At 44.1% G+C, this 55,968-nt stretch overlaps 1 pseudogene; it reads left to right on the forward strand.

The window, feature by feature from the left end:
- The first annotated feature begins 15,835 nt into the window (after positions 1-15,835).
- LOC138774787 (zinc finger protein 609-like) lies at positions 15,836-41,480 on the forward strand (annotated as a pseudogene).
- The last annotated feature ends 14,488 nt before the right edge of the window (positions 41,481-55,968 follow it).

Here is a 55,968-nt window from a genome sequence, read left to right on the forward strand (position 1 = left end):
TTGACATGAACCATGCCATGTATTTTTGATACTGTCTGCTGTATATGTGTAAACACCTGTTTGGTGGACTTAAGAATCAGTAAATGGCGTCCTGTATTCTGCTGATGGATTTGCAGGGCAGGAAGTGGTGTATTCTCTCCAGTCTGACACATTGCTCTCTGCTGCCACCTCTGTCCTGACAGGAACTGTCGGAGCAATACAGGTTTTCTATGGGATTTGCTGCTGCTCTGGAGAATACTCCACTTCCTGCAGGGCATACAGCAGCTAGTAAGAATTGAGACTACTGGAAGTCTTAAGATTTTTAAATAAAAGTAATTTACAAATTGATTTTTTTTTGCCTTAGTTGCCTTTTTCCTGTACTTCATGCTTTTTCCCACTGGAATACCCTTGTTACTTTATAAAGATGGGGAATAATGTTCTAGGCTCAAAAGTTGTGGACACTGATAACGCTGGTGTCACGTAGGTATGTAGATGAATACCTTCTCTACATAAGGGACACATACTGAAGGCGAAGGTTTGTTTAACCACAGGTATCATGTAGGCAGAACGGTGGAGGTGTGCCAGGGAATTAAGGTGGTAACATATAAGAAAACGGATGAAGCTACTTTAGAAGCTTTGTCAGTCGCATGGGATTCCAAACAGATGTTACTGCATGTGCATGACTCCAGAGACCTACAGGTAAAACATGTATGATCTGCTATATATAGCACATATATCAGGTTATAGACATAAGCAGGGTCACATGGCTTCTCTGTGTTGGATTTTGTATGGGATCAAAAAACACAATGTAGCATTTAGCTTCATATGGTGGTGGGGGCACTAAGATCCTCCTTTTCTGTCCTTGTCATTTTCCTTGCTGTATTACATATTCGTACACCAATGGGGAGATGCTAGGGGACGGCCCCCCAGACACTTCCCTGATGCCACGGCTCCAATTAGATTTTTCTCTTAAATGCTACAGCATTTAAAAGTAAAACCCCACACACTATATATCACACCGCAGCACACACAATACACAACACACATACACTATATATCTCGCAGCAGCACACACAATACACATCACACATACACACTGTATATCTCACAGCTGCAACACACACAATACACATCACACATACACACTGTATATATCACGCAGCAGAAACACACAATACACATCACACATACAACACACACTATATATCTCACAGCTGCAACACACACAATACACATCACACATACACACACTATATATCTCACAGCTGCAACACACAATACACATCACACATACATAAAATATATTATGTAGCAGCGCTCACTACACATCACACCTACAACATATCACACAGTAGCAGCACACACATACATATATACAATAGGAAACCAGGGAAGGTGGATGCATAGGCTGGGTAAGACACAAGGGGAGGGGGTAACCAGAGCCATATTTAGTTAAGTTTTTTTTGCTCGATTAATCGCCTAGCCCTTCTGTGCGCTCAGACCTTTTGGTTCTACACTGTTTGTAATATTAGAACATTACTTCTCCACAAATCTTATATATCTTGCAGATCAATAGTAATTGCGAAATAGTTTCTCCTTTCATCTCCTTTTGGGGGAAAAAATCCATAATCTGTTTTCTGCAGACCAGATGCAATGTGGATTGTATATGATTAATCTCCCCCCATCTTTGTAGTGCATCCAGCTCATACACCTCTCCCTCCGCTCTGGCTTTACATATAGGTCAGATGCTGTAGTCATCTGCATGCAGCATTTTTGCCATGCTGTAGTAATGTACTTTTTCACCAATGTAGTAAAACATATGCCCTTCTTCTGTTACATTACTAAGGGTCTAACCACAGACCCCAGAGCAGCAGGCAGTAGTGTATATATCTGCCTTCACTTGCTGTAAATGATTTTTGAATGCTTTACTGCAGATTCCATTTCTATTGACTTACATTATTTTAAAAATTATATATTTTTACACGAAAACATTAAAATTAAATGTACAGAAACAGTGAAACGCATAGGAAACAGTGTGACCCTAGCTTTACCGTAATTTAACTATTTTCTGCTCCTGAAAGATATTTCTTCTAGATTTCTAGTCTGAAATATTCCTTATTCCTTTTCACAATGTGAAAGAATATGATAAGTAAGAAATTACTTAAGATAAAAAATTCAATCCTCATATCCTGATCCTTATCATTTTTATTTTGTCTATGGAACTATGTAAGAGCCTGAATTTTTGTGGTAATCTGTAGTTTTATTATTTATTATAAGGATGTGAGACTTCAATTTTTTTATTTCATGTGACCATAAAGACCCCACAGTTATGTTATTTGTTTTCCCTGTTATGTGGAGGTCCAGAAACTGGCTCTGTATCTATTGCATGCATTCAGATGTATAGACCACGTCTATGTTCTGGCGCTGGTCAGCTGCTCTCACTGTGTTGGTCTCCTCTATAGCAGACTCTTCTCTCCATGGACAAGACTGTCAGCAAAATGGAGCCAAGCTGCTGCGGAACATGGAGCCGTAGTTCTAAGCATCTACTGGTCTCTTCCCGTTTTACCGGATGTCATAGATACAATGTGTAGGCAGTGTGCTATGGAGGTGACCAGGCAGCGACAGTTATGTCTCTACCTTTTACTATACAGGCGCTGAGCTTGCCGTACGCCATGTCTTATAAACTGTACTGTGTTAAGTGTAATCTGGTTTTTAATTGAACGTTTTCAAAGAAACAGACTGTAGAAAACAATACAGTTATGCAAGTATGAGTAAGCTGCAGAGCTGGCCTCCGCGTGCAAGCGGGGATATGACACAATGACAATAATACAAACTCTAAGGCATCTGTTGCCTAACAACTACCAGCACATTAACATTGTATCCAGTTAACCTATAAGGTTGCCCACACAAGTTATATGAGAAAAGAATAGAGAGAAAAGAAGAAAATAAGGGGTGGAGAGGAAGCTATAGTAAGCAAGGGCAGAACAGAAAAGGGTAAGGAGGTCTCCTCACTGCCCGGAGGAAGAAGCAGGCAGCGCATGCCGACCCAAAAACCGCCCCTGGGCCGGTAAATCATAAAAGAGCAGGTCCTACAGAACTCAAGGAACCAGCGCAGGAATTGTACTGTTATGTGTACTGCAATCCAGTGATCTGGTCCGTGTCTTGGATTATAGTAAGAGACACTGAATAGTAAAGTCAGCATTTCCCTGAGCAATAGTGTCATTGTGTTCTCTCCGTATTATCTTTCTGTACACCCAAGTCTTATGTAGATGCTTCTTCAGAGCCAGGTGCATGCAAAGACAAGCTATTGTTCATTGCTGTTTGCTTATTCTTAGCTTGGTGCCAGTTACTTTGATAAGGATACAATTTTTTCTGATCACTGAATCTCAACAAGGTCCAACAACTGTTGGTGCAGGGTGGCCTATTTGTATCTAACCCTCCCAGAATGCAAATCTTTGGGGTATCGAGAGTGATATTTTGTGCATCTGAAAAATAAAACACTGCCCCCCTTAACCCACCTTAGCCCAGTAATTACTTTACTGGTCTGCGCTCCGGCCTCCTTCTCCACAGAAGCAAGCCGGACTGCATACCAGTAAGGCCCCCTTCACACGTCCGGAAAAACCACCCGGATTTCCTATCAGGAAATCCGGACGCATAGACTTTCATTGGACATGGACACCCTTCCGGAATTTTCCGAAAGGGTGTCCGTTCCGGAAAATAGGACCGCATTTTTTAGAACCGGTCCTATTTTCGTCCGGAAATCCAGCCCGGACGCCCCCATAGGAGTCTATGGGAGCGCCCGGGCCCCGGACACTTTCCTGATGCACATCAGGAAAGCGTCCGGAGTTCCACTCACCTTCCGTCTCTGCCCCGGCCTCCTGCTGCCTCTTCGTCCGCATCCTTGTCTGCAGGTACCCCCGGCGGCCACTCGCGGCACCCCCGCCTGCTGACAGGCCATGATGGGAGTTCTGCAGCCTGTGGTCATCCAGGTTGCAGAAGTACAACTCCCACCAGGCCATGATGGGAGTTGTACCTCTGCAGCCTGTGGCCATCCAGGTTGCAGAAGTACAACTCCCACCATGCCTTGCTGACAGGCCATGATGGGAGTTGTAGTTCTGCAGCCTGTGGCCATCCAGGTTGCAGAAGTACAACTCCCACCATGCCTTGCTGACAGGCCATGATGGGAGTTGTAGTTCTGCAGCCTGTGGCCATCCAGGTTGCAGAAGTACAACTCCCACCATGCCTTGCTGACAGGTCATGATGGGAGTTGTACTTCTGCAGCCTGTGGCCATCCAGGTTGCAGAAGTACAACTCCCACCATGCCTTGCTGACAGGTCATGATGGGAGTTGTACTTCTGCAACCTGGATGGCCATCCAGGTTGCAGAAGTACAACTCCCATCATGTACTGCAACCTGGGTGACCACAGACTGCAGAAGTACAACTTCCATCATGACCTGTCAGCCAAGCATGATGGGAGTTGTAATTCTGCAAGCTGTGACCATCCAGTTTGCAGAAATACATGTCCTATTTTTCTTCTCATGAGGAAATCCTGAAGGTTTTTCCTGATGGTTTCCTGAAGGTAAAACGGATTACTGTCAGGAAATCCTGATACATTCCTGATGACATTTAAGGCCTCCTGATCAGGATTTCCTGACAGTAAAAAACTGACACGGACGTGTGAATGGGGCCTTAAGTATTCACTGGGCCACTGCGGGTTTTAGGGGGGCGGCGTTTGTATACTCGCAGCGGGATGAAAATTCTGCTGCGGGTAAGTAAACCTATTCAAACTGACATAGCTAGTAATCGCAGCAGATTTCGCTGCATATCTGCTATATGTGAACCCTTCCTTAAAGGGAATTTCTCTCCATGACTTATTGTTTAAATATTTTTTATTGAAATTTTTTCCATTTTTCTCTCTATGTTATAAAATTCTAAATCTTGGAATTTTCATTCTTATCACTGGGCTAAAACTAAGCTGAGACTTGCTGTTGTGTCTGTGGTGATAAGAGGAGGCTGCTGTAAAGTGATCTGTACAGCATTACATTAACAAGGTGACACCAGTAGATAGAGTGCATCAATGCAAGACAATAGCAGAGTACGCTTAGCAATGTTTCACACTCCTCTCAAGGGCACAGACTATGGTCGTCTATGTCCATGAAGATCGCTGTTAAGCATGTCCCTGAATGCCATTAAAGGGGTTGTCAAGTTTAAAACTTTTTTTCTCCTTTTTTGTTCCTTTCCCAAGTTATACATACCACCCATGGGCTTCTAGTTCTGGTCTGGTCATTTTCCCTGATTTCGACCACCTCTCCAGCTGCACAGGAAGTTCTGTAGTTTTAAAAATTTCTATTTTTGTTGTCACAATACATGTTACTGTCCTCCATTTTGTGCCAATACATCACAGTACATGTTATGGCACTGGATGGTCTTGGCAGTGAGAGAGTCTTTTCTAATTGGTCCCCTTCCTCAGGTCTAGTTTCAATATCTGGGCGTCTGAATTCTTATTGGTTGTTATACTCAGTGTCACATGTTCCTTTTTAGCTATTGACAGTGCTCTTCAGGACCTTCATCACATGGTCCATCAGAGCCAATAGAATCACAGAAATTGACCCTGTTGCCTAATAGCAGTGCAGTGTTCTGGGGAGAAGAAATTGGGCCATCTGTGCTCTATGGAAGGAGAGAACAGCGACCACTACTCCCCCTATCATGTCCCCCATCCCAGCAATGTAGAACAGCTGACTGCCTGTGCTGGCTGCCTCTCTCATGTTTCTCTCATGTTATCTGGGGATACGGTGAGAAATCATATGGGGAAATGATGGCTGGGTGGTGTTTTTTTGTTTTTACTTCAGATTGGCTAGTGTTCACTTGGGGGAGGAAAATGTGGGAGGAATTACAAAGCAGGGGGGGGGCGGGGCTCCGACACACAGAGAATGCTGGTCTATGTAGTTTAGCAGTTCCCTTGCTCAAACAATCCAAACCAGGGAGTAAAAAAAACATGGGTGAATAGAAAACAGCCCACAGTGGCCCTAAAACTTAGCAGATCATGGCAAAACCTCCCTTTCTAAAAATAACTCAGACAAGATGGCTGCCCCCATAACAAAGTACAATTTTTTTTTTAATTACAGTCAGAAAATAGAAACATATTACATTATAAGAATAACTTTTAGTATCTGTCTTATCAGTAAAAAAAAAGAAAAAAACTGATATCGTCCAGCCCTTCTACAGTATATGAAAATCCCTTTAAAAAGTTAACATGCCTGCAGCCTCCACTAGGGGGAGAATGGGAACTTATACCATACTGTGTTCTTATGGCGTTTAGCGTATAAACAGAGAAACTGCAGATGTGACCAGTCTGGTATGCTGTGTTATAGAATATATATATTTTTTTTACATTTTTGTTTACACTATGTTTGTCTTTGCAATCCGGTTTTTTTTTTTCATCCATTTTTTTGCAAAAAATGGATGAAAAACAGAAAAAAACTGATGCATTTGTGTGCATCCGTTTTGATCCTTTTTTCAATTGACTTCCATTGTAAATAAAATGGATCAAAACGGGTCCTTTTTTTAAAGTCAGCTATGTTTTTGTGTACGTAAAAAAAGGATCCGTTTTGATGCTTTTTAAAAAAAAAAAAAAATTTTATAATGGAAGTCAATGGAAAAAAAGGATCAAAACGGATGCACACAAATGCATGTTTTTTTGGTTTTTTTTTCATCCGTTTTTTTTGCAAAAATCGGATGAAAAAAATGATTTCAAAAACGTAGTGTGAACCCAGCCTAATAGAGTGCTTTAAACATAAATAAAGGGAAGATACTTGGCTGTCATTCCAACAGTTCCTGGTCCCCGTTGCCCTCCATTTCATTTCTGCAGGATATACCTGCCTAGCCAGTCACTGGCCTAGACTGGTCACTGCTTTGGCTGAGTAGGCACTTCCTACAGGGTCAACACATCAGTGGAAGCAGCAGGCTTGATGTAGGAATCACTGGAACAGCAACTGCATAGGAAAAAAATATTCTCTTTGGAACGTCCCTTTATTTGGCACAGAATTCTAAACCTGTTCATAAGGTATCATTCACTCTATTGTTTTGGCTTCTTTTCCTGCAGAAAACCTTAATTTATACTTCCAGTTTTTATCATTGGTTTCATTTATCACCTATTTTGTGTATGTCCAAAACCATTTTTGGCATGCATTGTGTCAGGTTTTTTCTTTCCTACGCCTAGCAGACAGCATTATTTAGCACCTTGAAAAACAATTGTATTGGTACATAAATGTGTCAAGTGTAAGCTAAAAGGACACACTCTTCAGTAACATGCTTGTTGTATGGGAGCATTACACTGTAAATTTGTATTTCTTTTGACTAGAAATGCCACTGATCTTTCACTTTGTTTCCTGTGCATGTTGTGGGGCACTTGAGCAGTTTGTGGTCATAGATGATGCCTAAGGGCGCCTTCACACAGAGAGATTTATCTGACAGATAATTGAATCACAGCCAGGAATGGATTTCAGAAGAGGAGAAATCTCAGTCTTTATGACCTGTTCTCTGCTTATAGTCTGTTCCTGGCTTTGGCTTCAATAATCTGTCAGATAAATCTGTCTGTGTAAACACACCATTACATGCAGGCGTCCTTTGGCCTTGCACTTGGCGGCAGGAGCACATCCAGGTTCTGAGCTGATCCTCCCTGGAATGCAGCCCTAATGCTTTTTTAATCTGTCAATTTATTATTGTTGGCTGGGCGAGCCCTGTGCTGGCAGAACGTCTGCTAACCCATTCAGAGACCAATGAGACGCTTTAAGCATGAACAGAGATGCAAGGAGTGGAAAAGCCACTTCAGAAAATCACACTGCCGATTTAGCTAAATAAAGCCCTCAATGGGCACCAGCCTCTCTGAAATGACTGCCTGTTTCTCCAAACCTTTTTTTTTTTGTACATGGTTTTAAAGATGTAATGTACTTTTTATGCTTGGAGTATATAAGTATGTGAAATTATTATTATTTTTTCTGCCATGCATTATTTTGCTGCAGTTACAGTGCACATATATAATGCTGCATTGCTACTACTGTACTGCAGCAGTTTGTAGGGTCATTAAAGGTTTAGGTCTTCATGCTGGCAGACTAGATAAGTTCATCCATACACCTTAGGCTTCAGTATCCAGAATTTATACCTGAAAGTAAGGTTGTACCTGAGAAATTCATCAGTTGACTGCTGGTCTTTTATACATAGGCCGATTGTCAGCAGTGACGATGATTATTGGCCCATTTACAAAGAGTACCGTAATTTCCGGCATATAAGATGACTCCCAACTTTCTAAGTTAAAATATAGAGTTCGGCATATACTCTCCGTACAAGACTGACCCTCTTTCAACGCACAGCAAATAAAAATTAATAAAAAATATCAGACAGCAGCAAGATCTGAGAGGCAGAGATGGTGGTACAGTAATACCAGTATGATACAAGGGCGGGTCAGATGGGTTAAAGAAGTTTGTATTTCTGGACACAGCACCGTTTTACTGCATCTCTTTTTTTTTTTTTTTTTTCTATACCCTGGACACCTGCAGCTCGCTTTACCCTTCATACAGTCGCTGCATACAGCTAGGATACGGCCGTTCTTGAGCTCCCCCCACTGTATGCGGCAACCGCAGATTCTCCAGTCCGAAGTTTTTTAGCACCTGTCCTATAAGATGATCCCCGGCGTATAAGACGACCCTGACTTTTGAGAAGATTTTCCAGGGTGAAAAAGTAGTCTTATACGCAGGAAATACAGTACTTTAATGCAGAAAAGATTGCTTGCAATTTGCACAGCTGTTTAGCTTTGTCTTATAAATGCACCAGTGCTAATCTGCACCAAATACATTTTGCAGTAGAAATTTAGCTGTGCATCCATTCTACAAATTTTTTTTTTTTTTTTTTAATTACTGTTATTTATGCAGATTTTGACATGCTGCAGGTGGTAAACCTACACAACCGGTCAGTTTCCATGTGGATTCCATGCTGTGTGAAAGTGATTTGTTCATATCTTATTCATATCGCTTGTACTGTAATATGCTGATGATTTTATGCATGCAAACCCTGTCTAATGTTCCCTTCTCAATACACACCAGTAGCGGATTATAATAGGTCCGTTTCGGGCGGTAGCCCGGGGCCCTGAGCTCCTGGCGGCCCATGGCCACCCAAAAAGACTTATACTTTTAGTGGTGTTATGTGTCCTGCTACAGTTTTGCCATGATTTGCGAAAAATCACAGCTTTTTTTCCCTGCAATTTGGCACAATTCAGGGCATTATGACATTATCTATCCTGTACTATGAACACCACGCTAGTGCTGCCATAGTTACAGCGGGTTGAGGGGGCCAGGCTTGGTGAACAGCCCGGGGCCTATGGTAAAGTTACTCCGACCCTGATACACACTGATGCTAAAGGTACTTGGACACCTAGCCTACAGTTGGCTGAACCCACTGACTTCAGGCTAATCCACAGGGAAATCTGCAAGACAGTTCCACATTAAATTGTGTAGATCTTGGTGCTAGTATGGTAATTGTCATCTGACAACTCTTATGGCAGCCTATAACTGGGTGCAGTGGTGAATACAGCTTGTCATTGCTGGGGCTCAGTATTCATAGATCAGTAAGAAACCCAAGAATCCTTGGCATGAAAGAGTCAGGAATCCGTAAGTGTTTATTTTTAAAAATATTTTTTTTCCATGAAAAGGTTGATGAAATGACTGGTCACTTTAGATAAAGCTTTTCCACTCTAGTCACATGACTATTGTCCCCCCTCCCCACCCTCTCTACTTTGATGGAATACAGCTTTCAACTGGCTAGGCAGGGCTGATTGTGCCAGAGCCCCGAGCACATCTGGTGAGGAACGGACGTGTTTATCGCACGCATAGAATAGGGCAGAGGGCTAGTCGCTGTGAGACAGGTGATGAAGTATACTGAGGCACCGCAAGGGCAAATGGTAGCTTCATACCCGTTGCTGAAACCCTTCATGAACTGCTGAAGTGGCCACACATTTCATCACTGACAGCCATATGGTCCTTGTATTCTTGAAGAGATACCCCAAGAACGCATCTGCACATAGGTAATGGATTCACCAAAGCAGCAGCACACGCTGTCCTCCTACACCTACATCTCCCAATAGCCTATCAACATGGGCACTCCGATCAGCCAGACTTGTAGGGTCACTTCCCTAGGAAGGAGGGGAATCAACTGTTGTCAGCCCTGCTGATTTCCAGGGGGCAAAAAGTAATGGGGGGCTTCCCCACATGTTCATTGTATTGGTAGGACAATAATCTTAGTCATTTGCACTATTGAGAAGATACTGTATATATAACACATTTGTAGTAACATCCACAAAGTTAAAAAATAAACTGCACAAGGAACATCTATTCCTGTAATTATAAACAGTAAAAGACATATCCATGGGCTATTTTTTCCAACTTCTTATAGGTGCCTGCCCCCACCCCTGTGTGTGTGACTCCTGCCCCTCTTGTTGTATATCCCACCAGTACTCCCCAGAGTATGGTGACTATAGTGCAAGTCCCACAGGTATGCACAGTGTTTATTTACCTTGTTGCTACCGTTAGAAAACCTGCTGAACCAGCTTTATATAAGTATTTACCGGTGTGCACCTCTGTGCAAGTCAGTGACCCAGTGCTGGGCCGGTGTAAGTGTACGCTGCTATGCCAACTGGAGTGCAGGTACTCAGCATGTGCGGGTACCTAGTGCAGACAGTAAGGCAGCAGGTTGGAGGTGTGTGTATATACATATATATATTTTAATATATATATATAATGTCAGGGACACCTTTACCTACAGAGTTTTATTGAGAGGTTGGGGTGAGTGTTTTGTTATGCTGCCCCCCCCCCCCTTTTTTTCTCTCCATATAACAAAGTGTATGGAGTAGTGCCTGATAAAGTGCCACACCTAGAGCATATACTGTACTGTGTTTCATAATTTACTATGTACTTAAAGGTAACATCTAGAATCAAGGGAAAGGCTTTTAAAAGTGCATTAAAAAACTGTTGTGTGAAGTGGATGGCCTGTTTTCACAATAGGCCTATAATATTAGGTTAATAGTGATGTCAGGAGTCAGACCCCCACCAGTCAGCCATTGCATTGGCAGTGTGCCGCAGCCTCATTTGTGTTTGTGTCATTGTACTATTAGTAGAGGCGGTGTATGGTACTGCAGCATTGTCCCATCCACTTGAATAACCCCTTGGACTAACCGCTAAGAGTGTCAGTAATAAAATACCCAAATTGCCAGGCATCCATTCTATGACTAGTATATATAAAACAGCTAGTTTTCATATAGTAAATGCATTTCCACATTGTTGGATGTTCAGGTGTAAGGAACATAAATGCTGCATTCCTATGAGGAATGATTGAGCCTTTCAAGGCCCATTTGCTAATTCCTAACATGACAGCCGGCAAATGGTTGCCATGCTGATGACAATGGTACAAGTCAAGTGCATTGTCTGCAGAAGGTTTTTCTTGGTTGTGAGCATCAACAAGAGCAATTTCACTTTGTTTTTTTTCCTGCTTCACTCCGGCACTCGGTCTCCTTCCTCCTTTGTTTCCTCTCAGGAGAATCTCGTTCCTCGCCCTCAGTAGTGTTGCTCCTGAGCCCTCTCTAATTGTAGGTGTTGATAAGGGGCCACTAGCCACTCTCCAGTCTCTAGGCACACAGCGTCTCCTCCCAACCTTCAGGTAATGGTAAAATAAAGAGTTGGCGGAGATCTCTGTGTCGTGTCCTTGTGCCTGAGAGCTCCAGCTTCTTTCTGTGTGAGGTTGGTAGTACTGGGGTGTGATAATGATTAGTGGGGGATTGTGTGGAGGAAGGGGGACTTGTCAGGTGAGTACATGTCTGTATGCGCGTCTGAAGCTGCCTCTCTTGTGCACGTGTTACTATGCAAATTTCTTTCTAAATGTCATTCTGTTTGTGCATTTGTATGCAGATAGCGTGCATGCATGTAAATAATTTTGGGGGTGTGGTGTTCAGCCCCTCCAAGCGAATTTTTCTCTGCCCTAGAGATCCTGATTCTAAAGACATTCTAATTGTAGCACCGTTGTCTCCTTCACACTCCCACCTCCTACCATTCACTCTTCCTCACCGCCACCTCCATTACCACCTCTCTTGGTTCATTAAACGCCTTGCTGCTTGAGACTACTGACATGCACTAAATCAGATTAACCTCTTCCCAGCCACAGGGCAGGCACAGCTGCAGAGTAGCTGAATCCACATCAAGTGTATGCCACTTGACATTCACATGAGAATAAGCGTTCACAGCAAATCTATCAAAAGACACATCCAGGCTTAAGAGCTGTTACTGAGGTGAGTGCTGTGCTTCCCAGCTGAAGCTCAACCGCTGTATCATTATGCCTGTCAGGTGGCTGCACCCCCGTGGCCATGTGAAAACCTAGGGGAAGCATTCAGAATGAGCTGCAGTACTGCCGGAAACTAATGTCAGAACCCTTGTCCCCAGTCACTAATGCAAAGAGTAGAGGATACATACTAGTGCATAGTGCTTTGGCTTGTCTTCCTGGCTAAGCTGTAAACCACCTAGCAGGAAGTTATCTGGTCTTATTGAAAATCTTTTCTTTGCTACTTGTTAAATCTGTCCTAATATTTAATGCCAGATTGAAATTATTTTATTAGACAGCAGCATATGTGTCCACATCCATATTTCAGTCCTCCTAGTTTTCTGTATACCAGAGGTGAACGAACCTATGCAGCCATAAGGAGTCTGGTAAAACAGCCTATGGCTATGGTCACACACAGTATTTTTGCTCAGTGTTCTGCAGCCAAAACCAGGAGTGGATTGAAAACACAGAAAGGCTATGTTCGCACACTGTTGAAATTTAGATGATGGATGCCATTTAATAACAAATAACAGGCGATATGTCAATACAACAGACGTTGTTTTAAAATAACAGCAATTATTTGCCATTAAATGGCATCCGTTATCTAAATTTCAACATTGTGCGAACATAGGGGGGGATTTATCAAAGGGTGTAAAATTTAGACTGGTGCAAACTACCCACAGCAACCAATTACAGCTCAGCTTTAGGCAGTGCTGAAAGGAAAGAGGAGCTGTAATTGGTTGCTGTGGGCAGTTTGCACCAGTCTAAATTTTACACCCTTTAATAAATCTCCCCCATAGCCTTTGTGTTTTCAATCCACTCCTGGTTTTGGCTGCAGAATACTCAAAATACTAAGTAAAAATTCTGTGTGTGAACATAGCAAAGGCAGTATCCCTATTGTCTTAGGTCAGCGTTTGCAATCTCCTCAATATCAGGCCGTGTAAGGGTGCGTTTACACAGAAAGATTTATCTGACAGATTTTGGAAGCCAAAGCCAGGAATAGATTTGAATAGAGGATAGATCCCAGTCTTTCCTTTATGACCTGGTCCCTGTTAATAGTCTGTTCCTGGTTTTGGCTTCAAAGATCTGTCAGATAAATCTGTCTGTGTAAACGCACCATAATACAGCCCTATCAGGTCATCGCTCGCTTACTTACAGACAATAATCTCTTGGTGTAATACCTAGTGTTAAAAGGCAATGATGAGCCTTATTTTTCAAGATGTTGGAAAAAACGACAACGATAGCAATGGTCTGCTGGCCGTTGCTCCATATTATTGGAGCAGCGGCAGAAGACCGCCGCTATCTTCTACGGGCTCCTATTCGCTTTAGATTGTCCGAGGATCCCCCCCGTGCCCCCAAACCCCCTGCTCTTACCCACCCATTGTCGGCACGTTTAATAGCTCACTTGCTCTTCCAGATCGGCCCATGTAATAGGGCCTTTAGATTGTCCGGTGGCTGATTTGAAGAAAGCCATATGTGGCAAAGGGATCAGTTGACTTTTCTCACCCACCCCCACCCCTGCCTGCCGATTTTAGTGTTCACGGGACTTCCTCTTTACATGTTTTACCGTACTGCAATATGCCTTCAGTTTCATACAGAAGTGTTTAAGATTTTGTTTTTCTACAACTTCTACATCATTGGAAACATTGGTTTCTGTAAATGGTAGGTTATTAACCCTAAGAAGTATTGCCTCCCCAGGTGGTAGCTGCATAGACATTGAGCCAAACAAGCCCCATTGGGCACCAAATTAGGGTACCATATTGCCTTTGTCTTGTGCTGTCCAGAGGCCAAGTTATCCATATTCATCCGTACATGAGATAGCTGTCAATCATTCAGCTGACAGGTGTCTGTCCTGACCGCAACATATACATGAACACTTGCCTTGGCCACATAGAGAGGCTAATGAGCTAGCATGACTTATCTCCCTGAGAAGGATTAGGCAATTGCAGTTCATCTAGCACAGTCCTTCTCTCCACTGACATAATCTGACGGGGGTGTCAGGAGCCCCACTTACACAGATTCAGCTGAAATTAGTGGGTTCAACCAACATAAATACATTAGTGTGTCTAGGCACTTTAGGTCTAGGGCACGTGTGGTTTTTAATAGCAAGATCACACTATTAACTTTCCTGACATACAGGCAAAGTGTTATTATTTACTGGGTAGTCACTTGAAGCCCCACTAGTCCAGTTGCAGATGTGCAGCAGCAGCCTTCCGATATAACAACAACTCCCAGCATACCTTCTCATGCACTACAACTCCCAGCATACCACCTTGTGCACAAGGAGTTATGCTGGGAGTTGCAGGTCTGCCACAGTAGCCTCCCAATACAATAACTCCCAACATACCTTCTTTTGCGCTGCAACTCCTAGCATACCTCCTTGTACAGGGAGTTGTAGTGCACAAGGAGGTATGCTGGGAGTTGTAGTGCACAAGGAGGTATGCTGGGAGTTGTAGTGCACAAGGAGGTATGCTGGGAGTTGTAGTGCACAAGGAGGTATGCTGGGAGTTGTAGTGCACAAGGAGGTATGCTGGGAGTTAAAGTGCACAATGAGGTATGCTGGGAGTTGTAGTGCACAAGGAGGTATGCTGGGAGTTGTAGTGCACAAGGAGGTATGCTGGGAGTTGTAGTGCACAAGGAGGTATGCTGGGAGTTGTAGTGCAAAAGAGAAGGTATGCTGGGAGTTGTAGTGCACAATGAGGTGTGCTGGGAGTTGCAGTTCTACAGCAGCAACCTTCCAACACAACTCCCAGCATATACCCCCTTGTGCATAACAATTCCCAGCATCATAGCCGCAGGCCGGGGCGGGGGACATCATATTTGTATTTTTGAGCATTTTTTTTTAAACTTTAAAAAGGTATCAAACTGATATTGAGTATTTAAAAAAAAGAACGTTTTTCAATACATTGGAATTACCAACACGTCACATTCCAAGCATACTATCTAGGAAATAAGCGGTTAGTTTGTTACCCATGTCAAAAATTCAAGGCTACACTTGGAATTTCTGTCACATATTGCAAAGTGTATGTTTTTAACTTTGTGAAAACCCTACATACCCTAATTTTTGCTGTGATTACAAAATTACAGCTATAAAAGGCAAAAAAAAATATTTTTGAGAACGTCTGAGCTATGGAAAGCTTCAAGGAATGTTGGGGTAAATTATTGTGTCATGTATACCACTTTTCTAGTGTGCAGATTTTTTTTTTTTTTTTTTTTTTTTTTTTAACGGAACTTATGCAAACATTGTGACATTTAATATTACTATAATCACCTGAAAATTGGTCTAATTGAAAGTGGAAAAGTACTACAGCTGGTGGTAGGCGTGGATTTTGGCACATGGAAAGTCAAGGATGTGCCATATTTGTGAATAGGCCTGTACCCATGAGGCTGTGTTGACACACTTACAGATTTCTTTGTTTGGATAATTTGAGCCTAATAATATAGGCTCTCCGGTTTTGTGTTAATTGACTTTCTTTGCCATGTGATTATCATTACCAGGCTTAATCAGATTGTTTATGACAAATCAAATGTGATAAAGCCTGGTAATGCTGATCACGTGGCAAAGACCACAAAAGTCAAAGAACACAAAATTGGAGATTCTGTATAATAATTAGGCTAGAATTGGAGGAATGCTACAAAACTGCAAATGTGCGAGCACAGCCTAAAGCGGTTCTGGCCTTGTCACAGGGCAGTTTGGAAAATATTTTGAATAAAATGGGTCCTGTAGGCTGGCCAGTCTTCACTTATTTCCTTGTTTTTCCATGCCATATACCTAGTAATGACACAATCCAATAGACAGAATATTGTTGCACCAGGAGTCGTCTTTTTGACTGTTGCAGTCACCATAGCTAAATGTAAGATATGCATCTAAGACACCTACTGTAGCTAACCTGAAGATGTACCTAAATACTATAGTCGGTTCAGGGAAGAAACAGAGTGCTGCACCTCACACCTATGGCTGATACTAGTGCCGCTTGGCTAAATAAAAAACACATCAGAATTTTGTGTATGAATTGATCAAGCCATACTGCCCATGTACCTCGTGCCGGTATCTGATACACATGGGTCCCTACACTAAGTCCACACCGTGCCAGTCAGTGGCCACCACCCCGCAGGCGTGCACAGCCAGGGAACGGGGCCATGGGACGGCCCTGCGACCCCCATGCCACAGGACCAGACCCAAAAAACACCACACCAGAACCCGGCCAGCACCGCCGGCGGAGAAGGTCGCCCCCAAGCAGCACAAGTCTGGATAAGGTATTGCGCTCACCATAGCTGCAGCAAACAGAATGGGAAAAAACAGGAGGGATTAAAACCATGTGCACTCAGGTGTCATGTGATGTGCAGCACTCTGTTTCTTCCCTGAGCCACATTTGTTTCTCTCTTTTCTCCGTGTATTGCACTCCTCCTGGTGAGACCCACATGACCGCAATTAGCAGGAGACACCTGAGTGCACATGGTTTTAATCCCTCCTGTTTTTTTCCCATTCTGTTTGCTGCAGCTATGGTGAGTGCAATACCTTATCCAGACTTGTGCTGCTTGGGGCGACCTTCTCCGCCGGCGGTGCTGGCCGGGTTCTGGTGTGGTGTTTTTGGGTCTGGTCCTGTGGCATGGGGGTCGCAGGGCCGTCCCATGGCCCCCGTTCCCTGGCTGTGCACGCCTGCGGGGTTGGTGGCCACTGACTGGCACGGTGTGGACTTAGTGTAGGGACCCATGTGTATCAGATACCGGCACGAGGTACATGGGGCAGTATGGCTTGATCAATTCATACACAAAATTCTGATGTGTTTTTTATTTAGCCAAGCGGCACTAGTATCAGCCATAGGTGTGATGTGCAGCACTCTGTTTCTTCCCTGAGCCTAAATACAATAGTGACACCTTCATTGTCAGTGTTTTATCAGGGTAGGTATGAGTATTGAGAAGACCGACTTCTGCTGTGAGTTGTAACCCTGCTGTAGAACTGACATTGTTTTTCTAACCTTTCACCTTAGATGGAATCTGCAGTCTGTACATCTTCTGGACTACCTTTGCATCTGCTCGTCCCTATGGTCAACAATGACATATCATCTCCCTGTGAGCAGATCATGGTGCGAACGAGATCTGTGGGTGTCAACACCAGTGATGTGGCTCTCGCTACTGAGCCTGAATGTCTCGGACCTTGTGAACCGGGTACCAGTGTTAATTTGGAAGGCATTGTGTGGCAGGAGACAGAGGATGGTAAGCTAAATCTATTTTCTATGTATTGACTAAAATGTGGACTCCATCTGGCTTACATTGAAAGTGCATAACACTGCAACCATTGAAAACAGTGTCTTCACTGGACTATTCTACCTTCTACAAGAACAACATAGCAAGTTCATTTCAAAGAGGTTTTCTGATCTGAGAAAATGGTCTGCAAATCGTATACATACAGTAATATCACTTGCTAATGTCTATAGATTGAATTCCTCTGATGCTTTTATGCTCTCTGTCCTCTGAACTTGTCATGTCTCGTCTCCACAGCCTTTAGTGTAGAAGTGGCACACTTAAGGCCCTATTCCACAGAACGATTATCGGCCGTATTCGGGCGATATTGGCCGCTACGGACGATAATCGTCCCGTGGAATAGAGTGCAACGATCAGCCGACATCGTTCATGTCGGCTGATCGTTGCCGTTGCTTGTTTTTCAACATGTTGAAAAACAAGCGACTGATAGCAGCGATCTGCTGCCGGCGGTCCGTTGAATAGGAGCATCGGCAGCAGTCGCCGCTATATCCTATGGGCTGCCTGGACGATCAGCGATCACCCGGGCATCCTCACCGCCGCCCCTCCCGCACTCACCCGCTCGCTGCAGCCGCATTGAATAGCGGCGGCAGCGAGTGGGCAACGAGGAGCAAACGAGCGATGAGAGCGCTCGTTTGCTCCTCTTAACGACCCGTGTAATAGGCCCTTTACCTCTTCTATCACTCCTTTGAAAATGTCTGCCGAAATAAAATGTTTGCAATCTGTTTTATAAACCATGTGAAGATGTGCTGTTCACACAGGTTCTTTGCTTTTTATAATTTTTTGGCCAAACTGTGTTAGTAGCTTTCTTTGGGCAACACTATATCTAGTGGTCAAATGCATCCCATATTACTCCAGTATTGATTGCCTATAGGGGAAAATATTGTACATGAAAGAGATAAGGACAGAGCCTGAAATGGCCTTAAAGGGGTTGTCCGGCGATAAAAAATTATTCACAGAATAACACACATTACAAAGTTATACAACTTTGTAATGTATGTTATGTCTGTGAATGGCCCCCTTCCCCGTGTTCCCCCCACCCACGCTAGACCCGGAAGTGTGGTGCATTATACTCACCGCATGTCGTGTCGTCCACGGTCTCCGATCGTCAGCAGTGACGTCTTCTTCGTGAGTCCGGCGGATCTTCCCGAGTGCTGGCCGCCCTCTGCAGCGTCATCCGAAGCTCAGCCGCGATTGGCTGAGCATAACTGTGCTCAGCCAATCGCGGCTGAGCGGCTGATGACGCGGCCACGTCATCAGCTGCTCAGCCGCGATTGGCTGAGCACAGTTATGCTCAGCCAATCGCGGCTGAGCTTCGGATGACGCTGCAGAGGGCGGCCAGCACTCGGGAAGATCCGCTGGCCTCCCGAAGAAGACGTCACTGCTGAGGATCGGAGACCGTGGTCGGCACGTGACAGGTAATGTATAGCGCACCACACTTCCGGGTACACGGGTGGGGGTGGTGGTACACGGGGAAGGGGCCATTCACAGACATAACATACATTACAAAGTTGTATAACTTTGTAATGTGTGTTATTCTGTGAATAATTTTTTTCGCCGGATACCCCTTTAATGACAGAGACAAATTTTATGAATATGACCAGTGTCACTTTATTCATTAATAACTTCGGGATGCTTTTACCTATCCGGCTGATTCTGAGATTGTTTTCTCGTGACATATTGTACTTTACATTTCTGGTAAATTGGAGTCGATACTCATAACGAATCTTTATGAAAAAAAACCCAAATAATGTGAAAAAATGCATTTTTCCAACTTTGAAACTTTTTTGCGTATACAGAAAGTGGTTATACCACATAAATTAGATATTAAATAGCATTAGCAACATGTCTACTTTATGTTGGCGGCATTTATTAAACGATCTTTCATTTTTTTTAGACGATAGGAAGCTTAAAACATTAGCAGCAAATTTCCAAATTTTCTGTAAAATTTCAAAATCAGATATTTTTAGGGACCTGTTCAGGTTTAAAGTGTATTTGAGGGGCCTGTATGTTAGAAAGCCCCACAAAGCACCCCATTTCAGAAACTGCACCCCCCAAACTCTGCAAAAGCATATCCAGAAAGTGTTTTAACCCTTTAGGGGAGTCACAGAAATAAAAGCTAAGTGTGTAAGGAATTTGAAAATTTTAATTTTCTGTGCAGAGATTTTATTGTAATCCAATATTTTTCATAATTCTAAACCTATTACCAGAGAAATGCACCCCAATAATTATTGTCCTGTTTCTGCAGTTTATAGAAATACCCCATATGTGACCCTATTGAGCTATTTGACGCAACCACAAGCCTCAGATATAAAGGAGCGCCTAGTGAATTTCAACGCCTCCGTTATATTTGGTCATTTTTGACTGTACCACTTCAGGTTGGCAGAGGCTCTGGGGTGCCAAACCTAAAAAACACCCCTAAAGGGACACCATTTAGAAAACTACACCCCTCAAGGAATGTAACAAGGGGTGCGGTGAGCATCTGGACCCCACAGGTGCTTCACAGATTTTCCGAACAATATGGCGTGAAAAAAGAAAAATTTTTTTTTTACACTAAAACTTTGTTCTAGCCTTCAATTTTTCATTTTCTTAAAGGGATAAGAGGCAAAAAAAGACACAAAATGTGTAGCGCAGTTTCTCCGAGTACGGAAATACCCCACATGTGGCGATAAAGTGCCAAGGGGGCGCAGGACGAGCCTCCAAAGGGAAGGAGCGCCAATTGGCTTTTGGAAGCTGAATTTCACTGAAAAGGATTTCAAGGGCCATGTCGTATTTACAGAGCCCTCGTGCTGCCAAGACACTGGAAACCCCCCACAAGTGACCCCATTCTGGAAACTACACCCCTCAAGGAATCTAACAAGGGGTTCAGTGAGCATATGGACCACACTGGTGACGGGCACAAATGTGGAACAATGTGACGTGAAAGGGAAAAATTTCATTTTTTCACTTTCATGGCACAAATGTGCCCGTCATCAAGGGGTCCATATCCTCACTGCACCCCTTGTTAGATTCCCTGAGGGGTGCAGTTTCCAGAATGGGGTCACTTGTGGGGGGTTTCCAGTGTTTTGGCAGCACGAGGGCTCTGTAAATGCGACATGGCGTTCATCATCGATTCTAGCCAAATCCAACCTCCAAAATCCAAATGGCGCTCCTTCCCTTCGGAGGCTCAGGTATTTACGGACTCAGGGGAAATTGCTCTACACATTTTGTTTTTTTTTCCTCTTTTAACCCCTTGTGAAAATGATAAATTCAAGGCTAAACCAACATTATAGTGTAAAAAATGTAATATTTCATTTTCACGCCACATTGTTCCACATTTGTGCCCGTCACCAGTGGGGTCCATATGCTCACTACACCCCTTGTTACATTCCTTGAGGGGTGCAGTTTCCATAATGGGGTCACTTGTGGGGGGTTTCAACTGTCTTGGCAACACAGGGGCCTTTTGAATGCAACATGGCCCCTCGAAATCCATTCCATCCAAATCCAGCCTTCAAAACCAAATGGCACTCCGTCCCTTCGGAGGCTTACCCTGCACCCGAATGGTGCTTATGTACACATGTGGGGTATTTCCGTACTCAGGGGAAATTGCTCTACACATTAAATGTTTTTTTTTATCTTTTAACCCCTTGTGAAAATGAAAAAATCATGACAAGATTAATGATTTAGAGTAAAAATTTTACGAAAATTACACTAAATGTTGGTCTAGCCTTGATTTTTTTCCATTTCCACAAGGGGTTAAAAAGAAAATGAACACAAAACGTGTAGGGTAGTTTCCCCTGAGTACGAAAATACCCCACATGTGGGCATAATGTGCCATATGGGCACAGGGCAAGTCACCAAAGGGACAGAGCGCCATTTAGAGGCTGGAATGGAGGATGGAGGCCATGTCGCAATTACAAAGCTCCTGTTCTGCCAGGACAGTAGAAACCCCCGACAAGTGACACCATTCTGGAAACTACACCCCATAAGGAATCTAACAAGGGGTGCAGTGAGCATATGGACCCCACTGGTGACGGGCACTTACGTAGAACATGTGCCGAGAAAATAAAAAATACAATTTTTTTCATTTTCACGTCCCAAATGTGGCCGTCACCAGGGGGCCATATCCCCACTGCCCCCCTTGTTAGATTCCTTATCGGGTGTAGTTTCCAGAATGGGGTCACTTGTGGGGGGTTTCTACTGTCCTGGCCGCACAGAGGCTTTGTAATTGCATCATGGCATCCTCTAATGGGAATGGCAGCCATATCTACTTAGCTGGGGAAAAGGGACATTTTAATTTATTTGGGGGTATTAGGCCAATTATTAGTTTATAAGGTTGAAAATGACAGGTGTCCATCAAATTCAACCTGTGTTGATCCAGAGGAAGGCAAAAAACCCTCGTGAGGCAGACGACAGTAGCCTCATCACAGGGGAAAAATTCCTTCCCAACTCCATAATGGCAATCAGAATAATCCCTGGATCAACGTGACCCCTGAAATAGGAATAAGGGACAGAATTTAGATAATGTAGAACTCCGATGACGTGTGGTACGCCTTGGAGCGATCCAGTATGCAGAGGCCGGGGGGATCAGGACAGGTGTCACACTGGAAAATGGTGTCCTTCCTGATCCCCCTGTTACCCTACACTCTGCACTTCTTCTGGGGTCTCCCGTTCTCCAGTGTGGGGGACGTCACCTGGAAAATGTTGTCCTGGTGCGATACGGGGTCCCTCACATCCAGAAGCGCTGGGTCCGCTCCATGGCTGCTAAATATTAGGGCTCTGTTACTGCTTCTGATATGTTCGGATCGTGCCGCAAGCTACAGTAGCTCGGGCAGCGAGGGACCGGAAGAGGGGGTGCTGGTATAAAAGTTATCCCCGTACAGGTGGTAACCTTTATCCAGCAGTGGGAAGATCAGTTCCCGGACGATCTTCCCACTTGTTCTGAGGATTGGGGGGGGGGGGGAGGGGGCATCTGGGGGCTGCATTCGGGTGTCCCTTTCTACATACACTCTAAGGGTACGTGCACACTGCGGAATCGCGACAGATAACACTTCGTGCATTCCACAGCTGGCACCCACCGGCGGAGTGATGCAGGCGCACGTCTCCACTCGTGTCATAGACTCCATTCTATGCACGGGCGGATTCCGCTCTTTGTCCAACGTATTCATTCTTTGGATGGACGACGGATTCCGCCCGTGCATAGAATGGAGTCTATGACACGGGTAGGGACATGCGCCCGCATCAGTCCGCCGGTGGGTGCCAGCTGCGGAATGCACGAAGAGTCATCCTTTGCCATTCCGCAGTGTGCACGTACCCTGAATCTGTAAGTGTACCCTGAGGTACGCTCACACAGTTTGTAGAATTTCACACCATACTGTCATCTCTTATTGGGACGGTACTGGCGGAAAATACGTGTCTGGGGGGCCGCTTACGCTACGCTACCCCCCAGACACGTCACTGGATGATGAGGATGAATGGAGGAAAGAAGGATCCCCCCCATTCATCCTCACTGGCTGTTTCGGTGTCGGAGGCAATAATAACATATCCCTCTGACACCGAAACACCCTGGGGGCCATCTTTATACGGGGATTGGTATATGGGGTATGTAGTGGTGTAGTGTCAAACTTTATTCAATGTAGTGTGGTGTAATGTACTGTTTTTTACGTGTTTTTTTTACAGTAAGTATAAAAAAAAAACCTACGCCAACAAAGGCGTTGCTGATAAATGCCGCACTTATGTGCGGCACTTGTAAGCACACCGTGGCAGTAGAATATAGAAAAAAAACACCCTACGCCAAAAAGGAGGAGTTGCTGATTAGCAGCGCACTTTCGTGCGATGCTGATCAACACTCAGCGGCGATAGGGTGCGGAAAATAGGCAAAAAAAAATTTGAAAAAAAAAACTAAAAACTTTTTCTACATTCTGAACATCCCTGTAGCTGCTGATAAGTGTATTACACATATCAGCCGCTAGAGGGCAGCAGAGCGCAAAATACGGAAAAAGCCGACGCTGGAGCCGAAAATAGCCGAGAGAAGCCGAACGTGACGTCACGGAGGAAGCCGAAGACCCGAACGAACACGAGGACGCCGCGAACCCGGAAGACGCCGATCAGGAGCCCGGGACAGGTGAGTAATGTACAAATACCTGCTCTGGACCCCTCGGCTACCTAGCTGAGGGGTCCAGGGCAGGTATTTACTATTTTGTGGGACTCTGATCGCCGTGCCACCGGCCCGATCGCCGTGAACGGCCGGCTGGTACCGGACAGCCGTTCACGGCGATCGGGCCGGTGGCACGGTGACCACCATTACTTTTTACAGTAATGGCGGTCGGTGCCGTCCTCGGACAGCACCGACCGCCATTTTTTTCCGGGTCATCGGGTCACCGATGACCCGGAAAGGTTCCGATCGCCGCTATTGGCTGATCTGAATTGATCAGCCTATAGCGGCGAACGTAAGCACGGGGGTGTTAACCACCCCTGTGCCGTGAAGCTAAGATGGCCTGCTATGATTTATAGCAGGCCATCTTCCCGATTGCTGTGTGCGAACACGCAGCGATCGGGGAAACATCGGGCGTAAATTTACGCCCTGATGCGCCAAGTACCAGGGCGCGAGGGCTTAAGTTTACGCCTGATGTCGTTAAGGGGTTAAGAATGTTTCCATTCATTGCTAGTGTTGATCTTAAAATTGCAGTTTCATATAGTGACCTCTTCTGACCTGTATATTTTAGTAAATATTTCTGTTTTCCCGTTAAATAACAATACATAACCAAATAGTCAACTGGGTGTTGCCAGTTTGGGTGTGACCCTACACTGCAATGTTTGCTTTGATTGGATAATGTCAGACAGGTCAGGGACATGCCCCAACAGGTAACACCTAGAGATGAGCAAACTGCGAGCATGCTCGAGTCCATCTGAACCCGATCGCTCGGCATTTGATAAGTGGTGGCTGCTGAAGTTGGATAAAGCTCTAAGGTTGTCTGGAAAACATGGATACAGCCAATGACTATATCCATGATTTCCACATAACCTTAGGGCTTTATCCAACTTCAGCAGCCACCGCTAATCAAACACCCAATTGGATATTGAGTCATACATTTCTAGTAAAAATAACAGAGGGATGAAACAACACAAAGCTATAAGAAAATGTGTTACAGAATTAATAGAGCATACAAAAATCTACTAAAACCCATCAGAAAAGGGGTCAGGTCCTCTTTGAAGCATTTTAGTCACTTTACATGACTTTTGATATGTCATACAGGTGTGAAACGTTTTCATGATTTAGGAGCTGGGTGTTCAGAGCCCCATTGCTCATTAGATATAGTAGAAAATGTGGAGCAAATCTGCTGTTAGAGCAGTGAGCTGGGGATTGAAGTGCATAGTCCTGCGCTTCTCCAGCTATATTTAGTGATTGTGAGGGTCTGAACACCCAGGCCCTGAAGGACCAAACTTGTGATGTGTCAAACTTTTTTTTTTTTTTTTAAGTGAATGTAACTAGAAATGAGCAAATTAAATTTGTTTTGCTTTATGTGAAACTGATCTGCGCTCATCTCCCTCAGGATGCCAGCTCCGTGCAGAGAGGGAGCATACCACCTGGAAAACATGGATACAGCTATCCATGCTTTTCAGGCAGTCCTTGGTCGGTATCCTCTCTAAATGTAACAAATTACCAAATAATGTCAGTGACAGTAATGTGGTAAATAACACAGTAGTCAGGCATTCTCTATACATATATAGAATCCAGTCTGTTTTTTTTACATGGAGCAAGTTTATTGTGCTCCTAATTCTGTGTTAGCACAGTCTCTTTAATGTGTGTTTCTATCATATATATAGAATTTGCATCACGTTCTAATGCCCAATAAATGTACCTGGGTTTCAGCAGTTCTTTATGTTAACAGATGTTCAGTGCAACAGGGAGCACATCTATTGCCGCTAGTGGGCTTCTGATCTAATGTAGTACAGGAATCCTCGGGGTTTGCAACAGTGCCATGCTGTCTGAGAGATTGTACCACTGACTGGTTAAAAAAAAGAGTCATTCATACCTGCTTACTCTGCTTATAGTCACTGTGTGCAGCTGGGCTGCCATCTGCTTTATGAATGGAAGCTATGAAAAGCTGTAGGTGTGTAGACGTGTTAGAGTAAGCAGTTTCAGTTTCAGTTGCGGCTGTGATTTTTATTACCTAGAACCAAGTAGATTTGAGTCCATGGGGGACATTTATCAAACTAATTGCACCTGTTTTTAGTCTAATATATCTAGTTTGCTCTCAAAATAAATCTAATATGAATTTATGAAGCTTTTTTAGACAAGATTATCCAAATTAGTTGCGACTTTTTGAATTAGATTTTTTTGTTGTTAATTAGATCGAAAGTGCGCCAGAATTTTTTTAGCTAAATTTTTTATTAAGTCGCATATATTGGCGCATCGCTACGTCTGCTCCAAAACAGGTGAATTTATTAGACTAATTAAAAGACCATTATTTTTAAGACACATTTACTATGCTATTAGACAATTTACATAAATTTGACTTAACACATTAGATTGGAAATTATGCCAAAACATCCTTTACAAAATCGTGTTTTTAGATTTGTTAGTAAATATCCCCCTAGTGTCTCATCAGAGATTTATTTCTTTGTTTAAATTCTCTGGTAATTACATTTAGAGTTCCCAATTCTCATATTTACCAAAAGAACCATCCTTCTATCTTCACTGTGTAGAACATGTTTTATGACTGCTAAAATGCAACAGAATTGGCTATTACTGTTCTCTGAAAGTGCTGTTTCCTTGTATACTGTGTATAGTGAATATGTATACTGAATATGTATACTGAAAAAAAAAAAAATAGGTTTTATATATATATTATATATATATATATATATATATATATATATATCACACCAAAAGTGTTGATAGGTTAGGATTTGGTTGTTGAGGCCGGGTTCACACTACTTTTTTGCAACCCCTTTTTTTTTCATACGTTTTTGCAAAAGATGGATGGAAAAACGGATTCATTTGTGTGCATCTGTTATGATTTGTTTTTCTGTTGACTTCCATTATTAAAAAAAGAATCAAAACACGTCAGTTTTTTTTACCCAAATAAAAACGTGGTTGATCCCATTTTGTGTATGGTAAATAAAAAGGATGCGTTTTCAAAACTGGTGCACACAAATTCATCTGTTTTTCAATCTGTTTTTAGCAAAAACATTGTGTGAACCCAGCCATAGACTCCCGCCGCTCTTTACAAGGAGTCTGGCTTGCTGCAATCTCCATTCAGCTGCAGGAGACAGACTCCATATAAGTCTATTGAGCTCATATCTCACAACTGGATGGAGACCACATTCAGCCTGGGAGTTCAGATGTTTGGTGGGGTCTGACACTTAAACATTACAAAAAGTTTGTGATGCCTATGAATTATGTTTTACCTATATTTTATTATGACATTTACTTTTTTCACAGGCATGTTGGTTGTAAATGTGACTTGGAGAAACAAGACCTATGTAGGCACCCTTTTAGATTGTACACGACACGATTGGGCACCACCTAGGTGAGTTTCTATCCCTTAGAACCTTGTCTTTTGTCTTTTTATTAAGAGATTTTTTGAGATGTGAGAAGAGGGTCTGTTTCCCTAAAACTATGCTGTTTTTTTATATAGCAACTGTGTCCGTTTTAGTAGCTTTCCCTTAATTGAATTTATCACCCAAACAGCTTGTTTATATTTTTGTTTTTTATTTGTATGTCATGTTTTAAATAGAAATACTCAACATTTAAATTTTTCCCCTTCCCTCCAGATTCTGCGACTCTCCCACAAGTGACTTGGAGATGCGGAACGGACGGGGGAGGGGTAAACGTATGCGGCCAAGTAGTAATGCTCCTGTTGCAGAAGGTACACCAGCCCCTGAGAGTAAAGGTGCAAGCAGTAGTAGCAGCAGTAGCAGCAAGACGCGAGCTGGCGCCAACAATAAAGGAAGACGTGGAAGCCAGAATTCTAGTGAACATCGTCCACCCCCTGCAATCCAGCAGAAGATATAAAAGCTAGCCCATCTTCTGCCAGCAAGCGCAAAAGCAAGCCCCCTTCTGACATGGAACTAACTTCTAGCTCTGAAGACTCTAAGGGGAGTAAGCGTGCTCGCACAAACTCAATGGGATCCTCATCTGCCCCTGTGTCTGTCTCTTTACCTTTAACAGTGCCATTAAGCACTATTAAGGTGGAACCAGCTGCTTTGGACCGTAATTGTTCCTCCCCCATTTTAATAGACTGCCCTCACCCTAACTGCAACAAGAAATACAAGCACATTAATGGCCTGAAATACCATCAGGCTCATGCACATACAGATGATGACAGTAAACCAGAGGCAGACGGGGATAGTGAATGTGGTGAGGAGCCACAGCTTCATCTGGACATGGTTAGTTGTAATGGTACCTTTCCAACTCAAAAGGGTTCTCTTTCCCCAGCCCGATCTGCAACCCCCAAAGCTCGCTTGACAGAACCACACAGTCCTACACTCACTCAACAAAATTGGAGGTAAGGTTGTATGCAAGAAAAAAATTGGTACCGAAGGAGATACAGACCCTGGAGCACTTTCTAATGATGGATCAGATGATGGTCCCATGGCAGCAGATGACACAAGCAATGATGGCTTTGAGTCACAGGAAAAACGATTGACTGAAAAGGATGCTGCCAAAAAAGGCAATGGGAGCAGTAAGCCTGACAAGTTGGCTTCATCTAAAAGCGTGAAGTCTGCTCGACCTATGCACCTGCAATAGTACCTCAGCAAATGTACACCATTCAAACTACAACCTTCACTGCTGGGAGTCCAGGTTCTTCCACAGGTCTTACCACCACAGTAGTCCAAGCCATGCCCACCAGCCCACAGCTTAACCTATCCAGCCCAAACCAACAGTAATGGGAGAGCCTTCTAGTATTAATCCAGCCCTAACTCCATCTAGGGATAAAAAGAAAAAGGATAAAAAGAAGAAAGAACAAAGAGAGGATGAAAGTCCCGGAACCTCTATGAAAGTGGGACGTCCAGAAGATGGGAAAAGTCCCTATGGGGAAGCAGTTGGTGATTCTGCAAGCAAAGGAGATGGACTTATTAATGGCTCTGATGCCCATCAGAGTAGGCTGGCCAGCATAAAGGCAGAAGCTGACAAAATCTATAGCTTCACAGATAATGCACCAAGCCCTTCTATAGGAGGAGGAGCAAGTGGTAGTGGCAGTTCAAAACGAATGGAAAATCCCAGTCCTGGTCAGCCCATGACACCCTTACATGTTGTGACGCAAAATGGGGCCGAGGGAACCTCAGCTAAAACAAACAGCCCAGCTTACTCTGACATTTCAGATGCAGGAGAAGATGGAGAAGGTAAATTGGAAGGCACAAAGGCCAAGGATCCAGAGCAAATGGTAAAGGAAAGTGCCAAAAAGTCCCTTTTCCCGCCACAACCTCAAAGCAAAGAGTCTCCATACTATCAGACCTTTGAAACTTATTATTCTCCCAACTATGCACATTCCAGTCCAGGTGCCATGAATCCCACTGGTCAGACTACACCAGAAAGTCAGCCACTAAAAGTGAAGAAGGAAGAAGATCTCGAAGTAACAGAAGTTAAAATGAAGGTTGAGCCACCTGAAGATAAAAAGCCGGAGCTTAGCAGCACTAGCCAGCAGCCCTCAGTTATTCAACAGCGTCCGAATATGTACATGCAGTCTCTCTATTACAATCAGTATGCCTATGTGCCTCCATACGGCTATAGTGACCAAGGGTATCATGCTCATCTGCTAAGCACTAACCCAACATATAGGCAACAATATGAGGAGCACCAGAAACAAAGACAAAACCTGGAACAACAGCAGCAGCAGCAGCAGCAACAACAGCAGCAGCAGCGCAGCATTGAAAAGAAGGCAGAGATGGCCATGAGGGATAGAGAGGCTACTCTTAAAGAAGAATGGAAGCACAAGTCTTCAGTACCTCCAACACTCACAAAGGCACCAAGTCTAACCGACCTGGGAAAGTCAGGTCCTAGCAAACCTAAGGAACTGATTTCTGGGCCAGACTCAAGTAAGTCTGTGATAATTCCCAAACCAGAGGACTCAAAGATCCCAGTACAGCAAGCAGAGGGTTTAAAAGCAAAAGTATCAGAAGGAAGTAGTCATACAGGAAAAGAAAGTGGAGAGCCTTCTAAACCAGTAGGAGAGTGCAATAGGCAAGCTGGACTTGATCCTGTATTGTGGTACCGACAGGTAAGAACTAATAAATGTATTTCTCATTCAAATGTAATTTTAATGAGCTTTCAAGATGTTGGAACTTAAAGGGGTTATCCAGGATTAGAAAAAGCACAGCCACTTCCTTGCAAAAACAACACCACCCCTGTCCTCAGGTTGTATGCATATTACAATTCAGCTCCTTTCAACTCAGTGGAATTGAGCTGCAAAAACCACACCCAAACAGAGGACAGGAGAGTCACTGTTACTGGAAGGAAACAGCCATGTTTGTTTGTTTTTTAAGTTTGGCTGGCAGCACAGATATATGCATATCACTGCTGTCAGTTTCAATTAAAGCAATCCCAGAATTTTTTTTGTCAACAAAATTTAGATTCAGAAAGTTTCAGAAAGTTAAATAGATTTGTAATTTACTTCTATTTAAAAATCTCAAGTCTTTCCATACTTATAAGCTACTATATATCCTGCAGGAAGTGTTGTTTGTTTACATTCAGAAACAGTGCTCTCTACTGACATCTCTGGCGGAGTCAGGAACTGTCCAGCGCAGCAGCAAGTCCCCATAGAAAACCTCTCCTGCTCAGGACAGTTCCTGACTCCGCCAGAGATGTCAGTAGAGAGCACTGTTTCTGAATGTAAACAAACAACACTTCCTGCAGGATATATTAGCTTATAAGTATGGGAAGACTTGAGATTTTTAAATAGAAGTAAATTACAAATCTATTTAACTTTCTGATACCAGCTGATTTGAAAGAAAACATTTTTTCGCTGGACAACCCCTTTAATTATTTAGGACATACCTTTGTTGCCTGGTCTGTTTTTATTTTTTCTAAAAAACTTATTTGGGCTGTGAAGGGTGTTAGAGAGGCGGAGCAATGGGTCCTAGAACTGCTACAACCCACTGTATTGTATGCAGAATGCTCATGGCTGATTATTCAAGGGGCAGACACAGCCAACAAAGGTGTGATCTAAATGCATTCATTTACATATATCCAGCGGTGCCTTCAGCTCAATAGGCAGGGCCTCACACATTCATATAAGTACTATATGCCCCCTGTTTGCACAGTGAAGGTGGTCACACAGGCACAGTCCAACTCTGTTGGTGGACGTATGAGTGATAGAGAGGCAGCTGGGTATTGTGTACTTCTATTGTTACTGGAATACAGATGTTGCACTGTAGACTATGTTCACGCTTGTGTTCTCTTCATACTCTAAACCATGGGTCTCTGCGGCCCTCCAGCTGTTGCGAAACTACAACTCCCATCATGCCTGGACAGCTAAAACTTTGGATTTGGCTGTTCAGGCATGATGGGAAATGTAGTTTAGCGACAGCTGGAGGGCCGCAGTTTGGAGACCCATGCTCTAAACCATCTCTTCTTAAACTTTGCACTGGGGCCTCACCAGACAGGCCAAAAGGATTCCTGAGCCTCACCATCTGTGGTGAAAAAAAATATTGCTCAGTCTACCCTATATTTGTCTCCTAAACTCTATATAACATTAATATAAGCACAAAATGAATGAATCAATGTTCCTTAAGGGTGCGTTCACACGTACAGGATCTGCAGCAGATTTGAAGTTGCAGATTTAAATCTGCTGCAGATCCTGTAGGTGTGAACGCACCCTAAACCAGAGATTGTTGCTGTCTGGGAAAGGACTGTGCAGATTATAATTACTTCTGTGAAATCTCCCTCACCAGCAACTGGGAGCACCTTACTGCTGAGGCCTACCTCACAGTTTGAGAAGCACTCCTCTAAACCACACTGTGCCCTACCGGAGTGCCCTACCGGATTTGTCATACAGCTGATGCCCCCAGTTCCTGGTGCACTTATAATTGAGCATGGTGTCTGTCACTTTGATGAAACAATAGCAGATTTTTTTTAATTTTTTTTTAGTTCTGTCAAGTATGATGAAATCTTACATGTTAGCATAATACCAAACAATAAACATCCTCAACAGCACCAAACATCACAATGCAGCGCAAAATACCCCTCTACGCCTGTTGGTGATGATTGGTCATATTATGTGTGCTGTACAGTGATATTTGCTTGATGTTACATAATTTTCAGTGGTGAGGCCCTGGTGTAACTGTGGATTAGCTAGTGAGCCTGAAGAGAAAAAGATTGAAATGTCTTGATTTATGGTGTTGATTATATGCATGCTTGTAAGGTCTACTTTATTAAGCTTGTGTAAAAAAAAAATACACATGTCAAAATTTAAATCATCACAGCTAGTCCATTGTCGCTAATGAGCCAACGCTATGGCCCTGTACACATGATGGAGTTTTCAGTGAGAAAAATACATGTTTTTGGACACAGGTTAGGACCATACATATTTCTTTGGAGGCCATATTACATGAAACGATTATCGGGCGTTCCTGCTGCCGTCCCTCTGTGGAATAGAAGCAGTAGCAGCAGACCACCGCTATCTTCTAAGGGCTGCCTGGACAATCTAGCGATCACCCAGGCAGCTCCACCGCGCCCAATCCTCCCACCCACATACACACACCCACACACCCCACACTCTTACCAGCCTGTCCCGACAGCGCACTCAGTGAGTGGGGGGCGAGGAGAAAGTTAACGCTGACCTGACAGGTCGGCGCTTGATTGCTCCCTCTCATCACCTCGTGCAATTGGGCTTAAGTTCACGTTAATTTGAATTCTGATTTGAATTCTGTGTAAATTTCCACAGCACTGGATTACACTGTAGGCTGGAGGCTCTGGGCAGAATGAGTTGTAAGGCATAGATTAATACTGTATGTATTCTCCAAAAAGCTTATTTGGGGGGCTTAGGTTGTCTACTGTTTAACACAAGAATCTTTTTTTTTTTTTTTTTTTTTTTTTAACAATATTCTTATAAAGCAACAAGAAGCAGAGTCACGCATGTGGTCCTACGTTTATCCGAAGTACACTGATGCACTAAAAGCTGATGATGAAAGGTGAAAGAAGAAAGAGATCGGAAAGTCAAGGAGGAGAGAAGCAGGAGCAAAGAAGCCTCTGCCAAGGAAGATAGCAAGGAGGCAATTAATGTAGACGTTAAGGGACCCCCACAAACTGAGGATCCCCGTGGGCTACCTAAGGACCCTCGCACTAGTACTCATGTACCGGTTTCATCACCACTTACACAACATCAGTCCTATATCCCATATATGCATGGTTACACCTACAGCCAAGCGTATGACCCCAGTCATCCAAGCTACCGTGGGATGCCAGCAGTCATGATGCAGAATTACCCAGGTATTTCAAAAGTTTTGCTGTTAATATTTAATCCAGAAGCACAAGTCTGTCATCTCCAGTTTCTGCTAATCACTACTACTCCTGGTTCCTGTTGATGCATAATCTCAGTGGGAACGGCCACTCAGCCATTCACTGGATGCAGTGGTGTCCTATGTCATTCAGTGATTGACAAAATGCACAGTTCCTGCTCGTCCAACACATCAATGGGGAGTAGAGGCAAAAACTAGGAGCTGTGCAGAAATATGAACAATAGGGGAGAATAGAGCAGTAGAATATATTTGATATACTGCAAGTTTGTTATCTATTGTAATAGTAGATAAAGGTTACCAAGTGAAGATAAGACCTCAGTTCTGGGGGTAAGGATGGCAAAGGGGAACATTGGAGGCAAAAGTTGTAAACAGGGCTGTGGAGTCGGTAAGCCGCAGCTCCGACTCCAACTCCGACTCCTGAATTTTATCAGGACCGACTCCTGACTCAGACTCCTGCTCCTTCATAAATGGCCGGTCATATACCAGGGGAGTTATTTATCACACTGGCTCAGCAGCTTCTCCCTAATGTCCTACATGATTTCTGAGGGAATAACGAAACATATAAAGCAGCTTCTCCTGTGAGTGCAGTGGATGCAGCCAGTCTCCAGCCTCCATGTCCTGAACAACTCAGAACTGGACTAGATGGAGCAGGTGGTCTTTTCCTGCTGACAATTTTCCATGTTTCTAACTAAATATTCACCATACTTAAAGAAACACTGCTAACAATGACAGATACCGGTGATATAGAGGTCAGCCATAGTGATATACAGGGGGTCACACATAGTGATATAGAGGTCACACAGTGATATAGAAGGTCACTGTGGGGGCACGCAATAGCACGCACACACACACTGCCTGCTGCAGCCATAGCATACACACACACACACACACAGCCTGCTGCAGCCATAGCGCACACCACACACAGCCTGCTGCAGCCATAGCATACACACACACAGTCTGCTGCAGCCATAGCATACACACACACACACAGCCTGCTGCAGCAATAGCATACACACAGCTCGCTGCAGCCATAGCGCACACCACACACAGCCTGCTGCAGCCATAGCACACACACACACAGCTTGCTGCAGCCATAGCGCGCACACACACACACACAGCCTGCTGCGGCCATAGCACACATACACACAGCCTGCTGCAGCCATAGTGTGCACACACAAACACACAGAGCTTGCTGCAGCCCATAGCACGCATGAACACAGCCTGCTGCAGCCATAGCGCGCGCACACACACACACCCTGCTGCAGTCATAGCACACAAGCCTACTGCAGCCATAGCACGCACACTTATTGACACAGCTGCAGCCATTGAACACTGAAGAAAAACACACAATATTATCCCAGAGAGAAAACACACCACTGAGGACAAAGGTTACTGCTATACTAATGTCTTCTCCTCCTCCTCTATATTACACAGGATATCTTCATATTACACTGCTGCTCATATACAGTCATCCAGCATCCAGGAAGAGAACAGCACAGATCTCCCCCCACACAATGGACTCTCAATGGGCTCAGAAACAAACTGCCAAATAGTGACCGACAACTTTCCATGACCCCCCTTATGTAATAGGGCCAGTGATCTATTAGAATGTTGCTCATAATATATATTCATGAGCAAAACTTGTAAAATTCATATCAAAATTCAATTCTACATTTTTTAAAGATTTTTTTTTTAAAGCTGGTGTCGGAGTCAGTACATTTTTTTCCGACTCCGACTCCAGCTCCGACTCCAGCCAAAACAAGCTCCGACTCCACGACTCCGACTCCACAGCCCTGGTTGTAAACGCCTATGGTTAGCAGTGTAGTGCAAAAAGAAAAAGCAGTCAGCTGTATTTTACTACTATAAAGGCTTGAACTATGTGTTCATTCATTTCTTTGTCTAGGTTCTATCTCCCTTCAAGTTATTCATTCTCCCCATATGGCAACAAGGTTGCTGGCAGTGATGAGTCTGAAAAGTCACGAGCCAGTCCAAGTGTCAGCTGCAAGCCTACCACCGAGTCTAAAGCCCTTGACATATTACAGCAACATGCAAGCCATTACAAGAGCAAGTCTCCCACAGTAAGTACAGTACAAAAACCATCCTGCTAAATTCTGTTGAAAGAACCTAAAAAATTGACGTCTGACCATTTTTACTTTAGAATGTATTAACAGGTCCTTTTTAAGTTTTGGATCAGTTGTTAGATGTCCAAAGAAAAATGGCAATGCGCTCCTGCATGTTAATATGTTTAGCGTTGTGGATTCAGCCATGTGGTTTTTCAGTCAGCTGAGCAGGGATGACATTATGGGCATGCTTTTTAACAGGGTAGGAGGACTAGGTGCTGACTTTGTTAAAGTTGTCTGCTAGGATTTTTCAGAAACTGTATCACTCTTGTCCATGGGCTGTGTCTGGTATTGCAATTTAGCTCACTGAGGTTAAGCTACGGTTAGATAAAGAGTACCTTCTGTCCTCAGTTTGTGTGCAGTATTGCAGCTTGTCTTCAATTCAGGTGTGGTTTGAAATTTACTTCAATGGAGTTACAAAACTCCGCCCAAGCTGGAGACAAGAGTGGTGCTGTCTCTGGAAGAAAGTAGCCATGTTTTTGTAGCGCTGGATAACCCCTTTAAGTAGATTAGCAGTTAAAATATTAAAATAATGCATTAGTGCTATCTTTTTAGTTATGCTGTAAAAAAAAGATTCAGTACTCATGATGTGAATATACACATTGTCTGCAGCAGTTCAGATCCAACCTTTTTGCTATGCATGGTTCATGCCCACTGACTGTTATACAGTATGTGAAAGCTGCCCGTCTTAGTTATGCACTTATTTATACAACCTTGGGAGCAGCCAGCACCACAATCGAAGCAGAATGGACAGGGTCTGGCTGGGGGTAACTTAAGACATACTGTGAGAAACTCCAATGGCTAGAATGACTTCCCAGCACTTGGTCCACTAGACTACATAGTCCTGTAGGAAACCACTGCCTTCATTTATGGTATTATTTAGAGATGAGTGAACCTGGAGCATGCTCAAGTCCATCCGAACCCCGATCGTTCTGCATTTGATTAGCTGGGGCTGCTGAAGTTGGATAAAGCTCTAAGGTTGTCTGGAAAACATGGATACAGCCAATGACTATATTCATGTTTTCCACATAACCTTAGGGCTTTATCCAACTTCAGCAGCCACCACTTATCAAATGCCGAACGTTCGGGTTCGGATCAACTCGCGCATGCTCCAGGTCTGCTCATCTCTAGTATTATTGAAATGGCTTTTCCTACACTTCATGGCTCGAGTTATGCTTTTAAGAGTGTTTATGGTGAGATTGGTGTAGTCTTGTCATTAAAATGTCATGACTGTGATATTACCTTTATGTACAGATCACAGACAAATCTCCACAGGAGCGAGAGAGAGGTGGCTGCAATGTGCCGGGAAGCTCTGCAGGAGCAGCAGGTGGCTGTAGTAGTATGGGGAGCACCAGACCGAGGAGTAGGCGATAGGAATTCTGAAAGGCCACGCACTTCCCCTTCACAGCGCTTAATGTCCACACATCATCACCATCACCATCTTGGTTACTCTTTGCTGCCGGGCCAGTATCCCTTGCCGTACACCACAGGTATGTACTCTGCATTTTCAGATCAATTTGTTGAATACAAAGACCTCTCTTTCCCTATGATGAGAGAGATTATAAGCTTCCCAACTTCATGTGTAGAACTTTTATTTCCATGGTTGCACTAATATTGACATTTTCACTTGAGCTACTAAACTAAAGTTATTGGATTTTTTATGCGGTACATTGAAGTTAATTTACACGTACAGTGAAAGAAATAATTATTTAATCCCTTATAATTAAGGGTAGGTTTAAAGGGGTAGTGCAACGCGGCAGCGCACATCTCCGCCCGTGCCATAACCACTACTCTATGCACAGGCGGATTCCGCCGAAAGAAGTGACATGTCAATTCACCCGAGCATAGAATAGTGCCCATGGCACAGGCAGAGATGCGAGCCGCCGCCTGCGGGTATGAGCGACAGAATCCGCTGCGGGTCATACGCGGGAATTCCGTAGTGTGCACGCACCCTAACTTTGTATTGTGTGTTAATAAGCTGTTTGGCCCCAGCAGGGGGCGGGCCTGGTCTCCTTCCTCTTTGCTGTTTTCCACAACAGTGAATGGGAGAGGAAAAGGCAGCTGGTGCACATGCACACCAGCAGCTTTTTCATTGGATGGAGCGCATCACATGGCTTCCAGCTTGCTCAGGCCTGATTGTGTCCTTGACATCATTAAAAACTCTTTTGTCTTGCCCATATTATAGAGGTTACAGTCTGACTGACTGAGTCTGTGGACAGGAGTCTTTTATTCCGTGACCATGTAATGTCTTTAACCCAGGAATTGCAGTTTAATGCAGTTGTTTAGGACCATCTAACTTACCTGTAGGAGCCAGAACCCTTAATGGTTGGTAGGGGATCAAATACTTATTTTTTTCTACATTTGCAAATTTATATAAATTATACAATGTAATTTTCTGGATTTTATTTTTCATATTCTGTCTGTCACTGTTAAAAGTAACATAACTGTTAAAATTCTAGACTGTTTATAAGTCTGTTAGTGGGCAAACTTACAAAATCGGCAAGTGATCAAAGTGATCTGTACAGCCTCAGCTGTCTCAGGTTATTATTAAGCCTAGTAGTCAGAATGAAAACTGCACGATTAAGGATTATTTTATAATATATAGTAAATGGAAAATTAGATTCACATTGTCTCAACCTTTTGAGCTTTTATTTTTTTGGCAGTACTGTAATTAAAGCTTTTATTTACATAGCTGGAAAAGATATTGAAATACAAACTTTTTTTTTTTTTAGGTTTGTCTTCTACAGCTATTGTAGCAAGTCAGCAGGGCTCAGCCCCATCTCTGTACCACCCCCGAGGAGGTGAAACCGGTAAGTTTGCATACAAACTGCTTTTTCATAAGAAATTGTGCTTGTTGCTAGATACATATTAGGGGGCATTCACACGTTCTGTGCATGATGCTTGGAGCTCCAAAACATTGTCGGTACAGTATCGCGAAGATTTAAAAAATTTCGGCGCTCCTGACATCATGACGAAGGAAGATGCTGGGAACTTTGAAGTCCGTTCTGTTGCATGTTTGTCGGTCAATGCATCAAATGTGTGATTGTCCTCTAATTGTCATTATCCATTCCTGTTTGCCACTTGTGACAAATTAAAGGGAATGTGTCGGCTTTATGTTCCGAACTGCTGAGTCTGTTAGATAGGTGTAAGGACAAGGAGACACATGGTACCATTCATATATCAGTCAGTGCTTCCATGATGTAGAAAAATGCTTTTATTATAAGGTAAGAAGAGTCGGAGAGGCTTTTCTAAGCTCCTTAAAAAAGCTATAAGTTGGAATGCCTCCTCTCTCCACCCTCTCGGTGCTTAATTTGAAGCTGAATCCCAAGCAGGCTCGGGTATGGGAGGGGGGAGTGAGGAGGTTTTATGGCTTGCTGCACTTCAGGGGCTTCTTTGACACTTTGCACAGACGGGTAGAAGCATTTTTCTACTTCTGGAAGCACAGATGGATATATGAAAGATACCAGGTGTCTAACAATGTCAGCAGTTTAGAACGTGAATTGCAGCTAAAAGATTTCAGCTACTCCATGCAGCTCTTGATGTGGAGACCTAACACATTTTTGTATTTAAATGTGTATGGAGTTCATTTGGAGTCGGGACCCATGTTGAAAAATAATTCATGTCAAGAGTGTTTGCTCGTTCATCGGCTGGTTGCTGGAGCTATTTCAAGCAATATCTGCTTGGACAGATTATCTGCCCATATAATAGTGCCTTTAGTGGGGGGACAGCCTTGTGAGTACAGAAGAAAGCCCCTTTGTCCAATAAAATCTGTCCCCATGTTACTTATATTTAGTTATATTTAAATATAGTTTATTTGTAGTCAAGTAAAATTAAGATGATGTGGAGGAAAAAATAGGTGAAATTGGTCTCTTTTCTTAATCCAAAGCACATCTTGTTCTATACTTGCATCTCTAGACTATTGTTCCCATGATTGCTTTTTTCTTTGTTTCCTCTTCTAAATGTTTCTATATTTTTTACCTTACAGGAAAATTCAGCATCCAAGGACCCTGCCTACATAAAGTCATGTGACTGGATCACAGGACCCATCTGGAATGAGTCAATGCATCAGTTGAATGGTGTTTCTTCAGCCAGAGTTTTCTGTAAAGGGCTTCTGAGGTATCATTCTGATCCAGGACACACAGGCCCGATCCTTTACCCCTCCACAAGCTTGGTCCTCCCCTTCCTGCCTTTGGGAGATCTGGTTTTGCAAAATGGGACTGTATTTATTCAGTGCATCCTCCAGTGGACTGGGTCATGAGAAGACATGGGATTTCTTTATGGACAGTATGTGTGGGGGAAATACCGTGCTCAACATTGAACACCTCATTCATGTAACAAAACATTCTGGGTTAGGATCGTGCATCCTACGCCTACAGACTTCTGGTTAAATGTTATTTTGAAGTTAAAAGATGATGAATTTGTTTTGTCTTTTGTTGCTACACTCCATCAGTCATGGCTGTTCAGTTTATGGATTCTACCCGTGACCACACAAATTTCATGTGATCCAGGAGCCAAGGGATGGCATTGCTTCTAAAATGTCCACACCGATTTGTGTAAGAGAAGTACAGTTCCGTGTCCTGTCACATTGTCTGGGAGCGACTGTTGGCTTAGAGTTTTCCATCTTGATATTTCCTCATGTCTCTTCTGATAAAATACCTGCTTTTATTCCCCCCCCCCCTTTTTTTTTTTTTTGGAGATTGGCAGACCAAGATTTATGCTTAGTGCTTGAGCAAAACAAGTGGCAAAAATGTGGGTAAGTTTAAGGCTCCCAGTAACACCAGAGTAGTGCCACATTGTCTCCTTGTATGTCTTTTTGGTTAGCCAAGCAGTGCTTCTTTTTCTTACCACAATGGTCCTATCCTTTACTTAAATATTTCACGTATAAAATGTGGATCTTGGTTATGAGTTATGTGACAACAGTAATGCTGGACTCCCACAGATGCAACCTGGCTGTGTATAATGTATATAGACCTGGAAAAGGGTTTCTTTTTTATAAGACACTAATCTTAAATTGAGGACAAGTTTCACATGTGCATTTTAAATCTGTTTAACCACTAAATGTTTAGTGCCCTCATGGCAGGATGCCGTGGGTTTAGCATTACAAGCCCAACTCGTTTTCTCTACAAGCCCGTTCTTTCTCTCTTTAGTAACCTGTCTTTCAGTTTATTTTATGTTACGGCATGAATTCTGGACACCTGTAACTGCAGGAATGTAGTGTTCTCATATCTGAGAATAACAACACCTGTAAGGGTTGCATCTCTTTACAAAGATGCACTTTGTCCAGCTGTAAACCCAGGTATACAGACACATCATGGAGAGATGAAATGTTATAGCTGACAAGCATACCGCCACTCACTTCAAGAATCCAGCCATCAATAATAGAACAGTCTTCTGGACACTGAGAATATCTTGTCATATACACTTCATTATAGAGCATGCCACTTGACTCTTTTACAGTCATAAAGTGTTTTTTATAGTCTTTATCCCCCCATCCTTATTGTGCTTAGATGTAAGAAAGTAGGTTTCCATGGGTTCGAAAATCTCTTTGCAGGAGAATGTATTTCTTGCAGTGGCAGATGTCACGTGATCACTATGGACCCATTAAGACTGCTGCTATTTTCCAACAGGTTGCTGGTACTGTGACCATCTTACTCTCAAGTACTTCACATTTGCCAACCAATACGGTTCACAGATTCTCGGGTCTTTGATTTAGTTTTCTTTTACTGCTTTTTTTTCTCAGATACTGTACAACCTTTACATTTTCTGGCCATTTATTTCTTTTATTCTGGGGTTTTCACTCAGTTACAGTTCAAATTTCCAGTGTCCTATAAAGATGCACAATATATGCTTATGGAACTTTTTTTTATTTTTATTTTTTTTTTTAGACTTCCACTCTCTGCTACTTGTACCTCTTCTACCCCAAGAGGTGACCTGAAGGAATTTCGTTAAAAATAATAAAAAAAAATGTATTTAACCCTTTCTGGAAGTTTTCCAATAAAGTTCTTTTGTATTGCTTGGTTGTAAACAGACGTTATTGTATATGGAAAAAAAACAATTCCCTACCTTCATTTATACTGGGGTGAATGGAGAGCTCATGCTCCCCTTTCATCCCTCCCGTATCTGTATAAAGATGTAAAATTATTTTTCTGTTATGTAGCTTTTTTTTAAATCCGATTTAAAGTCTTTGTGGTAAAGTTGAATTTTTTTTCCTGCAGTTTAAAAAAAAATACACAAGTTTTGTTTTATCAGATATGTGGTGGTTTTCTGAATGTGTTGCAGTACATAACATAAAATCTGTACTTTTTTCGCTAATGAAATTTATTGGTTGGTAATAATTTAGATCTGATGATACTTCAATAGGATACCCCATACATGTTCAAGTGATGGTGACCTGACCTCTGAGACCGTTGCTGTTTGCTAGTAAAGTGTTGTGGGTACTAGCCAATAAAAGGGTGAATGTGGAGAAAAGGTCTGAAAACTGCTTACCACATTGCTATGATGGGATGCACTTCCATTCTGGCTCTAAATTTAAAACTCATCTCTGTAACCTGTTTGCCAGACTTCACAGATATCCTTTACAACAGCCCCAGGGACTATAGGAACCTGTAGTCTGGAGATGATCCCCTGACTTCTATGCAACAGTCTTGTGGGAATGCTCTGGGACCTGTTGAGATTCAGTTGGCAGGTTCAGTGTAAATCCTCCTTGTGATGCTAAGAAATTGACTGCCAAGAAGTGATCTCTACAGGATGTGTCAAATCTATGGTAAGGGTCCTATTAGATGGGCTAGGAGTCCATTTACATAGAAAGATTATCTGACATATCATCTGCCAAAGTTTTGAAGCCAAAGCCAGAAACAGACTATAACAGAGATTAGGTCATAAAGAAAAGCCTGAGATTTCTCCTCTTTTCAAATCCATTCCTGGCTTTGGCTTCAAATCTTTGGCAGATAATCTGTCGGATAATATTTCTGTGTAAATGGACCCTAATGGTGGCCTGATCAGTAATGTAAACAAGCGCTAATCTGCTAGATTGGCACTCGTTTACGGAGCCTGTTACACGTCTCGATCATTTAGCAAGGGCTGCACGGACATCGTTAGCAATGTCGGTGCAGCCCTTGCCCTAAACTCTTATACGTTACCTCTCCATGCTCCTGGTCTTCTCTTGCCCGGCAGCGCGGCTGTAGCTTCAAATCGGTCTCTGAGCTGACAGGCCGGTCAGCCAAAGTGTCACATGTGCACTGTTTAGGCAAGTGATCAGTAGGAGAAATCCTGCCAAGGGGCATTCCTAATGATTAGGAGGGAAGGAAGAGAGGAGAGTTATGACAGGCTTAGGGCACAGACACTCTAGGCCACGCCACATTGACTCGGCTGCTGCAGAATAAAAATCTCTTTTTTACCCTAAACAAGGAACCAGGCACGTTTTAAAAAAACATGACCGGGAAGGACTTACTCTTGTCAAATGGACGGTACCATCACTGGAGTGGAGGCAGAAAGGCTGGCACCTCCTTTCTCTTGCTACACAACACTGTGTGACTGTTGACAGTCACCTATCACACATTTTACATTAAAATGTGTGTCAGGGAGCTATCTGCAGAACCACCTTTCTGGAGGGTGCTCAATAGGAGGACAGATTGGTGTGAAAAAGGTTCAATAATGTAACTGGATATGTATGGACAGGTACTACTGTATATAATTACTTCCTATGGTAACTTTCCATCAGAACTTCCACCACGGCTTCCTTCCTGGAGCAGGCAATGGATACCACTAACACCAGGGGCTGATGGAAGGACTGGTCAATGGTTTGGGAAAAGCGGGAAAAAAAAGGAAAAAAAAAAAAAAAAAAGGTGTTAGTGAGTGCAAAGTTAGGTGAGTGATATAAGCATTCTCAAAAGTATTTTTTTTGTGGACCAGTCTGTAAACTGAAGTGGTGTAATACTTACCTCATGGACTGTGGTTGTCTGAAAATAATAATTCTGTCCTGTGTCCATAATAGTATGAGATCTTATGTGTCACTCAAGTGGAGAACTCTCTTGTTTTGAGGGGAAGAATTTGTCTGTTGAATACCCACTTTAAAGGGGTTATCCAGTGCTACAAAAACATGGCCACTTTTTCCCCTCTCGTCACACTTACCGGATGCACAGCGTATTTTCTGCTGCAGATCCGCAGCAGATTTCATTTAAATAACAGAACACCGCATCAAATCTGCACCATCAAATCTGCTGCGGATCCTGTAGGTGTGAACTAGAACTAGACATACCTGTTTTTTTTTCCCCCTTAAATCGGACAGTCACTTTAAAGCGACTCTGTACCCACAATCTGACCCCCCAAACCGCTTGTACCTTCGGATAGCTGCTTTTAATCCAAGATCTGTCCTGGGGTCCGTTCGGCAGATGATGCAGTTATCGTCCTAAAAAAATACTTTTAAACTTGAAGCCCGTGCCAAACGGGAGTATCTGTGCCCTAACTTTGCACAACCTCTCTGTCCCTCCTCCCCACCCTCCTCATCATTAGGAATGCCACTGGAACATTTTGTCCATTCTGAACATTGCACAGGTCCTTTAACCCTTTCCCGCACGAGGACGTAACTGTACGTCCTCGCTCGGGTGCGGGCGTTCAGAGCGGGGCTGCGCGGCGACCCCGGGTGCCGCTTGTAGCCCGGGACCGCCGGTATTAGCGGGCATGGTCCGATCGCCGTGCCCGCTAATACAGTAATCAGATGCAGCTGTCAAACATGACAGCTGCATCTGATTACCGGACGCAGCTTATCCCTGGTGTCTAGTGGCGGAGATCGCTCCCCCGGGACGTTATCCTGGAGGAGCGATCTCCGTTTCTGAAGCCGGCCTGGGACCGCTCCAAGATGGCGCCATCCCCGGTTCGGCACTCGTTTACTTCCGGCTGCAGCAGCCGGAAGTAAACGAGTGCCTATCTCATGGATCTCTGCGGCATATCTATGCTGCAGAGATCTCTATGAGAGATCAGTGCACTTATACTAGAAGTCCCCCTGGGAGACTTCTAGTATAAGTGTAAAAGTAAAAAAAAAAAGTATTGTTATAAGTAAAAAGCCCCCTCCCCTAATAAAAGTCAGAATCACCCCCCTTTTCCCAGGTTATAAATAAAAGTAAATAAATAAACATGTTTGCTATCGCCGCGTGCGTAATCGCCCGAACTATTAATTAATCACATTACTGATCTCGCTTGGTAAACGGCGTCAGCGCAAAAAAATCCCAAAGTGCAAAATTGCGCATTTTTGGTTGCATCAAATCCAGAAAAAATTTAATAAAAAGCGATCAAAAAGTCATATATGTGCAATCAAGGTATCGATAGAAAGTAAACATCATGGCGCAAAAAATGACACCTCACACAGCCCCATAGACCAAAGGATAAAAGCGTTATAAGCATGGGAATGGAGCGATTTTAAGGAACGTATATTTGTTAACAATGGTTTGAATTTTTTTACAGGCCATCAGATACAATATAAGTTATACATGTTATATATCATTTTAATCGTAACGACTTGAGGAATATGCATAACAAGTCAGTTTTACCCCAGGGCGAATGGCGTAAAAACACATTTCCCCCAAATAAAAGAAATGCGTTTTTTTTTTTTCAATTTCACCACTGAAAGCAAGCAGGAGCTGGGATCAGGTAATGTATATCCTGCCCGCCCCCCTGCAGCCCCGATCGCCCCCGGCCGCACGATCGCCCCCAGCCCCGCAGCCCCCGGCCGCACGATCGCCCCCAGCCTCGCAGCCCCCGGCCGCACGATCGCCCCCAGCCTCGCAGCCCCCGGCCGCACGATCGCCCCCAGCCCCGCAGCCCCCGGCCGCACGATCGCCCCGCAGCCCCCGGCCGCACGATCGCCCCGCAGCCCCCGGCCGCACGATCGCCCCGCAGCCCCCGGCCGCACGATCGCCTGCAGCCCCCGACCGCACGATCGGGGGCGATCATGGGGCTGGGGGCGATCGTGCGGCCGGGGGCTGCGGGGCTGGGGGCGATCGTGTGGCCGGGGGCTGGGGGCGATCGGGGCTGCAGGGGGGCGGGCAGGATATACATTACCTGATCCCGGCTCCTGCTTGCTTCAGCGGCTCCCGACACGTTCCGCCCGGCCAATCAGTGCGCTGCCCCGCCGCAGCACACTGATTGGCCGGGCGGGCCGTGAAGACACCGGGAGCCCCGAAGCAAGCAGGAACGGGGACCGGGTAATGTATAATGTCCGGCGGCTGGGGGGTTAATGGGGCAGACTGCAGACAAAATTTTCTCTGCTATTGAAAGTATAGGGCCGGGATCTGCAGCGAGTCTCCCTGCAAAAACGCAGCAAGGAGACTCGCTGCAGATCCGGCAAGTGGGTTTGTAACCTAAGGGTACAAACCCACACACCGTATACGCAGCAGATACGCAACAAATACGCAGCAGATTTGATGGTTTAGATTTGATGCTGTGTTCAGTTATTTAGATCTAATCTGCTGCGTATTTGTTGCGTATTTGCTGCGTATCGTAGCAGTAAATACGCTGTGTAAACGGTGTGTGGGTTTATACCCTGAACAACAGAGTGGAAATTCCATTGAAAACACAATGGGACATTGCTCTGTTCATATTTTACAGGAGGAATTTCAAGCGGAAATTAGAAGCGGATTCCTCTTAAATTCCTCACCTATTCCTCAGTGTGAATATACCCTTCCATGGCACACTGTACCCCGAAGGGACAGTGTATTGTAAAAGATATGACCGTGTATAGAGAGAGTTGATTTTGACCTACAGCCTTTCTTCAAAGGCTTTGTCTTGCATAATTTAGAACATACTTTGAATGACCTGCCTGTACCAACTCCCCACATTTCATTTGCAGATTTCTTTTCAAAGCAACTGTTACAAGACAAACTGACATGCAAAATGCAGTTAAAATTATCTTTTAAGTCCTAGACCTGAGAGGAAAACTGCCCATGAAGGTCTGTCATTAAGCATCTAACACCTTTCTCAGCAAGGAGTTCTGTTGGGTTACAGTATATTAATAGGACACCAATCTACCGTATCCATTTATTCCAGAAATCAGTTATCCCAGGCTTGCTGGATTTCCCTGTTAACTACCATTAAAAAAACAAAACTATGCTGAACCTTGTGAGTAAGTGGTCGGTGTGATCAGTGGTACGGATGTTTTATGGGCACTAGGGGAGACAATGGCAGCCACAAATTAATCCTGGCATAGAAGTGATGCGTACAACATTTACCATATTTATAGACACATTCTGTACTTTTTCTACTAACATCTCCATTTATTTTTGGTTTCTTTTTATTTCATATGTTTTCTACAAAAAGAAGGGCTTAGTTAGAAAATCTAGTAGACTGAGACATACCTACTGCCAAATTACATCTGTCTGCACCAAAACTAGGAAACTGATTCAGTGTGACATAAACTCATGAAATAGGAAAGACTGACTAGCATATAGATGACACTATTCATACATAAGAGAAACAGATTGCTGAACTCAGGGAGAACAGCCAAATGACAACACTGCCGGCTGCTAACGAAAGCGCTCAATGCAGTGAAGTCCTAGGTGCATTGCCCCCTGGGAAACATGAGTATGCAAAAGAGGAGTCCGTGGAGCCTCATTGAAGAGTCTCAAAACACAGGACTAGCCAGATATCCCTCCAGGAAGGACCCAGCCAAGTGGCAGCTCCTGTCAGGAAACCACCAAATCCACCATATTAAGTGGCCCTATAAGTCAGTGTAATGACAAGGGATAAACCAAGGCTAGGTAACCATCCACAGACAGCTGTTTCGGGGTGTTGCCCCTCATCAGTGTGGAGCAGGATTCTGGCTAGGTGGGAGCAATGCCTAGTAGAGCCATAAGAGAAACAGATTGCTGAACTCAGGGAGAACAGCCAAATGACAACACTGCCGGCTGCTAATGAAAGCGCTCAATGCAGTGAAGTCCTAGGTGCTCCTCTTTTGCATACTCATGTTTCTCAGGGGGCAATGCACCTAGGACTTCACTGCATTGAGCGCTTTCATTAGCAGCCGGCAGTGTTGTCATTTGGCTGTTCTCCCTGAGTTCAGCAATCTGTTTCTCTTATGGCTCTACTAGGCATTGCTCCCACCTAGCCAGAATCCTGCTCCACACTGATGAGGGGCAACACCCCGAAACAGCTGTCTGTGGATGGTTACCTAGCCTTGGTTTATCCCTTGTCATTACACTGACTTATAGGGCCACTTAATATGGTGGATTTGGTGGTTTCCTGACAGGAGCTGCCACTTGGCTGGGTCCTTCCTGGAGGGATATCTGGCTAGTCCTGTGTTTTGAGACTCTTCAATGAGGCTCCACGGACTCCTCTTTTGCATACTCACTATTCATACATGTGTATTATATATATTAAAGGGGTATTCTGGTGAAAAGAATTTTTTTTTTCTCTCAAATCAGCTGGTTTCAAAAAGTTAACCCTTTGAGGACCAGGCCCAAAATGACCCAGTGGACCGCGCAAATTTTGATCTTAGTGTTTCCGTTTTTCCCTCCTCCCCTTCTAAGAGCTCTAGCACTCTCAGTTTTCTATCTACAAGGCCATGTAAGTGCTTATTTGTTACAGGAATAGTTGTACTTTGTAATGGCGTCTTTCATTTTACCATAACATGTATAATGGAACCCCAAATATTATTATTATTATTACAAAATATTATTTATGAAGATATAAATTGGTGAAATCGTAAATAAAGAATGCAATATGGTAACGTTTGGGGGGTTCCTGTGTCTATGTAATGCACTATATGGTAACAGCGACATGATACCATTACTCTATAGGTCAGTCCGAACACAACCATATGCAGGTTACACAGATTCGCTAATGTTATATATTTTTTTTAAATGAAATCCTTTTTTTTGGCAATTAATTATTAATAAAATGGCCCTATTGTGACTCTTATAACAGTTTTATTTTTTTACCTATGGGGCGGTATGGGGTGTAATTTTTTCCGCCATGATCTCTAGCTTTTATTAATACCATATTTGTGAAGATCGGACGTTTTGATCACTTTTTATTTTTTTTTTTTATATATATAATGTAACATTAAATCGGTAATTTCCCTCTTTTCGTGTACGCCGTTCACCGTTCGCAATGAAGCTTATTATATTTTAATAGATTGGACAATTACGCACGCTACGGTATATTATATGTTTATTTGTTTATTTATTTTTATATGTTTTATTTATATAATGGGAAAGGGGGGTGATTTCAGCTTTTATTGGGGGAGGGGTTTTGGGGTAGTGTGTTAGTGTTTTTAACTTTTTTTTTTACACATTTGAAGTCCCTTTGGGGGACTTTTACATACAGTACTTTGATTTTTACACTGATCATTGCTATGCCATAGGCATAGCATTGATCAGTGTTATCGGCGATCTGCTCATTGAGCCTGCCTGTGCAGGCTCAGTGCAGCAGATCGCCGATCGGACCGCACGGAGGCAGGTGAGAGACCTCCGGCGGTCCGTTTTAACGTTCGGGATCCCCGCAGTCACACTGCGGGGGTCCCGATCGGTAAGTGACAGGGCGCTCCCCCTGTCACTTACACTTAAACGCTGCGGCGTTTAAGGACTTAATGACACGCGGCAGCGCGATCGCTGCAGCGTGTCATAAACGGTGAGGTGCCGGCTGCTGATTGCAGCCGCCGCCCACCTGCTATGAAGCGCGCTCCACTCCGTAGCGCGATTCATAGCCGGAGAAACACCCAGGACGTATAGTTACGCCCTAGGTCGTCTGGGGACAGACTTCCATGGCGTAACTATACGCCCTGGGTCGTCTAAGGGTTAAACAGGTTTGTAAATTAAGTATATTTACAAATCTCAGGTGTTCCAGTACTTGAAATTTTCTTTTATTAAAAAAATATCTCAGTACTTATCAGCTGCTGTATTTCCTACAGGAAGTGGTGTATTCTTTCCATTCTGACACAGTGTCTCTGCTGCCACTTCTGTCCCTGACAGTAACTGCCCAGGGAAAACCTCTCCTGCTCTGGACAGTTCCTGTCATGCATTGGCGTAGCTGCCATGAAGGCAGACCATGCCACTGCTATTGAGCCTGGCACATCGGGGTGCTGCAAATGTCTTTTTAACTTCAAGATCTCCTGACTGGTTGTAGTTAAATCTGGGGCAGTGATTGACAGGGTAAGGTGTCATTGGACCCCCACCTTGCCAATCAATCTTCTGGCCAGAGGCAGCACTATGCCTCTGGCCACAAGAGGCTACTCCCTTTTAGCCATTTTTAGCTACACCTCTGCTGCCACTGACAGAGGTGGCAGCAGAGAGCACTTTTAACCCTTGTCACTTATACACTGCTCTGGAATCAAGGGCACATAAAAAGTAAACAATGATAATACATGACCCCCTCATTCTGAAATAAGCAGAGAATTCGTATAATCAATTTTACTTCATATAATTAAATGTCCACCAGATGGCAGTAGTTCCACACAGTTGCTTATCCATATGCAAGTGTGGTACTGCCAACGTGTACGCCTGTACCTTATTTATTGCTTGTAGTCTGTTTCGTAGTGTCCCTCTTCATAAGAGAAATCACATACTCACAATACTTCAAATGCAGCAAGGATGTCCAGATGGTTTGGACATTGGGGAAATGCATCAGCTAGTGAGCGATTTAAGTACAATGTACTGTGGAATAAATCAGCCCTGCATTTGAAGTATTGTATGTGCTTTCGCTAATGAAGAGGGACACTACTAAATGGACCACAAGCAATAAATAAGGCTTACACTTTTTGCATATGGATTACCAGTTAAGACTTTGTGGAGTATGACCAGTGTGGAGGATTGTTGTATAAAGTACAATTTTGTTGTTATACATGAATAGTTGCTTATACAGTGGGTACAGAAAGTATTGAGACCCCTTTAAATTTTTCATTGAAGCCATTTGGTAAGTTGAAAAAAGTTTTTCTTTTTAATCATTAATGTACTCTCAGGACCCCATCTTGACAGAAAAATAAACAAACAGAAATGTAGATATTTTTGCAAATTTATTAAACAAGAAAAGCTGAACTCATGGTCATAAGTATTCAGACTAGAGATGAGTGAACCTCGAGCATACTCGAGTACATCCGAACCCGAACTTTTGGCATTCGGTTAGCGGTGGCTGCTGAACTTGGATAAAGCCCTAAGGCTATGTGGAAAACATGGGTGTAGTCATTGGCTGTATCCATGTTTTCCAGACAACCTTAGAGCTTTATCCAACTTCAGCAGCCCCCGCTAATCAAATACCGAACGTTCGGGTTCAGATCGACTCGAACCTTCACTCATCTCTAATTCAGACCCTTTGCTTCAGTATAGAAGCATCCTTTTGAGCTATTACAGCCATGAGTCGTCTTGGGAATGATGCAACAAGATTTTCACACATGGATTTGGTTTAGGTCAGGGCTCTGGCTGGGCCAGTCAGCAATGGTCTGAGTTGTTCTGAAGCCACTGCTTTGCTATTTTATCTGTGTGCTTAGGGTCATTGTTTTGTTGGAAGATGAACCTTCGGGCCCAGTCCGATGTCCAGAGCACTCTGGAAGAGGTTTTTATCTAGGATCTCTCTGTACTCTGCCGCATTCATCTTCACCTTGGTGAGATAGGTAAAGAAGAACCCCAAGGTCACTGTGGCAGAGCTCCAGTGATGCAGTAAGGAGATGGGAGAAAGTTCCACAAAGTCAACTCTCACTGGTGCCCTCCACAAGTCGGGGTGCCGACAGAAGCTTTTCCTCAGTACAAGGCATATGGAAGCCTGCATACAGTCTGCAAAAAACAAACAAAAAAAACACATGAAGGACTCAAGGACTCCCAGACTATGAAAAATAAGATTCTCTGGTTTGATGAGATGAAGATTGAATTTGATTTTTTGCTGTTAAAGCGGTATATGTGGCAAAAACCACGCACAGCTCATCACCTGCCCAATACAATCCCAACAGTGAAACATGGTGGTGGCAACGTCATGCAATGGGGGGTTCAGCTGCAGGGACAGGACAACTACTTACAATTGAAGGAAAGATGAAGTTTCATCTTCCAACAAGACAATGACCCTAAGCACACAGCTAAAATAAAGCAGTGGCTTCAGAACAATTCTGAGACCATTCTTGACTGGCCCAGCCAGAGCCCTGACCTAAACAATTGAGCATCTCTGGAGAGACTTGAAAATGGCGTCCACCAACGTTCACCATCCAACATGAGGGAACTGGAGAGAATCTGCAAGGAAGAATGGCAGAGGATCCCCAAATCCAGGTGTGAAAAACTAGTTGCATCATTCCCAAGAAGCTCTGTACTGGCTCAAAAGGGTGAATACCATGTGATATTTCAGTTTTTCTTGTTTAATAAATTTCTGTCATATCTACATTTCTACATTTTTTAAATATGAAGATATCCTGTGTAATATAAAGGAGGAGAAGCCATAAGTAGTGTAGAAGTAATCCCTCACCTCAGTGTATTGTTTTCTCTCTGGTTAAAGATTGTGTTTGTGTGTGTTCTTTGGCTGCAGCAGGCTGTGTTTGTGTGTGTCCTATGGCTGCAACAGGCTGTGTGTGTGTGTGTGTGTGCGCGCTATGTCTGCAGCAGGCTGTGTGTATGTGTGTTTGTGTGTGTATTCTATGGCTGCAGCAGGCTGTGTGTGTGTGTGTGTGTGTGTGTGTGTGTGTGTGTGCGCGCGCTATGTCTGCAGCAGGCTGTGTGTGTGTGTATTCTATGGCTGCAGCAGGCTGCGTGTGTGCTATGTCTGCAGCAGGCTGTGTTTGTGTATTCTATGGCTGCAGCAGGCTGTGTGTGTGTATTTTATGTCTGCAGCAGGCTGTGTGTGTGTATTCTATCGCTGCAGCAGGCTGCGTGTGTGCTATGTCTGCAGCAGGCTGTGTTTGTGTATTCTATGGCTGCAGCAGGCTGTGTGTGTGTATTTTATGTCTGCAGCAGGCTGTGTGTGTGTATTCTATGGCTGTAGCAGGCTGTGTGTGTGTATTTTATGTCTGCAGCAGGCTGTGTGTGTGTATTCTATGGCTGCAGCAGGCTGTGTGTGTGTGTATTCTATGGCTGCAGCAGGCTGTGTGTGCTATGTCTGCAGCAGGCTGTGTGTGTGTATTCTATGGCTGCAGCAGGCTGTGTTTGTGTATTCTATGTCTGCAGCAGGCTGTGTGTGTGTATTCTATGGCTGCAGCAGGCTGTGTGTGTGTGTATTCTATGGCTGCAGCAGGCTGTGTGTGCTATGTCTGCAGCAGGCTGTGTGTGTGTATTCTATGTCTGCAGCAGGCTGTGTGTGTGTGTGTATTCTATGGCTGCAGCAGGCTGTGTGTGTGTGTGTGTGTGTATTCTATGTCTGCAGCAGGCTGTGTGTGCTATGTCTGCAGCAGGCTGTGCGTGTGTGCTATGTCTGCAGCAGGCTGTGTGTGTGTGTATTCTATGGCTGCAGCAGGCTGTGTGTGTGTGTGCTATGTCTGCAGCAGGCTGTGTGTGTGTATTCTATGGCTGCAGCAGGCTGTGTGTGTGTATTCTATGGCTGCAGCAGGCTGTGTGTGTGTGTGCTATGTCTGCAGCAGGCTGTGTGTGTGTATTCTATGGCTGCAGCAGGCTGTGTGTGTGTATTCTATGGCTGCAGCAGGCTGTGTGTGTGTGTGTATTCTATGTCTGCAGCAGGCTGTGTGTGCTATGTCTGCAGCAGGCTGTGTTTGTGTATTCTATGTCTGCAGCAGGCTGTGTGTGTGTATTCTATGGCTGCAGCAGGCTGTGTGTGTGTGTGTATTCTATGGCTGCAGCAGGCTGTGTGTGCTATGTCTGCAGCAGGCTGTGTGTGTGTATTCTATGTCTGCAGCAGGCTGTGTGTGTGTGTATTCTATGGCTGCAGCAGGCTGTGTGTGTGTGCTATGTCTGCAGCAGGCTGTGTGTGTGTGTGTATTCTATGGCTGCAGCAGGCTGTGTGTGTGTGTGCTATGTCTGCAGCAGGCTGTGTGTGTGTGTATTCTATGGCTGCAGCAGGCTGTGTGTGTGTATTCTATGTCTGCAGCAGGCTGTGTGTGTGTGTGTGTGTATTCTATGTCTGCAGCAGGCTGTGTGTGTGTGTATTCTATGGCTGCAGCAGGCTGTGTGTGTGTGTGTGTGCTATGTCTGCAGCAGGCTGTGTGTGTGTGTATTCTATGGCTGCAGCAGGCTGTGTGTGTGTGTGTGTGTATTCTATGTCTGCAGCAGGCTGTGTGTGTGTATTCTATGGCTGCAGCAGGCTGTGTGTGTATTCTATGGCTGCAGCAGGCTGTGTGTGTGTGCTATGTCTGCAGCAGGCTGTGTGTGTGTATTCTATGGCTGCAGCAGGCTGTGTGTGTGTGTGTGTGCTATGTCTGCAGCAGGCTGTGTGTGTGTATTCTATGGCTGCAGCAGGCTGTGTGTGTGTGTGTGTGTGTGTGTGTGTATTTTATGGCTGCAGCAGGCCGTGTGTGTGTGCTATGTGTATTCTATGGCTGCAGCAGGCTGTGTGTGTGTGTATTCTATGGCTGCAGCAGGCTGTGTGTATTCTATGGCTGCAGCAGGCTGTGTGTGTGTGTGTGTGTGTGTGTGTGTGTGTATTCTATGGCTGCAGCAGGCTGTGTGTGCGCTATGGCTGCAGCTGGCTGTGTGTGTGTATTCTATGGCTGCAGCAGGCTGTGTGTGTGTGTGTATTCTCTGGCTGCAGCAGGCTGTGTGTGTGTGTATTCTATGGCTGCAGCAGGCTGTGTGTGTGTATTCTATGGCTGCAGCAGGCTGTGTGTGTGTATTCTATGGCTGCAGCAGGCTGTGTGTGTGTATTCTATGGCTGCAGCAGGCTGTGTGTGTGTATTCTATGGCTGCAGCAGGCTGTGTGTGTGTATTCTATGTCTGCAGCAGGCTGTGTGTGTGTATTCTATGGCTGCAGCAGGCTGTGTGTGTGTATTCTATGTCTGCAGCAGGCTGTGTGTGTGCATTCTATGGCTGCAGCAGGCTGTGTGTGTGTATTCTATGGCTGCAGCAGGCTGTGTGTGTGTGCTATGTCTGCAGCAGGCTGTGTGTGTGTGTGCTATGGCTGCAGCAGGCTGCGTGTCTGTGCTATGGCTGCAGCAGGCTGCGTGTCTGTGTGTGTGTGTATGCTATGGCTGCAGCAGGCTGTGTGTCTGTGAGCTATGGCTGCAGCAGGCTGTGTGTCTCTGTGTGTGTGTATGCTACGGCTGCAGAAGGCTTTGTGTGTTTAAGAGAGAGAGGCAGAAACTAAAGGGGTATTCTGGGCAACAGTGAAAAGTCCAGGGGTGCAGGGGGTGATGGGATCATAAAAAAGAAGTGCTATTTACCTGCCCTGTACCCCGCAGTGCAGCATCATGGCTCATGGACCCACACTGGGCTTCCGATCCTGTGATATCATAGCTGAGCTGGTAGTTCCTTTAGGGCCATGATGATTCAGGAGCACAAATGCTGATAGAGAGCTGTTCAATCTGGGCCTATGTCTGAGCTCTATATCACAGGTATCTGGCATTGTTAGCGGTGTTTCTTTGTGTGTGGTGAATATTTAGTTAGAAACATGGAAGACTGTCAGCAGGGAAAGACCACCTGCTCCATCTAGTCTAGTTTTGAGTTCTTTAGGACATGGAGGCTGGAGACTGGCTGCATCCACTGCACACACAGGAGAAGCTGCTTTATATGTTTATTCACTCAGAAGTCACCCCAGAATCATGAAGGACATTAGGGAGAAGCTACTGAGCCAGATCCACTTTACACCAGTGTGATAAATAACTGCCCTTTTCCACGGAACGATTATCGTTCGTATTCGGCCGATAATCGTCCCGTGGAATAGAAGGCAACGATCAGCCGACATCGTTCATGTCGGCTGATCGTTGTGTCGTTTGTCTTTCAAACATGTTGAAAGACAAATGACTTATACGGCAGCGATCTGCTGCCATCGCACCGTGGAATAGGAGCGGCAGCAGCAGACCGCTGCTGTATGCTATGGGCTGCTCCCCGCAGCTTCCCCCGGACTCACCCGCTTGCTGCTGCCGCATGGAATAGCGATCATTTGCTCCTCTCGGTCGGTCCATGGAATAGGGCCTTTAGTCCCCTGGTGTCTGACTGGCCATTTATGAAGAAGCTGGACTCAGACCCTGATAAAATTCAGGAGACAGAGTTGGAGTCGGAGCTGCAACTTACCGACTCCACAGCCCTGCCACTTTCCCTTAGCTCTTCATCACAGTCCTCCGATTCTGCCTACTCCTCTCCCCCAATATGAAGAAAATCCTGGCACTCGCTGCTTGCTCTTTAACATAGAATTTATTCATACATCATCAGTAACATAACACTACACGCGTTCTGACCTGCTTCAGTCTTTTTCAACAGCATCTCTCCTCTCCCCCAGCACTCCTGCCATTTCTATGTCTGCTCGAAGCTGTTGCAGAACATCTCATTACACTGCAGACTATTGTACAGTGGCAGCGTGCATCTGTTTTTAAAATACAGTAGCTGGGGGTCCCAGCATTCAAAACCCCAGCAATCATACAGGATAGCAAATGCACTGCTCCATGTAAACACAGCCTAAGGGCGCTATTACACCAACACATTTCTGACTAATTTATCTAAAAGATTTTTAAAGCCAAAGCCAGGAATGGATGTGAGAAGAGGAGAAATCCCAATCTTTCCTATATGACCTGTTTATAGTCAGTTCCTGGTTTTGGCTTCAAAAATCTGTCAGATAAATTGGTCACATATCTGTTGGTGTAATAGGATCCTTAGACTAATGCTAAGTTTACACGAGGCGATTATTGGCCCGATCGTACGATTAACGATTTCGAAGTAACGATTTTTTTTATAACAATCAGCA

Source organism: Dendropsophus ebraccatus, unplaced genomic scaffold (assembly GCF_027789765.1).
Source record: "Dendropsophus ebraccatus isolate aDenEbr1 unplaced genomic scaffold, aDenEbr1.pat pat_scaffold_1104_ctg1, whole genome shotgun sequence".
Classification (NCBI taxonomy): domain Eukaryota; kingdom Metazoa; phylum Chordata; class Amphibia; order Anura; family Hylidae; genus Dendropsophus; species Dendropsophus ebraccatus.